This window comes from Marmota monax, unplaced genomic scaffold (genome assembly GCF_021218885.2).
Source record: "Marmota monax isolate L192 unplaced genomic scaffold, Marmota_monax_Labrador192_F-V1.1 WCK01_AAM20220418_F8-fsc00147, whole genome shotgun sequence".
In the NCBI taxonomy this organism is placed as follows: domain Eukaryota; kingdom Metazoa; phylum Chordata; class Mammalia; order Rodentia; family Sciuridae; genus Marmota; species Marmota monax.
Window position 1 is genome coordinate 816317 of NW_026693552.1, and position 72089 is coordinate 888405.

The 72089-nt window shown below is 38.3% G+C and overlaps 2 protein-coding genes across 2 annotated transcripts; both read left to right on the forward strand.

The window, feature by feature from the left end:
- The first annotated feature begins 13104 nt into the window (after positions 1-13104).
- On the forward strand, positions 13105-23684 carry Ca3 (carbonic anhydrase 3). Its single transcript, XM_046458634.2, has 7 exons — positions 13105-13862; positions 14604-14801; positions 17057-17175; positions 18659-18751; positions 19820-19882; positions 20859-21014; positions 22590-23684. Exons 1-7 carry the CDS (start codon positions 13829-13831, stop codon positions 22707-22709), a joined length of 783 nt encoding a protein of 260 aa, XP_046314590.1. The 5' UTR covers positions 13105-13828; the 3' UTR covers positions 22710-23684.
- Positions 23685-37509: 13825 nt separating this feature from the next.
- Ca2 (carbonic anhydrase 2) lies at positions 37510-53980 on the forward strand. Its single transcript, XM_046458635.2, has 7 exons — positions 37510-37688; positions 38815-39012; positions 46680-46798; positions 47290-47382; positions 48414-48476; positions 49751-49906; positions 53171-53980. The coding sequence occupies exons 1-7, from the start codon at positions 37655-37657 to the stop codon at positions 53288-53290; spliced, it is 783 nt and encodes a 260-aa protein (XP_046314591.1). The 5' UTR covers positions 37510-37654; the 3' UTR covers positions 53291-53980.
- The last annotated feature ends 18109 nt before the right edge of the window (positions 53981-72089 follow it).

Here is a 72089-nt window from a genome sequence, read left to right on the forward strand (position 1 = left end):
GGTTGCAAGGGCTGTTGGACTCACCAGCTCTTATTTCCATGTCCAGTGATGAGGGACCAGAACAGGCTATAATGACAGGAAGGGCTGGCAGTACTAATGCAATGAGCTGTAAGAGGAAGCTTCAGGTGGGTACATGGATGCAGGGGCTAACATGTGTAGTGTGAATTGTGGTGGAGAGGACCAGAGGCCAGTGGTAGGCACTAGGGACAATTGAAAATTTCTAGCAGTAAGAACTGGGCCCAGCAGCAGGGCCCTGGGATTGTTGTAGGTGTGTAGTGGCAGTGCTGGATCTCTGGGTTGGGGTACCCATGGAAGTGCTGGCTGGGGTAGTTCCCACAAGGGTTGTGGGTGAGTGCGGGTAGCTCAAGGAGCTAGAATTTGCAAATGCAAAAGGTTTCTTTCACAGGTTCTTGGCAATGAAGTCTTCAGAAGATCCTTGGCAGCTGCAATGTTTGTTGGTTCCCTCGGTTGTGAAAGCTTCTGAGGTCTCCTACAGAGCAGGTCACTGTAGTCCACAATGAGTACTATGAGGTACTTGGCAGGGAAAGCTGCCAAGAATCCAGGGTGACTGTAATGACTGTTGAGGTCCTCAGCAGTGAAGGGTGCTGAAATCTTCTGGAGCTGGGGACAACTGGATGGTATTGACAGCACCTGTCCCAGCTATCTTCAGATATCCCAGCTATGTTGGTCTCCCCATTGATCCGTGTAGGGTGAAACCAAAGTAGGTACTTTGGGCAGTTGTCCAAATATCTGGGGAAGTAGATCATTCACACTACTCTCTTTTTCACCGTGAGCAGAACACGTAGACTGGGGAATTCCCTCAGTGTTGATTTCTGTCATCCTAGAGAATGAGATGATGCATAAAAAATGAAATGGTTCTTCATACCCTTTCTGTATGGCTGTTCTTGGGTGTCTTGTTCCATTCTGTTGCTTCAACTTTTTAACTAGATCCCTGAGCTCTCCCAGAGCTCTTTCCCTTCATGGATAATTTTCTATTAATCTTTTGTGGGAAGCATCAAATCTGGAATCTTCTACTCCACCATCTTGCTGATGTCACTCTTCACATGTATTCTCTTAATTAATTCTTACTGTAGACACATCTCCATTCTAATGAGGAAGCTGAAACTCAGGGAGTTTACTGGTCCTAAGTAAATCAAGTTGGTCTTAACTTCAGATTTCTGTTACTTTGAGTTCCAGGTTTTCTGTTTTGTTTTGTTCTGTTTGGTGTACTGGGGTTTGAACTCAAGGACACTGTACCAATAAGCTGCATCCCCAACCTCTTTTTTTTCTTTTTTTAATTTGAGTCAGGATCTTGTTAAATTGCATGGGCTGGCCTTGAACTTGTGATCCTCCTACCTCAGCCTCTCAAGTCACTTATAGGCATGTACTACCATATCCCACTAAGTTCCTTCTCTTGGTTGCAATGCTTTACTGACTTTCTAATTGTATTTTTGAACTAACTAACCCAATACATAAATGCAACAACAACAACAAAATGAACAAATAAAAACTTGTTCTAGCATCGACATGTCTTGCTATAGCTAAACCATGAGTTTTGGTGGGATCTGGAGAACTTTGTATTTCCCTTTAATTGGAAACTCTGGTCTGTACACATTTCAGAAACATTTTAGGAAAGTCATCAATTGGAGACCACTGAGGGCAGTATTGATGATTTACTAGTTAACCTGAATCTCTGATAATCACTCCCCATCCTAACGTGGAGGAAACTAAAGGAGTTTTCTATAGTTTTGGTGCCTTGTTTTAATGCCATCCACATTGGAATGCTGAATTGAGTTTCATATCTATTTTTTTCTCTATGAACAGTCATACACATCTCATCAATGGTACTACTATCTCTATTTAAGATAGGTAGCTTAATTATCTGAAGAAATGTGTCACAGGAAAGCAGGGAGCTGAAACTCCAAACCTCAGTTCTTGTATTCTGATGAAAGAAAATGTAAAGTCAGACACCAAATGTCATGGAAGAGAACTTTATTAGAAGTGAAAGTGAGGTGAAAATAAAGTAAGAGGAAAGTGAGACTTAAGCAGAGAGCACTCTCAAAGGAGGGAGTGGGCTGTCTCCAAGCAGAGAATGACAAAGGAGACAACGCTGTCTCCGAGTTTATTACTGTTTGATGTTTACCAGGATAACTGGGGACCACATTCTGTGCTCTTTACCAATTAGGTGTTCAACTCCTCCTTCACATGGGGCAGTGGAGTTTTTGACCTTAGTTGGTCCTAGGAACTGTCATGGTGGCCATCCTATTTAGTGGGGGCTTCATCTACAAATCAATCCCATGTTAATATGGGCACTGGGGTGCATTGCTGGTCAGAAGTTACCTCAGTGGGCCTGTGCTCCTAAAGGACTCTTCCTTCCCAGACAATTGGAGACACTGATAGTCATAATTCCTAGCTTTAGGTCAACATCAATGGACCCTGTCAAGAGTTAGTCCCATGAATCCTTTCCTCTTGACATATTTCCCAATTAGCTCCTTTTGGGTCTGTTTATTTTCTACAAATAACTACCATCCTTTGCATTCTCGTCCACTTTGGAAGTAGTTTAAAGAAGGACACTCATGTAATTTAAAGAACACTTGTGACCTTGCCTGCATTTCACTACTTATTGCTAGCTATGACCCACAAATTTTTGCTAAAGCTATAATAAGGTGAAATACATTATAATATTTCACATTATTATAATATAATAATGTATACTTTCTGCCTTCACTTCTGCTTCATCTCCCATAGCAGAGTGATCCACAAAAGTGAATCAAATTCTGTCTCTCCTCTGCCTTGTCACAGGTGAGTGGTGAGCCGAAGCTACAAGCTCTGGTTCTTATGTCACCATGAAAGAAAATTTAATGTCAGACACACACAGCCAAACAAGAGAATTTTATTATGAGTGAAAATAAGGCATAAGCACAGAACACTTTGAGGGAGAATGGGTCATCCTCGAGCCGAGAACGACAAAGGAAACAAGAATTTTATTACTATTTGATATTTTCCAGAAGAACTGGGGCACCTTCTGCAGTCTTCTCCAATCAGATATTAAACTCTTCCTTCACATCAGGTGGGGGAGTTTTTGACCCCAGTTGATCTTCTCCAGAACTGTCATGGTGACCATCACATTCAGGGGGGCTTCATCTACAAGTCAATTCTATGTTGAAGCAAGTGCTGTCAGACTTTATTTTAGTGCACCAGTGTCATTCATAAAATTTCCTTTCTGAAATACACTGAGAAACCTATGGCCATAGATCCTAACTTTATAATGACCCCATGGATCTTTTCTTCTAGATGTATTTATTAATTGGCTCCTTTTGTTTCCACCTGTTTATTCTCAGGGTTAGTACACCTATTGTTTTTCTACAAGTTACTTGTTTGTTCCTTAAAGGCAATTAAAAGAAAACCTGTGATCTTGCTATAGTATTGGTTTACTTTCCACTGCCTGTCAACAACTACTTCCTAATGTGTACCCTTTAGCTCTCTGTTGCACCACAGTAAGAGATCAAAGCTTCCTGTGACCTAGGCTTGGCCTGCCCCTTACCGTCCTTTCTAACCTTAACTTACTCCACCTGCTTTCTAGATTACTAACCTCCAGCCATAGAGTTCTTGGAGTTCATTCCTCTAGGAAAGCTCTTCCTTGAATTCTTCAGAAGATTAATATCTTTCCACGTGTTAGGTTTTTATTTAACCTCTCAGGTAGTCCTTCCATAATTGTCATACCTAAGAAGGTTCCCTCTTTTGGGGCCTCACAAGTAGATGATTCCCTATCTCAGATTTTTATTCAAGAATGCATCACAAAACACAAGGTTATCTGTCTACTTGCTTGTTGTCATTACCACCCAACTGGAATGTAAGGTAAATGAGGGGACCCTTCTTATTGCTCCTTAATATATCCCCAGTGCCTAGAACAGAGCTTGGTACAGAGAAGGTATGAAATAAATGTGTTGATGCACAAATAAAAGATATTCTTTCAATTAATTTCTTTAGATTAATTTCAAAATCCTACTGGATTTTGCTAAAAATATTATTTCATTTAGAATTGATCAAATATGGTATGTCAAAGGTACTGATAGGAACTTCAGAAGGAATAGATACATTATAAGAGACCTTTATCGTGGACTATAGAACAGTGTTGGTTCAGTCATTGAGCAGGATAAATATACTTTGCACTGTAATTATTTGTAAATTATGAGATGGAATGTAGAGACCTCAGGCATTTCTGCTTGCTGGTTGGCAAAGGAAGCATTTGAGAGAGATTGAGAATTTATGCTAAGATTGGTGACATGTCCTTTATCTACATCTGTAGCAAAATCTAAAGACATGTACTCAAGTCAAAGCACATTAAATGTATTTTGTAAATTTTCATGACACATTTTTTGATGTCGTTAAATGCTTCTGTTACTGGATTTCTTTTCTCTAACCTTGTGAAAAGATCCTTGTGAAATTCTTTACAGGGCAAGTAGTAATGAACGACTCTTTCTAATTGACCACTGCCAAAGAGAGATCTCTCTTAGTTTCCTTAAATAATTCGACCTGAAAACAATCAACACAGACTTCAATAACAACATGACAGCAATGTGAAAGTGTGAGGAAATGGTTATTCCTGCATCAAAACTGATAGCACTTAAAAAAAAAAATTCAGTTTTGGGATCATGCCATTTTTTATTTATGCCAAAGGGAAAATATGTGCAATATCAGACACACCAGGCTGCCATTTATTTCTCTCATCACCCTGTACTAGGCAGGATTGCTGTTGCAATCCCAGTACTGAACCCTGGTCAACAATGTCCATTTCTCACCCCTTCAATCAAATATCAGTGTGGGAAGTTTGTGACTTAGGCCAAAGATGAAAAGATCTGACCAGCTGTTCCTCTCAGGCTCAGTTCTGATCCCTGTGTGAAAAAACAGAATACCTTAGAAAAGTAATTGTGAGTCCGAATACAATGGTTGCCAAACAAGGAATCCAGTACTGTTTGTTTTGGAAGAGCCCCGTGCCTCCTTCTGGCTGTGAGTGAGGTATTCATGTGTGTGCTTCTACCCAAGGAGGGCGACAGGTTCATCCATCTCACATAAATGGAAACTTCTCGATGTGAACCGTTTTGTCTTCTCTACCCGGGCACCTTCAGAAAAGAAGTTTGTCTTTAATGCCAATAATAAATGATCTCAGTGTGTATGAAAATATAACCCCTAAATTTGGTCAGAGCAGCCACTCTTGAGAACTCAAGTGCTGACAGTACAGAGGGATAAACTGTTCTTAGAGTTAATGTCATTAGAACCTGGGAGTTTAGTGAGGGATTAATGGGGAAGGCAGAGAGATACCAGGATAGATCTTCAGGCAACAGCAAGACACTCCTGGTCTCTGCCTTCTGTATTCCCCACTTGGTCCACTGTTTCCCCCCCCCCCCCACTGGTTCTAGTCTGTCTTTATATATCAAGTTCAGATTGAAACTTTATTGGCTCTGAAGTGTGGCTATCTTTCCAGTTTTAACCTTTGTATATTTATAGATATTAACTAACAATGATCAGGTGCTCAGATCTGAGTAGATCAGTTCTTTGTTCCCTTGAGAGAGGTCTGTTCAAAGAATTGCAGTTCATTTTTACAGGGAGCACAAGTCCTTTTGTTCAGTTACATTCATTCCTTTTTCAGTAGGCTAGTCTGAAAAATTAAAGCTATAAAGACTTTGTCTTCTATCAAGTAATATTGTGTTTTAAAGTTACAGTATATTGGATGCTACAAAAGAATTTTTTAAATGTGAAATTGAAATTTCTCAAAGTCCTTTAATTTCACTGGATACCCTGAATGTGTGAAGAAGAACACATTTTAATACAGCTAATTCAGATGTGGAACTATAATTGCAAAAATAACACTATCAGTTATACATTAAATTGGCTCCAGGAAATATTTATTCTAGCAAGTAAAAAAAGCACATTTGTTTTAGATATCCGTATTTATGTTGACCACTTTTGAAAATTTTAGTTTTACAGGATTTCATGTCATTAGATATTTACACTGCATTGAGCTTTCCAAGGTCACAGAATAAAAACATTATATAATTTTGGCTGGGGGAAGATGTTGAATTGGAATTTAAAAGAGAATAAAAATTTTGTTAAAAACACTCCTGTGCTGAAACAAGGTAAATGGTTAGGTACTGGAATACATAGTGTAGTTATTCACTCTCAAATTGGAATTGCTTTTTCCTAATTATAGGTTCCATATAATTAAGTATGTATTATAATCTCCTTGATGACTTTGTCACTTACCATATTGTATTCCATAATAGCAAGAGTCGTTAACAACTGGTCTGATAAAATTCACTCAGGAACTTCACATTTGCTAGAAGTTATTTAAATTCCAAATGCCAAAACATAGGCCAATACATATCTCTAAGATTTTAGTTGGTTGTAACTTATAAGAGTAACTAATATTATGTCACAGTAGTTAAACTTTCAAAAACATTATAAGTTCAGAGGATGAATTAGGCTGAGTAAAACAAAATAACAGAGTCATACCTGAGAAGAAAATACATGTTTTTTTAGAATGACAAGATGTTCCTGATGATGTGGAAACAAAATCAATTGTGTACAAATACCTTTTTCTAAAGGCAATCAATGAAAACTAATCATAACTTAGTCTTAAGGGAATTAAATGGGTATTAGACATGTGAAAACTAATCGCTAGGATTCTTAAAAAGTATTGTGGCATAGTTTAATTGACAGAATTTTTTTTTTTTTTTTTTTTTTTGGTGAAGCTAAAGTACTGGCTCAATTTAGGATCAACAGAGGAAATAGAGATACTGAGTAGCATTTTCTATAGAAGGAATTTTTACCCTTAAAATACAGAAAATTGTTCACATTATTATATTAATATTTAAAGCATAGATTATTTGGGCTGGGCATGGTGGCACATACCTGTAATCCTAGCAGCTAGAGAGGTTGAGGCAGGAGGATTGTGAGTTCAAAGCCAGCCACAGCAATTTAGCAAGACCCTAAGCAATTTAGCAAGACCCTGTCTCTAGATAAAATATATAACAGGCTGGGGTTGAGGCTCAGGAGTTAAGCGCACCTGGGTTTAATCACTGAAACAAAAAAATAAAAATAATAGATTATTTAAATTTTATTACTTATTTGGACTAAAGGACTTTGAGGAATTTTGATTTCTCTGTAGTACATTATACTAATTGAAAAAAATTATGTTAATCTTTTTTAAAATTATTTTTTATTCTAATTTGCTACATATGACAGCAGAATACATTACAATTCATATTATACATACAGAGCACAATTTTTCATATCTCTGGTTGTTTGTACACAAAGTAGAGTCACACCATTTGTGTCTTCATACATCTACTTAGGGTAATGATGTTCATCTCATTCCACTGTCTTTCCTACCCTCTCATACCTCTTGCCTTCTCATCCCTCCCATTTGCTTAATCTAGAGTTCATCTAATCCTCCCATGCTCCCCTCCCCAACCCCATTATGAATCAGTATCCTCATATCAGAGAAAACATTCGGTATTTGTTTTTTTGGGATAGGCTAACTTCACCTAGCATTATATTCTCCAACTTCATCAGTTTATCTGCAAATGCCGTGATTTTATTCTCTTTTAATGCTGAATAGTATTCCATTGTATATTTTTTTAGGTGTAGATGGATACCACACAATACCTTTATTTTTATGTGGTGCTGAGGATCGAACCCGGGCCCCACCCGTGTTAGGCGAGCGCTCTACTGCTGAGCCACCATCTCAACCCCTATACCACATTTTCTTTATCCATTCATCAACTGAAGGGCATCTAGGTTGGTTCCACAGTTTAGCTATTGTGAATTGTGCTGTTATAAACATTGATGTGGCTGTGTCCCTGTAGTTTGCTATTTTAAAATCCTTTAGGTATAGACTGAGGAGTGGGATAGCTGGGTCAAATGGTGGTTCCATTTCCAGTTTTCCAAGGAATGTGCATACTGCTTTCCATATTGGCTGCACCAATTTGCAGTCCCACCAGCAATGTATGAGTGTGCCTTTCCCCCCACATCCTCACCAACACTTATTGTTGTTTATAAAAAGAATCCTATTAACCTTGATTACTTAATTTTGGAAAAATGAAGAAATAATGACACTTTAGGGCTATCAAAAAATCTAACCATCGATGTAGAGATTTTTGCACCTTGTTACTTGGAGACTTGAGAAAAGGCAATTTCTAATGTCTCTTACTGTCTTCTAAGATGCTGCTATGGTTTGGACATGGTTTGCCTCCCAAAGGCTCGTATGCTGAAGCTCAGGGTGGTGGTATTGGGAGGTGGTGGAACCTTTAAGAGGTCTGGCCTAATGGTAGGTAATTAGGTCATGGGGCTCCACCTTCATTAATGACTTAATACTATCTCTTGAGATCATAACTTGATTAGTTCCCTTGAGAATAAATTGTTAAAAGTGAGATGGGCACTTCCCCCAAATCCTTTTTCCATATGTACTGCTCACTACTCTCACACTTTTTTTCCACCATTGGGATGCCATCCTTTGTAAGGCCTTTACCAGAGCCAACCAAATGCTAGCATCAGCTCTTGAACCCTAAGAACTCTGCACTAAGCCTCAGGCAATTTTGTTATAGCAACTAAGAATGGGCTAAAATAGATGCCATGATTTTAGGCTCACCGGGTTGTATCCTGCACAATGGCACTTACTATTTTAAAAATGATGCTTTACATTTCTTCCCTCATGAAAACTTCCCAATTCTTAAAAATATTTATTCAATTAAATTCATAAAATGAGACTAATGATAAGTGCAAAATGTTAGTTTTCAAGTGGTAGCACATAAATTATTTCATTTGGTGCTAAAAATGGAGTGAAGTGTCCAGGGAAGTTATTATTTTGAGAAATCAACTGACCAGCTTAGGGTTACAACTCTTAATGAGGAAAGCCAGAAATAGAATTGAGATTTTTTTTTTTCCCCTTAGTTTCTCTAGAATTGAGGTTGGTTGGTATATCATTCCTTCCACCCCACAGGGAAGCAAAAATTATTTACATCACAGTGGAAACAGTTCTCTTCCCTCTTTCCCAACAGGAGTCAATGCAAAACTCCACAGTGGCTTGGCCTTGAATCAAAATGGTGGCAGGGAGCAAAATAAATCATGTTTTTTAGAGAACTGCTTTTAAAGGTGACAGCTTTTCAGTGTGAAAAATTACACAAACACCGTCCAGTGTGTAGACTGTGAAGTTAAGCAGTTTAAATTTATCAGGTACAAATGAAGGGAGGACAATTAAGCTAAAGGGCATTTCCTGTGCAAAGGCAGAGGCTGAGAAAGTATAGAGGGTGTTACGGGAAGACCACAGGAACTGCAGCAACAGCCAAGGATGGACAAGTGTGGGAAGAAAGATTGGGATAGGCTGTCTGAAAACACCTCAATGCTACCTAGAGGAGTCTGAATTTTACTTTTAAAAACTCATTTATCAAACAATATGCCAAAGAAGTTTTAAGCTGCGTAGGAATTACATGATTGTTTTTTTTAAAAGTTCTTAACCCAGTGCTATGAGTTTCAGTAAATTTTGTTAGATTAGTGCACTTTGTGCATATGGTTTAAAAGGTTTGCTTTGACTCCCACTGTGAGAAGGGCCAATGGGTGATTAGGTCGAGCAGCTCAAAACTGTTGAAGTAAAGAGTGAAGGCTGTGTTTATTTATGTTTATTTAATAGAGGCAGAAAGTATCCTTCATCTAAGTGATGTCCACGGGTTAGCACCTATGCTTTGAGACATGCACTGAAGGCACTGTTTATGGCCAACAAGGAACAAGGATTATTAAGGGAAGGTGACAGCCCAGAGAGAAATTAGATGAAATGAACAGGGCCAGAGAAGGGCACTAACTTTGCTGAGTATTAACCACACTGGGCTAAGCTGTGCTAAATGCCTTATGTATTATCTCATTTAAGCCTCACAAGAACCCTGTAAGGCAGACACAACTCCATTTCCCAGATGAGGTTCCTGGGGCAAAAAAATTAAATAAATAAATAAATAAATAGGCAAAATATCATTGAAATGTTTCTGAAATGTTGAAACAAAACAAAATTCTACTTGTTAATTCTGTAAGCAGATACCATCAAGTTATTAAAAACTAGACTTAATGATCCTAATTTGATTCTAAGAAAAGATATTATGAATTTTAATGAGTTTTTCTCTGTTTACGATGCTGCTAAGTTTTAAAAGAATTCATATATGGAAGAAAATAGTTCAAACTCATGTACCCTGATGATCAAATCTTCCTGCATAGGCTTAGAAGGACTTCACCTTTGGATTCATGCTTCCACTTTCAAATAAAGTGAGTGATTGTCTCAGGTAGATACATTCCAGTGAGGGATAGGCCACAGTTGGGATAAGACCTCAGACTGCTCTCCTACAACTTTGCCATGAACAGGAGCCAAAATTTAAGCTCTGACCCAAGTGACCAGCTGTCACTGGTGACAAACAGGAGCTGAGCTTATCCTTTCCTATAAAATACGGTTAGTCAGGGAGGAAGGTCAAAATTATGGTATCTGTGATGGTTAAATAAATTAATTACAAGTTTTTATTTTTATTAGCCATTTTTATGTTTCTATTGCAGAACTTAGTCTATGAAAATAAAAATGTCATAAAAATAAATACCCCTATAATAGATAAAATATTGAAACCAGTTATGCAATTACTTCAAATCCTAATTTATGGTTTGATCTCCAGAGGTAAATAAGTCATACATTTCTCACTTTTTTAAAAAACTTCTGTTACAATAGAAAAATCTTCAACTTGAAGATTTGAATTTGTTATATTACCTGGTATGTTGGAAAACAAAATGCTAAATCATGAATAAATTATATTTAAATATTATTACCCTAGATCTTTTACATTTATGGTTTTAACAAAAAATCGCATTGAAACAGTCATATTCATTCTTTTCCTGCCAGTAACTGTTTAGCCATAATTTCTTTCTTGGTTTCTCTGGTCTCTCTTTCCTTTTCTGTATGTGTGCACTTGTTTTGGGGTAAGAATCCTGTAGTTTTCCCACTATATCAGCTTTCCAATTATGGTGCTGGGAGAACTGTTGTCAATGTGCTAGGAAACAATTTGTAAGCACTGGTAACTTTTTTTTTTTTTTTTAATCTCAGGGTATGTTTAAAAGCTTTCTTTCTTTTTTGGGGGGGTGGTGGTAGTGGTGTTGGGGATTGAACCCAGGGCCTTATGCGTGCAAGGCAAGCACTCCACCAACTGAACTATATCCCCAGCCCTTAACAGCTTTCTTTTTCAAGCAACTCCAGAAATCTCAAAGTCTTGGACACAATTTAGAATTATGTCTTTGCTCTGTTTATAGGCAATTTTGAAATTTACTGACAAATATGCTGGGATAAATCAATTAAGATGCAGATGATAAATTTGTAGATGAGGTTTCTGAAAAAAACATATTTGTAGGTGAATTCTGATAAGGTTTCTAAAAATTTTGTTATGATCTAAAATTACTTGATTTGATATAAATTGTCTTAAAATTACAGCTTTTAAAAATTAACTTCTCATAAGAAAGTACAATAAAATCTCAACGACTTTGGAGGCTGAGGCAAGAGGATTGGAAGTTCAAGACCAGCCTCAGCAACTTAGAAAGGCCCTAAGCAACTTCAGGAGATACTGTCTCAAAATATAAAATAAAAAGGACTAGCTATGTGGTTGAATAGTGAAGCACACCCATGGGTTCAATCCATAGTATTAAAAAAAAAAGTACAATCAAATGCCAATCAACATTTTCAAGGCCATATATCTAAAACTATTAAATATTTCATTGTGCAAATTCTACTTAGTGTTTATTTGAAATTCTTTGCCACTGTGCATATTCTCTAACTAATTACAAATAACCTATTTAAAAGAAATTTTTATGCATAAACAGTAATGCATTATTAATTCCTAGATTGCTCTTGGGATAAATGTTATTAAATATCTTAATTGTATTACTACAATATCAAATAACATGAAATTTAGTTACCAATCTTCTAACCACAAATACCAGAGAAAGAGAGATTGTAACAATTGAACTGATCAGACAAGATTATGGTTTACTCATGCCAATAATTATTGAGTTGATAAAAAAATATAAAACACTTCCATTAACCAAAAATATAGCACCATTCTACCATAACAAACTGAAACCTGGCCCAGTCATCTTAACTCTACACTTTCTGATCCAACAGTGACATATCTGAGCTCAGAATCTAAATGTATTTGTTTTGCTGTGTTTGCTTAGATTTTCCAAAGTGCTTTGGTTCCTGATTGCACACTGCTATTGTGTGGATCAAATAATCCCTGGTCACAAAAATATCCCGGGCAGTGACTCCCCTGGCGTCCAGGTTATGAGTGTGATCACTCATTCCACATGCCTTAGGGATGAGCTATCTTTGCCATGATGAGAGATTTCCTTTTCAAGTTTTGTTATCCCCAATACAAAATACTATCATAAACAAAAATTCAAAGTAATTAATTTTAAAAAACATGTTGCATGTACTGAAATCTTGTTTAAGATAGCATTGACATTTGGCTTATCTTTCCTTGCTGTCTTTTACTGATTTAGAACAGAAGAAATTTTAAAATATAGTCTTAGAATTGTAAATATCTATTACACTGACTTCTTCTTCAATGCAAACCATAACCAGGTATTTTAAACTGTACTTTTGCCACGTATACGCTAGATTTGCCAGTTTTATTCTCCTTCTTGTGGTTCATGGTATTATGAAACAACTTAGGAGGGGAAGAAAAAATGTAAAAACATTCTGTAAACCTTTTCTTCTCCCCCCCACCCCAATCTCTCATTATGGCTTGGTCAGTGAAATCATATATTTTAGGTACTGCAACTCGTTTTATGATAGCGGCCTTCCAATATTTCAGGATATGCTTGGCTTTTCCTGAACTTGGGCAGAGGTACAGCTCACAGAGTAGGGCAACGTCAGTCTCAGTCTCCTCCTCTGCGCGATCCCGGGATCCAGGCATCTCCCAGATTCCCTGCGCTCTCAGATTCAGCCCTTGGCGTGCTGCTGACCAAAGTGACCCGCTAGGTTGGGAAATGACATCTGGTGCGGTTCCAGGGAAAGGACAATCTCTTTAAAGATAACGGGGTTAGAGAGCGTGCTCTCCCGGACTCTTTCTTTCCATCTTTTGCTCCTTAGATTTTTACAAGTTATTTGCAATGGAGTCAAACATGGGTCAGGCAAACAAATGTGTTCTTTCCAGTCACCGTAACCGGATCGCTGCAGCGAAAGAGAACTCGCAGAAGCGTCCAGAGACCGCAGCCAGACCGTCAGTCTGTGGCAAAAGCAACTTCTAAGTGAGGCAGCACAAGCTGCCAGGATGCAGATTTCAGTTCACGGCTAAGCACAGCGACTGCACTGCATTCTCGGCACCCCTCCGACTCTCCAAAAGCAAGGAAGGACAGGGGGAGGGAGGACCAGTCGAAAGCCATCCGCATTTCTGCACGTCGGCGCCACTTGGAAAGCCCTGCAGCTTTAGGACACCCAGAAAGAGAGATGCAAGGGCGGGGAGCCAGGGTTCCTGGGCGAGGGCGGGGAGTGGGGACCTCACCCATCCCGCCCCCCTCCATCCACCCCACTGGCCCCCCGACAGCTGTGCAACTCTTGTAATTCATTGGCTTCACCCACCCCGCCTTCCAAATACCACCCCAATCCAGTTTAGCCCCCTGCCCCACCTTCGCTGACCTAATAAGGCCATGCAGTGTGCTGGGGACCTATATAAAAGGCGAGGACTTGCAAGGGCTCTGCACGACGCGCCCGGAGAGAGAAGACAGAATCCATCCAGCTCCCACAAAGACGACCATGGCCAAGGAGTGGGGCTACGCCAGCCACAACGGTGAGTGCTGCAGACCCTGGTCCAGGATGCTACCAGAGTATATCCTGGCATTGCACAGAATGTAGGCGATTCTAGGGAGTGCTCTGGAAAATGCAGGCCTGGAGTGGGGGGGGGGGGGGGTAAAAACTAACATTTACTGAGCAATTTTTCAAGTGCCAAATGCTGCTGGTCTTTTTGCCTTTATCTCATTTTGTTCTCCTTTATATCGACTTGGTGTTTTCCTTGGATGAAACTGATGCTCAGAGTTCGTAACTTGCCTAAATGATGTTGCTTCTGACTGAGAAGTCAGAGCACCCAAGGTGCAGATCTGATTGTCCCTTACTCCCAGACCCAGCACACACATAATCTCTCCCAGGCTAGTGTTGAGATAAGAATTTCTGCTCCACCTACCCCTTCTATCTAACCCGTGGGAAAAGGATACCTTTGTGTTCTGAAAAATCACAGCGATGCAAAAACTTTATGTGGTCAATGAATTAAGTCTATTTTAAAAGTAAGTCTTTCAGACCATCTTCCTGAGACAGCAGCAGGAATACACAGAATTAAATATAGCCTCCACATATACTATTAGCAAAACTATGAATAGATCTTAAATACTAAGTCTTATATTGCTCAATTCGAACCCCAGATCTTTTGTAATCATTATCTAGCATCCGAGTATTTTGTTGGCTTCGTCAATTTGAAAGAGGCCTTAGTTATTGGGTTGTACCACCAAATAAATAAATCTCAACTCTTGTTTCCTAGGTCCTGATCACTGGCACGAACTTTACCCAATTGCCAAGGGTGACAACCAGTCGCCCATTGAGCTGCATACTAAAGACATCAAGCATGACCCTTCTCTGCTGCCTTGGTCAGCATCTTATGATCCTGGCTCTGCCAAAACCATCCTGAACAATGGGAAGACCTGCAGAGTTGTGTTTGATGACACTTATGATAGGTCAAGTAAGTATAGCACTTAGATAGGGGCACATGGATGTTTTCATTGTTTGTTCTGGCAAATGTGAGTTATGACATGGTAACAGAATTAGTAGGAAGAGGGAGCCCTTCATCCCTGAACATGGAGATGATGTGACATTCAACTTTGCTTTAGTTGTGAAGAATTATATTTATGCAATGAAGAGGAATGTCTCACCCTCTAATTCTGATACGTTGTTGTTGCAAAATGGCCCCATGCCCAAGCTAAGAGTTGGCAATGCTTTCCTGAAATGGGAGCTTGATAGGACAGCGATGGCAATGAATCCAAGTTAGTATTCCAACTCCGATGGCCAATAGCCGAGGGTTCTTGTGCTTTTTTGACCACAGTGCAAGGAGTGCAAGGCTCCCACTCCTTGTTTGACAGAGATTCCCTTCTACAAAGCAAGAAATACAATAAAGAAACATGAATTTTCTTCCCCTGGTGCCCAGAGGAGGCCAAACCAGGGGAGAAAAGAGGCCTTCATATGGGTGAAAATGCCTGGGCTTCAGGGCTTCAGTGGGGTTCATTTGATTTATCCTTCTAGTGAGTGTATTTTGTAGTATCTGATCTTCTTTTTCTTGAGTATTTGTGTGTGATAAATTATCTTTTCTTTTTTAAAGTTTAACCTACCCTAGTAAACAAATCAATGAAATAAAAGTACAATTAGAAATGTCTTATTTTACCATAAATGAGGTAAGCAACACTTTTTCTTTAATAATTTATGCCTGATGTGTATAACACACTTTCTTATAACCACATTTCTAATTAACTTAAAATTATCCTTATTTATATACATACATGAATGTTCTTAGTGATGTAAAAAAGAAGAGTCAGAATTTCTGTCTACCAGAAGGTTCCAAGTAAGTAATATAATAGAAGTTTACTTTTTCTTAAACAATAATTTCATGTTGCTCTCTCTCCTTTCTCACCACTGAAAACAAGATCCATTTTGAAGGAAAAGCAATGAAATTTGACAGTTTTCATTAGGTTGAACCACATGAAAAATGCCATTTTTTAAGCAGTCAATAGTTGAATATTTGCAATTTCATGTAATGTATTTAATAAATTGGACTCATATGTCCAGATAGTAACTATTTCAAGCAATTGGATAGAAAAAATACAATACCTCAAACCACTTTCTTCCTTCATGACCAAGCTCAAACAGGCCTAGCATTATCGTTTTACATCTTTGTCCCACTTAGAGTGGCCAGTCATTTCCTAAATAGCTTCCCTCTGAATTCTATTTTGATAGCTTATGTGGCTAGATCTTGATTTTAACGTTTCTGCATAGTTTCCAATGTCCTCTGGAAGATATTTGAACCTCTAAACTCTTCCCTAAGCTGAATGAACTGAGACATTCATTCAAGAAACCCAAATTATTGCTACCAAGAATTACCAAGTTTAGCAGTCCACAGTGATTGATTTCCTGGGAAATTTATGAATTTTCAATTTCATCTGATTTGAGTAGACAGAGTCTAAATTAGATGTGGGTGAAAGTTCTTGCTTGTATTCCTAAAAAAAAAAAAAAAAAAAGTGTACTCGAAAGCAAGACATACATGGAGGAGGAATTCATGTACGTGCACACTGATCACCATGCAGGCATTGTGATGAACACCATTAAGGTGTTTAATCTCAGTTAATCCTCACAGCAGCTCTGAAAGTGTGGAATTATTATCACCTTCTCAGAGATGCAAAAATGATTCAGAGAAATTTAGCAACTTGTCTGAAGTCACACAGCTCTCATGGGGTAGAACTAGGATTGGAACTTAAGTCTATCAACTGTCAAGTTCTTCCTACACACCACATCTCTGATCTGTTCTTTGGGTATACACATTCTTATTGTCCATCTGTTATTCAAATTTTATTTTTCTAAATGTTCAAATCAAATGTGATCCTGCAATCTGTACACGTGGAAATAATAAGAATTCATACCCCATTTGAAACAAATGTATGATATATGATATGTCAAGATCAATGTAATGTTTTGAGCAACTAAAAAAAAATGTTCAAGTCACATTTTAAAAATAATAAAACAAGCAAACAAAACAAGAAGGACAGAAAAGAAAGCACCTTATTTTGATGTGTCTCTCAAGACTTCATTTGGTGAGGAGATTGGTGTGCTTGCGAATGGCTCCATCTGCCCAGTAGACTGACCACCTCTTGCTGGTAAGAGTACCTGTGTAAAGCAGGGCTCTCTGCAGGAAATGTGAATTACTGCTGACCTTGCTTATCCAAATCACAGTGCTGAGAGGCGGTCCTCTTCCTGGGCCCTACCGACTTCGCCAGTTTCACCTTCACTGGGGCTCCTCCGATGACCACGGCTCTGAGCACACGGTGGATGGTGTCAAGTATGCAGCAGAGGTAGGAGGAACGGCCAGAATCTACTCTAGGTCTCCCACATTGAAAACTCAGAGATTAAAAAGAACAAGTGCAGCAATTAAACAATACCCATTGTTTTTGCTTCAAGCCTGTAGTGAAAAGAGTTGTAGTGTCAGCGTACACTGGAGCTGCCAAACATTCTAGGCTAGACAGTAAAAAGGGGTGTGCGTGGGTTAGTGTTAAGCATGAAGACTTCCAAGGTTCTATTAAGAAATCAGCTGCTTAACATAAAAAATGCCAGGGTTCTGAATGGAACTAGAACAATAAGGATAGCTAGTATTTATTAAGTATGTACATGATGGACTCATTTAATCCTCTCAGCAGCCCTAGGCAGTAGGTTACAGGTAAAGCAATGGAGGCACAGAAAAGTAACATAACAGGTACATAGTTGATGAGTGCTAGACCTCGTGCTTTTCTTTATGCAGATTGGCTTCAGAGTTCATCATCTTCCCTCGTGCTCTATGCTGTCTCTTATATAAGAACATAATGTTTTAAAATTTGCAGTTAATAATTCTGACTAATGCTCACATTGTAATTTTTAATGAAGGTGTGCATATAAATGTATGCATTATGTAACCCATATATATGTATATATATATAATTTAATATAAGCAAATACTACGCTTTGTCTCAGCCCATTAAAAATATCATGACTTACAGCTCAGATCAAGACATTACACTACAAAGAGAATAAGAGAAGCTACCTCTATGATCTCTTTGTAAAGTCAAGCCAGTAAGTAGTGCCCTAAAGATGAGGATACATTCATTTTTCCCACTTCAGTCTTTCCAAGGGCAACCTCTGGTCAACATAGTGGCTGAGGTAGGAACTGGAGGCATGTGGGAACATTCTCCTAACTGCCTATCATTAGGCAGCACAATTGTTTTCTAAATTAAACTCTTAGAAACCCAAAGTACTTCATTATGATCAGTCCATTTCTCTGTAGCCAATTTAGGAGCCAGTGCCAAGAGTAATTATTTAGAATGCTTTGCCATTAGACATCTTCTCCAAAAATGGGGAAAGTTTAGGCTATTTTTTACAGATGTGGGAAAGCCCTTGGGTTTGACCTTTACCCATGGGATTATTACTATACTTTTGATCTTTAATGAAATATTTTAACTGGCATAAACTATTATATATACATTTTTTTTTTTGCCACGCTAAGTAACTCAATATGGAAAACCTGATTAACTTAATGGGTGCACATGTTCTAAATTAAGATAAGGTTGCCACTAGGTTCTAGGGCCCTGGCTATAAGGAAGTAGGGAATTTCAAACACATTTCATTTGAACCATTAACAATTTCACCAAAGTATTGCATGCTATTATTTAGAATTTTATCAACTTCTATGAGAATGTGAAGCAACAATCCTTAGAATGCACCTGTTTTTGATTTATTGCAAATGTTTTTTTTACTCGTTTTCTTATTCCAAGGATTTACCTCATAACCTGTATTTTATGGTTTCAGCTTCACTTGGTTCACTGGAATCCAAAGTATAACACTTTTGGAGAAGCTCTGAAGCAGCCTGATGGAATTGCTGTGGTTGGCATTTTTCTGAAGGTAAGGTAAAAATCGACCATATTTTTTAATTTAAAAAATGTAGTCCCTTATCAATGATGAGGATACTATGATTTCCATTCCTTCCTGATGGTCTGAGGGGTGTATTTGCATCTTTTCCTTCCTCCACAGACTGATCATTACTCACTCAAGTAATCCAGACATTTTTGCTAAAATAAACTCAGAGTACTTTTTTGCTAAAAGTATTTCTTTTTCCAAACTCCAATACCTGGTACTTCTAAATTTTCTTAAGATGTTTGTGTGTGGAGAGTTGGGGATAAAAACTCAAGGGACCTTATTATGGTGGTGAGGAGGGTGAGGGTGGCATGTGCTCATTATTCTTTTCACTACTCTGTTTCAACTGCACTGGAAACCAGAAAAGCCCATGTTGGGAACTTCTGTGATGCCAAGTAGCTGGCTGGACATCCCCTCAGCTTAAGGTGGCCACCACCCACATGATCCCCGGCTAAGATAGCACATGGAATGTGTGTGTTGTTGAGCCAGCCTTGGTTTAAAGAGGACTTAGTATCATTAACACATGAATTTGGTTGTAACACAATCTAGATTTTAAGCCAGAGGTGAAAATCTGGTGTCTTTCTTTTTGAATGACCTAATTTGCTTTATGTTCTGAATTGACTGGGTCATTTTCAGGGCTGGAACACAACACAATAGGAGCTGAAGTGGGCTTGAGAGGAAAGACAATGGATTTAGTTTCAGACACATAAAGTTCACTCTAGCTCTAACTCTATTAAAAAAAAGAAAAGAAAAGAAAGAAAGAAAGAAAGAAAGAAAGAGAGGAACAATTTTCCAGAGAAGGTCAAGGGTGTAGAACTAGAGCAACATGTAATTTTGTGGTTTTGTACTTCAGAGGCCTAAAGTCTAAGTTTAGATCAGAAAATGTATCCTCTAAAATCTGGGGGTGGGGGGATAAACTCATGTTTTTGCTTAGTACAAGACATTCTGGCAGAGTTATAAACACTAGTTGCATATGATGGATCAAAATCAGTTTTTAAGACAATCTTAAATTATGGAGAGGGGAAAACATCATGTGGGATTTCAATTTTCTTCTAGATAGGACGGGAGAAAGGCGAATTCCAGCTTGTACTTGATGCACTGGACAAAATTAAGACAAAGGTAAGAGAAAATAATTTGCCTCCTAAAGCATAAGGCAGAGTACATCAGTTTTTTCTTTTACACTCTCAAGTGTATTTTTTCACCTAAAATCAGTTGCTATGTCCAATAGATATGCTCATTTGCATATAAAAATAAATGCCATTATATTTGTATGGTTTATAGTTTTTAGAGCAATTTCACATTTCAAATACATAGTTCAAGGAAGTGGGTGAGAATCAGAGCAATGAAGTGGTCACCTTGCCCTCTCCCTCCCCACCTACATACATGCCCAGGATCTCAGAGATTCTCAATGTAAGCCATGCTGGTCTTTTAAATCCTGGTGCTGCCCTATATATTTTCAATCCTAACAGTTGACTCATCTAATTAGCAGACACATTTTAGTTGTCTTTGGGACTATTCAAATTTACTGCTATTAACTTTTTTTTAAAAAAATATATTTTTAGTTGTAGATGAACACACAGTATCTTTATTTTTTATTTGGTGCTGGGGATCGAACCCAGTACCTCACACGTGTGAGGCAAGTGCTTTACCACTGAGCTACAGCCCCAGTCCCCACCTGCTATTAAGTTATACCACTAAAATAAGTAAGTAATCTGAAATATAGCATTCGCTTAAAATGCAAGCCTGTTATCATCAAGAACGAAAACATCAACCTATATGAAATACTTCTGTTATGTTTTATATACAGTATGAGTTTTATATACAGTATGAGTTTTCCCTCATAAGAAGCGGTAGAATTATAGCTCTGCTAGTGGTTAAAACGATAAGGAATAAAATATTACAATGATTGTAATATTTTCCAATATTACAGCTCCCCAAACCTTTGCCCTTTATTTCTGAAAGGCCTGAGCCTTGGTAAAAAGTTCCAATATCTCTGTTGAACTTGAAATCTATTTGCACAAATGCAATGGAGAGACTTTTGGGGTGTGGCCGTGTGTGCATCAATTCACAGAGCCTGTGCCTTACCTTCTTCCAGGGGAAGGAGGCGCCCTTCACGCACTTTGACCCGTCCTGCCTGTTCCCTGCCTGCCGAGACTACTGGACCTACCGTGGCTCCTTCACCACGCCTCCCTGTGAGGAGTGCATCGTGTGGCTGCTCCTGAAGGAGCCCATCACCGTGAGCTCCGACCAGGTAAAAGGCCACCACAGCGCCTCTGAGGCATCCGCATTTACCACTGGCTGCCCGTAGAAGATGCAGATGCTACACGGAAAAATATGGCTATTGAATGGATACTTAGGAACAACTCTGCTCCTAGAGATTTCACAGCTTGCCCTGGTTAATTATAATCAGGTTGGCACAGGAGTACCAAGAGTACCAGAATAGATGCAGATCGTTTGAAAGTAGTTGTGATAGTAAACAATGACTAAGTTTATGCTCTAAAAACACTTAAGGGTTTAGATTAAGATAAGTGAGTCTACATTTGTTTGAATGTACCCGAAATACTGAGCACAGGTTAGAAAATAGGTTGGCAAATAGAGGCCAGGGAGGGAGAAGGGAATAAAAAAGGATTTAACATTCTTGTGAGGTATATATTATTTCTCCAGTTTTACAGATATTATATGTTGAGTCTCAGAAAGGTAAAGTAATTTACCCATGAAAACACAGCCAAGTGCAGGATCCTAAGCCCAGCTTTGGTCTGTCTGCTTCCAACACTTCTTGGCTTCTCTTCTCAGGCTTCTAGTCTTTCTGTTCATCCAAAGAACAGCTTAGCAACATTTGTTAAGGAGGTTTTCAAGGGGCTGGAGATGTAACTCAGTGGGGAGACTGCTTGTCTGGCATGCATGAGGCCCTGGGTTCAGTCCTTGGTACCTCTCCCCCCATCTACTCAAGAAAAGCTATTTGGGAGAAAGTAAGTGTTCAGAGACATGGAAAGAAAACATTTAAGCAAGTGAACAACACAGAGAACATGAATGCTCCCACAATAGTTACATCAGTCCACCACTGTCTCCTTTGCCCAATTAACATTAACTTTCATATTTCTGCCAGTGTGGATTCACATACATAAACTGACAATTTTATCAAAAGTTCAGATTGAAGGGTCTTACTCATTGGTATAAATATTTTGAAAAAGGAATAAAATTTTTCCAAGAAGAAAAGCTAAAAACATTTTAACGTGAAAATATAATATTCCTATTTTCTGGTCCTTTAATGAAAAAAAGCTCAAAATTGAAAATGACTCTAGTTTCTTTTTGCTCTTTTAAAATAATTGATTTTGGGGGGGCTGGGGTTATGGCTCAGAGGTAGAGTGCTCGCCTAGCATGCATGAGGCACTGGGTTTGATCCTCAGCACCACATAAAGTAAAATAAAGACATTGTGTCCATGTATAATTAAAAAATAAAATAAAATAATCCATTTCATGAACTTACATAATGAAGGCCTATTTGCACCTATGTTAAATTGTCATGCCTTTCTATATAAAATGTGTATTTCATACTGACCTCTCAAATTAAAAGAAGTGTTTCAGAATTCAGGAGGAAATGGTTTGACCAAAGGGTGTGGTGATCTTGAATTAAATGGGGGGCGGGGAGGCTTTACAAACAAACAAAATTATATTACTCAGGAACTGGTAGCTAACTAGCTCTGGAATGAGTGCTGGAGATATGATTTAGGGTTTGCTTGTCCTGTTTAGAAAGTCAGTGATTTCTAACTCTATTTCGCCCACTTGGTTCAAATGCCTTGCTAACCATCTGCCCTGCCCCTTGCAGATGGCCAAACTGCGCAGCCTCTTTGCCAGCGCAGAGAACGAGCCCCCAGTGCCCCTTGTGGGGAACTGGCGCCCTCCGCAGCCTATCAAGAACAGGGTGGTGAGAGCCTCCTTCAAGTGAGCTGCTGTGTCTTGCCCTCTTCAGGAAAGGAAACCTGCCTTTGGAGAGCTTGGTTCCTTGCCTCCTTCTGGTGCTCCTTACCGCAAGTGTATTTCCTGTCCTCACACCTGAGCAAGGATTGTGACAAATGCAGTCACTAAGAAACCAAAGTCACTTTTGACAAGATCTAAAACAAAAGCATGAATTTCACACTTGACCTTTGTTATCATCATCTTTTTTTTTTTCTATCACAGTAGTATTTCTGGTAAGATTTCCAAGAAGAAGAAACAAAAATAGATGAATAAAGACAGAAAAATGGTGCTCAAGCAGTATTTTTCTGTCATCTTAAATTTCACAGAACCTCAGATTTCCTATTTTTGTATTATGAGTTGTCCATCTTACAGAAGTAATGAGTAATTCTATATGTAGGAAGAGAGGTAGATGAAGATTATCTAACCAACATAAGCCAGAATGTTTGTTACACCAAAAATTGAATTGCCAATGTGTTTTACCTCTTAAATAACACCAAAGAGAAGACCATCACTTTTTGAATTTTAGCTACTATCTAGATATCTGGTTTTGATAGTCCATTAAAGGAAATCACATTAGGAGTTTTAGAAGTTTTGATGCGGTATCTGAATTTGCGGTATCTGAATTTCTTCTTCATAAATATGGTTTTCTTTATCTGAAGCAGGGCCATTCATTTTTTATTTCGTTACTTTTATCTTTGCATGCCTATTAAAGCAAAAACTATCTCTAATGTCTAGCATATTCGAGGCTGGAATTAATGATTCCTAGAACGCAAAGGAGTAAATGACAGCACTTGAAGCAAAAGCAGTTGTACTGATCACCAAAACCAATAAAGACATGGACACAAAAGTTGGCTGCTGTGTGTTTTAAAGAAAATGCATTATAAGTGACAAAAATGGAGAATGGCAAACTTTGTGGGTTTGTTTCTGTAACTGAAGTGTAGCAATAAAGGACTCAAGTTCTGGGTTTGAATGTTACATTCCTTAAGTGGGGACCAAGGCAATTAGTGCCAACAAAAGAAATGTTTGACTATATATCCGGAAAGTGTGAAATAGCTCCCAGAGGCCTCAACATTGATTAAAATTCTGGGTTCCCTGCAATGAATTCTACAGTCAGGCAAACAAGTCAGAATGTAGCTCTTATGGCATTATTTCATAAAAAAGCTTAGGAATGACATTGGCCTGACACGGCAGAAGTCCAGATATTTAGGCCTTTAAACATTTAATATCTTCAGACACTGTTATGATTTGGATCTGAGGTTTTCCCCTAAGGCTCATGTGTTGAAAGTTTGGTATCCAATGCAACAATGCTCAGAGGTGAACTTTTGGGAAGTGACTAGATAATGATGTCTTTGACCTCATCAATAAATTAATCCACTGATGGATTCATAATTTAATGGCTTATTGAGAGGTAGTAGAAATGGTAGGAAATGGGCCTGAGTTGAAGGGAGAGTCCTTAGGAACATACCCTTGGGAACTATGTCTTGTCCATGGCCCCTTCCTCTCACGGCTCTCCAAATACTATCAGGTAAGCAGCTTTGTTTTTTTCATACCCTTCCACCATGATGTACTGCATCACCTCCACCATGGTGTACTGCTTCACAATAGGCCCAGAAATCACAGAGCCTGCTGGCCATGAACTTAAACCTCTAAAAATGTGAGCCAAAATAAATCTTTTCTCCTTTAAGTTGTTTTTCTCAGGCATTTTGTCAGAGAGGCAAAAAGCCAACACAGAATAAAATCTATTTTTGTTGTTAGTGACTTTGATCATCTTTCATTACTTCAGGGTTAATATGTTAACTATTTGAGAAAATGGCAGCTATAAGTTCATTACTCTAAGGAATGAAGAAGACAGTATTGGGTCAGGAGAGTCCTGAGTTGCTGGAAGTCAAGTCATGTGATAGAGTCCTGTGAGGCTACCATTATTTAATAGAGTACCACTTGGGTGAGGTGAAACCAGGTTGGTCAGTATGAAGTGGATGTGTTAATTAAATCCCTTGAAATTAGGAGGCGTGGAGCTTTGATCATTAGTGGTAACACACAAGCTCATTCTCTCAGGGTACTTACTTAGTAATGCCAGGGCACTGTAAAAATGTATTCAGTATTCACTCTATGTGAAGAGAAATGCATAAACTACAGACAGGTCTTATTCCATATACCAGCTGGACAAGCCTGGAGTTGTTTTGAGGGAAAATGCTGGATCAAAGGAAACAGAACATAAGCTCCATTAGGGCATGGAGATGAGTCTTGCACACCAACATTGACCTTATTGCTCAGTAGTGTGTCTGGCACTTAATAAGCACGGAGTAAGTATTTGAATGAATGATGTCATGAATATAGAGGAATCCAGGAAAAGTACTCTTCTCTTTGAACCACATAGTTCTCTACATGATTAATACTAAGACTGGATTTTGCTTATCTTATATCATCTTGGAAAATGCTCTGCAGCTTCGGGTGGGAGATTTCCAGTAGAACATATTCTCCCACAATATGAATGATTGCTAATGACCACAATTATCATCCAACTTAAAACTTCTTCTCAACTTCTCTTTTCCCTCAAAGTGCAGCAACATTATAAACGTCCATTGGAATATTGAAGGAAAGAAAGAAAGAAAGAAAGAAAGAAAGAAAGAAAGAAAGAAAGAAAGAAAGAAAGAAAGAAAGAAACTGTTCCTCAGGGTATTGAAGGCATAAGTTATTTTCACTTCAGCCACTAGATGACAGCAAAATGTTTAAAAACATTCATATGGTTCGCTAGATGGCAGCAAAATAATTACAAAAATGATTGAAATTCAAAGTCATTGTTTTATTCACATTAATTCCAGAGCAATAAATTTAAAAAAAATTAACCAAAAACCTATTTCCCTTATTCAAGTACTTATTATTAAATATTAATATCTGTCTACAAAAGAAAAAGTAGTAAATTCCTACAATTTTTTTTTGAGAATCTTAATAGTAAAAAATGAGGCCTGAGGGGAAAAAGGGTACTTATTGAACTAAAATTTAAATATATAAGAAACAAACATTTTAAAGTCCTATTCAATATTCAGGAGTACTGGGGTCAAGCCAAACAACATTGGCTGGCTATAAGGTCTTGGGCAATTTAATTTATTTGTGTCTGTCTTCTCATCTGTAAATCAGAATAATAGTATTACCTTCCCAGAAGGTTATAATTAAGAACTAAACAAGTTAAAACAAGTAAACCGCTGTGATAGTCATTCTGGCCCAACTCTCAATAGGAGTTAAATCTTTTATAAATTAATTTTACTTCAACCAAGAAATATATTACTAGCTTATTCTAGTAATGCCTAAATCATGCTTTTTTTTTTACTTGCAATGTGAATCTACAATTTATTTATTCAGATTATATTAAAAAGAGTTACTATCATGAACTCACTTCTGCTTGCTATTGGGGGAAAATGGTAATGTCAAACACTGACTGCAACTCATTCTATGTATGCAGCTGGAAAACTAAGACGTGGCCATGTGGAACCAGCACATTGCTAGAAGAGGTAATACAGAGGAGGACCAGATGATTTTCCCTGATGAAGCTTCTGTCCCAGGAGCTCTGCACCTTACTTGTGGAAGTGCATAGTTAGCAAAACATCCTGAAGATAAACCAAAGAGGAGAGCCGGGGGAACTATGGTGCTTGTTCTGTTCAACATTGACTCCCAAATGTTGATGAAACACAGTCCCTGGGAGTTCTGCATAAAGTGGAAAATCTGTCTTAATAGTAAATACAGAAACTTTCCTGCCATGAAATTAATTTTGAGCTTGTCTGGGCATGTCATAAAATCAGAATGCTGAATAACATGTACCAGTCACTCCTGGGAGGAGGGTTTATATTTTGGGGGTGATTCAATTCCAAGTGAACAAAAGGAGAATTCCAAGTGAACAAAAGGAGATAAGACAATCTAGGTATAAAATCTATGATCAAGGGTTTGGCTAGAGAGCTAATCAACTGCAGATGTGAAAGTGTTCAGTAGGTGCAGCCACCCGACAACTTGACCAGGTAGATAATCACAGGTAATCAGCAGGAGTAAAAGCGAGTCTAACAGTTCAGTCACAGGGGACCAAGTGCACTGCAGCGGCAGAAAACCCAGTGATTTAAAAGCTAATTTTAGCCAGGTGAGAATCAACCGTGCAGTAAACAGGGAATCCATTCTCCCTCGTATTTAAATCATTCCCAGGTAGAAGAATCTGAGGCCTCAGGGAAAATATTTTGGCCATTAAATGTACATTTTTCTCTGTTCCAACTTGTCCCTGAATTTCTATGATATTCATGCAACATGCACTTTGCAACGTGGATGGTTCCAAACACATTTGTTCAAGGGAAGTCATTCCCTAAAGGGCACCGACTCCCATGAAAGTATGATACAAATGCAAGTGTTTGAAAATATGAGGCTCACATCTGCTCCTCTGTGTGGTGATAAGTTTAAAGCAGGACCTAAAGCATTATGGCACCTGGATGGATCAAGACCCAAAGAGGGGGGTCTTGGAAGATTATGCAAGTCAAGCAGGGGAGAAGGAAGAGCAGGGTACAGTGCTGGGCAGAACTGAGAACTGAAAGGCTTATGAGTGAACACGTAGGAGCCTGGGTGCTAATCAGGAGTGACAAGAATACTTTAAAATTCTAAATGTAATAAAACTTGAAGTGTTTGGGGAAAGAGGGAAGAGGCGAAGAGAATGAAACTTGCAGTTAATGAAATTTGGTTTCCATTCCCATTTCTGCCACTCATCACTTATTGACCATAGAAGATTAATTTTTAAAGTCTCAGTTTCTCAATTTTTATGAGGAAAACCTAAATAAGATAGACTATGTAAAACAAGATGACTGAAACATTATAAGCCTTTTTAAAAACAAGATTTTTAGAGTTTTACTAGTTTCCATTTGTTTTTATTGAAGGCATGTGAATGGGCCCATGTGTCTGTATGTGATGAACAGTGGGGAGTGAGGCTTAATGAAGGCAGGGACTTTAGCTCTCTTGGTACATGACCGAGGCCTTAGGACCCAACATGGAGCCTGGAACCTGGTCAGAGTTCAAAGATACTTGTTGAATGGATGGAGGAATAAATGGATGGAATAATGGATGGATGGTGACATGAGACTCCTAAAATATCAGTCTAGGTCTAGGTCCAAGAGCTTATGGGAGCTAAGTCCTCGTTCTGTTTCTGCAACCCAGGCTTCTCTGTAAAGAGAATATTCATGGAAAAAGAGAAGCAGTTTTGCATATACCCAAACTTCTTATTGGCATGTTTAAATTTTAAAAACTAACAACACAGAAGAGACATGTTTAAGGAGATATAAAAGGTGATTCTCTACCAGGATATTTATCTCTTTTAGCACTTGTGCTTCTATATGCAAATTGAAGAGGGAGATTGGCAATGAGCCTCTGACACTAGGTCTGATGATACTAATTGGCATAGTTCATCTTGGCACTTAACTTTCTGTAAGCTGGCCTTCATGTTCTTATTAATGACTTTAGGGCTCCATTATATTCATCTTCTTTTTAATTTTATTTTTTTAGTGCAATGTAGTTGTATATACAACTACATTTTGACATAATCATATATGTATTTAGCATAGTTCATTTCATTCAGTTTTGTGTGAAGACATTTATAGCAATTCCACACATGTAATAAAGGAACTTCTTCATAATTCAAATGCTTGTTCCATATTAGCAAAGTATAATGCTTTTAAAAATTCAATAAGCATTCCCAACCAACACATTCTGCTCCACCCCAGCCAAGGAGATGGTAAATTCAGGTCAATTTTCCATTCTCCACAAACAACACAGATATACATGTTCAGGTACTTATAATTACTACCTAGAGCTCACTTTTTAATACAATTGAGAATATTTTGAAAAAACTGCCTCAGATAATGTATTGCCAGAACTCAAAGTCTATTCCCATGTGGGAGAGTAAGGACGGTACCCTGTGGCTCAACTCATAACTTGATTTGTAAATCTCTGGCTCCTATTATAAATATTTTTCATTCAAAGGAGCATTTTAATGACATTTAATCAGAGAAGGTCTAATTTCTTCCTTTTAATTTGTTTTCTCCAACAAAGGGCCTGTTGTCAAGCTTGTGAGGTGTGCTAAGTCTCTTGTCCTTAGGAGCTTAATTGATATGAGGCATTGATTAGGCCCCATGGGGTTGGAGTGTTTCAGAGGAATTAGGAAATAACTGCAAGGCATAAAGAAGAAAGTTTACAAGTAGAGGGTAGTGTTTTAGTTGGGCAAATGCATTCAATATTTGATTTGTGGGTTTTTTTTTTTATTTCGGTGTCACTACTCTTGTGCTTTGGGCCATTATTAAATAAGTTTCAGGTCCCTTGAACACAAGCACAATAATACACACAAGTGACTTCAAAAACCCCCTCTTTTTGAAAGGATATCATGCTTTGCAGAAGTGTTTTTGTGTCAAGCATGGAAGAAATAAAAGTAGGTCAAGAAACTACCCGGATGCATTAAGAAGAAAAAAGTAGAAAGAAAAGGGAGACTCCCAAACATTGCTCAAGAAAAAATTTGTTAAACACGGTTGTGGCTACCAAAGGGAAGGGCTTATCAGGAAGCAGCACTGCTCAGCACACTGGGCATGTTAGGTAGAGATATGGCACCACTGGAAAGAAGGCAGAGGTATCGGAACCTAGGGCACAGGCAACCTGCAAAACACGGCTCCTGTCACCTGGGCCTCCGGGCTGACAATGGACTCCAGGATGGTTTTGGGTGATGCAGGGGACCTGGGTTATAGTTCTTGAGAAAGTTCCCCCAATACAGAATCTGAAAAAATTAATTGTATATGCACAGTGTTGTATTATTAGAACATATAAGCAAAGTAGATATTTTTAGAAGGTGAAAATATTAAACTATAAGTTCTTGCATTTTCTTCCTGCCACCAAGTGTGTGTCTTATCTTGTGGAGATGGATAGGGTAGGGTCTTCTGCTAAGGAAACCAGGCTGTAAATTGGTCTAATTTGCTGTTCTGGGGTTTCTCGATATGTTGGTCCACGGCTTCCATTCAGTCTCATCAAGACTGGAACCAAATGGGAGTGGAAGAGGACTAATCCATCACAAATCTTAGAAAGTCAGGGCAAACAAGACCCTGCTATGAGTTGTGAGAAACACAGCACATAACTTCAACTGTTCTGCTTTGGATTGGATGATTTTGGTTATAACTCTTTCAGCTTGGTTAAAAAAAAAAAGGAAAGAAGAGAAAAAAAAAACCCAACAATTATTGCATCATATCATAGATCAAGGAACATTCATCATGTTATTCCTTCTATACATTGAAATAGTAAAATAACATTCCTTTCCTTCATTCAAAAGAGCATTTATGTTTCAGCCATTCTGCTCAGGTGGAAAAGAGAACCTCTAAGAGCAGCATAGAGATAATTACAGGGAATGATTTTGAAAAGTTTGTGTTGAATGGAAAAAAACACATAAGTGAATATGAAGCTAAGAAATTTAAGGAAAATGCCAAGAGGGTTCAAAATCAGTAGCAATTTTCTTAGGCTATGTACTGCTACTTCTATTTCCCCAAAATGAAATTTTGAGCAGTCCAGAACTTTCAAAGATGTCTTCCTTTCTGCTGTAGAATTCATCTGAATAAGCATAAAATGAGAAAACTACAAAGTTATAAAATACAACCATCTTTGTTTCCTGTAGCCTATCCATATTTGTTACAGGATTACAAAAGCACTGGTTTCTCATTCACATACTCCTTGAAACTGGTGACCCTGGACTCCCTCCCATGAGCAGGAGGAAGAACTTAGCTGTGATGCCTCCAGTTCCTCCTGCACAGAAAATTTTGACTTGCTTTTGTTACTAAAAGGAAGTAAGGAATTTCCCATATGAGGTGGTGATTTATATGCAAAAGAGAAGTTTAATTATGCAGTGAAGCTAACACTGACCTAATCAAGTTATTATGATTATAATGATTTGGGTAGAAAAATCATTGGAAAAGTGTGCTGAAGCAAAGTAAGCAGACAATAATTCCAAGGTACAGGGGAAGGATTCTGTTTTTTTCTTAACCTATACAATAAACAAAAGGCAAGTGGAGGAAATAGTGTGGGCAAAGCACCATCCTAGGGTTCACATGTTGCTGGATATGGAGTTGTTGTCCAGACTTTTGACAAAAGCATATTTCATAAATAATCTTATGGCAGGGTTTTAAAACCTGTGTATGCTAATGCCCCCTCCCCCATGCAAGAGGATACATCCCAAAACACTGAGTGGATATCTGAAACTGCAAATGGTACCAAACTACACACACACACACACACACACACACACACACTCCTTTATGCCCTGCAACATTGCTACATAGTATCAGAATTAGTCTATTCTTCCATGTTTTATCCTCTGTGCCTCCTTTTTGTCACTACTATTGTGCTTTGAGCCTGTTAAGTCAAATAAAGGATGTTCAAACACATGCCACAGCAGTCCTTCTGATACCCAAGATGACCACTAAGTGACTATCAGGCAGGTAGCACATACAGCATGGATATGCTAGAAAAAGGAATGCTTCATGTCCTGGGTGGACAACGCCATACATACAGTGTGAGGTTTCATTAGAATGACGTACAACTGGAATCTTAGAAATTGCTTATTTCTGGAATTTTTCATTTGATATTTTCAACCTGTGATTGACCACAGGTAACTGAAACCACAGACAATGAAACCACAAATAAGAGGAGACTACTGCACTGTTAACATTCGGGACTGAATAATTCCTTATTATGAATGGGCAGTCCTGTGCAGTAGGGTGCTCAGCATCATCCTTGGCCTCTACCACTGGATGCCAGTCACTTACATTCCTTTTCCTTAAGCTGTGAAGGTCAAGGGTCTCCAGACATAGCCAGCATCCCCTGTAGGTGAAAGTGGCCCTATCAGAAAACCGATACCTAATGAGGGCCAAACTCTTTTTATTTCATGGTGCCCCATGTGGCAATTGTCCTGGAGCATAAAATATTTAAAATGCATAATTTGTACATTTTAGTGTAATTATCACATTTAATATTTCATTACAGTTCTGTTTGAAAAATGGTAACAATGTTTGAATCTTAAAAACTAGATTGGATTACTGATAGAAAAGTTAACTATTAGTAGGTACCATGAATAAACAAAGACACATATAGAAACAATGTTTCTAAAAGTCTGAAAAGCAGTTTGCTAAGGGAAGTTGAACTCAACTGTTAGATGTAAAGTCATTGCTATCTTCCACCACTCCAATGGTTACAGGGTATTTGGAAGGAAACTCTAAAGATGCCTACCATGTTGATATCACTTTCTGTTTTACAGAGCAGTGCTGCATACACAATCTTAATACACTGTTATTACAGCATCAGAAGCAGGAGTCTTTCTAAGCTCCTGGAAGGCACTGAGCTGGCTCTAGGGAAGACTGCAGGGCAGATGCTAAGATCCCCAACAATGGAGTATGGCTGTTTGTTTTTCACACCTGGCTCTATCACTTCCTAGCTGAGTAATTTGGGCTAAGCTAATTTTCCTCTATGCCCCAGTGACCCTGGCTGTAAAGTAGGCCAATGGGAAGTATACAGAACTGTGTTGGTGCATAAGTAGATTGCAGTAAGTATTATTTTAATAGTGCAGGAATTCCAAAAATGTTAATTAAATGTGAATTCTTTTTTTCATCCAAGTTAAAAAAAAAAGAAACAGAAAAGCCAACCTATCATTTTTACAATGGGAAGAATTATTATAATGACAATTCATAGCATTTATTCAGCCAAGAAAATGTGTTAAAACTTTATCTGTCATCTTCTAGATATTCATTCTCATAACAATACTCTGGAGCAGGAATTTGCCTCCAATTTACAAATCAAGTTAAGTGAAATTTGAAGAAAGGGCTTAATTTGCTCAAGGTGAGGTTGCAAGTAAGCGTTGGAGTCAGAGTATGAACTCAGATTGGACATTTTTACAAAACTGATTCCCATTTTACAAGTCTATGGTTCTCTACAACGATAATAACCTTAACAGAGTAGCTACAAGATTCCCAGAATCATGCTAATTCACATAAAGTATTAACACTCTCAAAGATTCTGGATATTCTTATTACATTTCACATATGAAAACGGAGGCTTGGGGAGGTTACATACATTAACCAAGGTTGTGGTAGTAGGTATGTCCTAGAAACTGATTCTGAACTCACAACCCGGGCTCTTGGCACCTGTGTGATGCTGCTTTCTGGTCTTCTGTAGAAGAATGAAGAGACACTCAGAGGCCAAGAGAAAAGCCAGAGCCAGGACTGGATGGGTTTGTACATCAGGAGAGAAAGCCTAAATCTTTTTCCAGAGCTAGTTTTTAGATGGGTAAAAGCAAGGAGGTAGGGAACAGCATGAAGGATTCTGGGAACCTCCTCCACCTGTTTCCTCATCTATTAAATAAGAAGTTGGGTCAAATAATATCTAAATTTCTTTTATTTTTTTTTACTTACATTTTGTATCATTCTCTTCTTTACAGACTCTCAAGTGGCTTCCCTGGACAATTAGTATAAAATCCTTACTGGATTCATGGTCTGCAACCCTTGCCTGCCTCTGATTTCACTACTTGTCTTCTCTTCCTCATCCCTAAACAAATGTCACAGGCTGTTCTAGAAAAACTTCCTTGCTTGGGTCCTCTATGCTTGCTGTTTCTTCTGCCTGAAATGTCCTTTCCCAGATCTTTCCTCAGTGGATTCTTCCTTCCATAGGACTTCCATGACCACTGTAGCAGAAGTAGCACTTCCTCCCTTGTGATTCTCCAACTCATTTCCATTTTATTTTCTCCTCATTCATCATTAATGTTGGAAATTCACTTTATCCCTGTTGTTTGTTTATTCATCGATACCATCCCCATCCATCAGGCTCCCTGGTTGGTGGCTTTAGCCTCTGAGCTGATGCCCACACAACATAGTGTTCAAAAAGATGTGTTAAATGGAAAAAAAAAATCTGTTAAATGAATGGACTCACATTGTACATTAAAAACAAAAAACCAAACCAAAACAAGCACATAATAGGAGCTCAAAAAACATACAACAGCAAAAATGATAACTAACATTTATTAAATTCTAACTATTGGCATGATGCTAAATCCTTTACACAATTATATTATTTAGTCCTCTCTACAACTCTCTGAGATAGGTACCATTTTTGTCCTATTTTTAAAGGTGTAAAGCTGAGTTGGGAGTGTAGCTCAGAGGTAGAACATTTGCCTAGCATTAATAAAGTCCTGGGTTCTACACCCAGCAGCACAAAAAATAAAGAAATAAACAAGAATTTTTTAAAAATAGTATGGGAAATTGAATCTTAGTAAGAGCAAAGAATTTTCCCAAAGTCATAGAGCTGAGCTAGTAAATTAACCCAGATTTAAGACTAATTTTATTTTAACACAATGTTATTTTAAACTGACTGGCTTTTGTAAAGTAGAACTGCGGTTTCTTCCATTTGGATTAGTAAATGTCATAATTTTAAAGAGCTTTAAGTGAGTAGGTTCTACACGTATCCTGTCCTGGGGCTCAGGCTAGATAAAGGACATTAGGCACCCAGGACAGAGGTAAAATCATGAAACACAGTTCCCACACTCAGAGGCTCAGTGTAATACACAAAATATTCAAGTGTGATAGAATGGACTGCTATATGGCCCAAACACTCCTCATTCCTCCCACAAAGAAAACTTCTGAGGCTGGAAGCAGACCCCTCTTAAATTGTTCCCTTGAACCTTGCCTAGATGTTTACCTTTGCATTCATTACATCAGGTTCTTTTAAGCACTGTCTAGGAAGAATTGAATAGCTATCACTTACTGAGTGCCATCAGGTGGCAGGTGATTGATTATATTCACTAATTTAATTCTTGTTTTTCTGGGGAATCTTTTTTTTCCCCCTTGGGGCATGTTATACATAATAGTGGCATTTATTATTAGACATTTATATATGTGCAAAATAAAACATAATTTGCTCAATTTCATTCCACAGTACCTCTCACTAATTTAATTCTTACAATAACCCTAGCTAGGGTCGTTGTCATTATTCTTAACAAATGGGCAGTCAATAGCTTATTGAGGTGGATGATTAGAATCTAGTGTCTAATTATAAAGTGGTGTCACAAAAACTAGGCTAGAGGGATCTCTGAAATGATCTATGGGAACCTCAAGAAGTAGTGGCTCTTAGCCTTCATATATATATATATATATATATATATATATATATATATATATATATATATAAAATTGAAACAACTATAACACATCTGGGGTTTTAGTTAAATATTTAATAAATCACATATACCTCACTGTAAAGTATGTTAACAATATCTTTACATTTTTGTGGGAAAAGCAAATACTTTTCAATTTTATTTTGTATTTTCACCAACATTAATATGTTAAAGCTTTTTTATTATAATGGAAACAGACATCAAGTGTTTTTTATATTTTCCCCATATATATCATTTTTCTCCCCCACCCCCTCCCTGGGTAGAGGTAAAAATCTTTCTTCAGATACTATCAGTTTTTTTAAAATTTAGAATTATTTTTAAATGAACCAATCCTTCTCTTAGTAGAAATGCAGTTACTATATTTCATTTTAAAAAAAAATTAAATAGTGTCTGGCAACCAGTGAATCATGCATGACAGTTGGTTAAGAAGGCGCTTAGGAAAATTAGGTTGTGACTGATCTACAGGAAGGCACAAAGCCACCTCCATTATTAAAAAAAAATGATAAGAAAAAAAATGCTGACAACCACTGTAATACCAAAAATGTGAACCCAGCGGTGAGCATGTGACACTCTCTGAAACAGCAGCTCTGTGGAGAAGGTCTTATCCCACAGAGAACTAGCAGAGACCAGGGAACATCCCCCAACAATAGTCTTGGTAAACTGCAGTTTGGTGGTGCTTGAAGTTTGAGGGATATTTTATAATCAAAATATGCTCCCCTTCCATCCATGTATTAATAAAGCCACAACCCAGCTGTACAGGAAATGAAGACCAGGATTCCTGCTGCGTTAGTAGCCTGGCTACCTTTACAGATCTTTAGAGCCCACTTGATATTCATGGGCTTTGTGCTCAACTCCCAGCATTTATCACTGGCATATTCTTAGGAAGAAGTGAAGAGTCTCACAGCAACTAGGAGTCCCTCTCCTTCTGACCTAATAAGTATTTTAAAATTATGCAAGGGATAAAAAATTATTTCACTGGCTCCCAAGAGGGACTATGCAACTACAGGGGTCAAAATAAAAGTTCTTCTCTGTGAACTATATTTTGTAATGGTCCTAGAAGTCTTAAAAATTCATTGATGCTCTTTAGCCTAAGAATTCCCTGTGATATCAACCAAAAGATTTATGCAGAGGAATACAATTTTCTAGTTTTAGAATAGAACAAGGAAATCTACACATGAATCATTTTTCTTTGTGGGTAGAACTGACTGGTAAATAATAGATAATGATTTTCTCATAGACACTGTAAAAATTTGCAGTCATACTTTATCCATTTATTTGTATATAGGTTTTTAAATATAAAGTAATGTGATATTAAGGCTGATACAATCACAAATAATGACATCCTACTTCAGTTCAATTCTTATATTATGCTCTCAAAGATCATAGAGACCACAGAACAGGCCCCCAAACCCCCCACCCCTCTGTATCTTTGTGGCAAAGTCTTTTGTGGCAAATAGAATTCTTTCTCCATTTAAAACGGCCAGACTTTCCCATTAGGCACAGTAATCACAGGGCCTCAGGTCCACAATAGTTTTAGGTGTCCAGGAAAATCTGCTTTCTTAAAATCAGTTTTAGGTCAAAGAAACAAGAAAAGAACTACTAATGCAAACTGCCTTACAGCGCACGAAAATCATAATGGTGCCTGTCCTCAAAAATGCCCTTTTTATTAAATTATTCTGAGTGATTTCCTAAGTATGCCAGCTATAAATTCCCCAGAAAGTTCCATCTCTTGGAAAGACTTTCTTTTACCTGATTTTCCCTTTAAAAAATGTGGTATTTTGAGGTTTTGGTGATTTTAAATCAATATGTATTCAACCAGGAATTCACCTCCCCCAAAGTTAATTTGTTAAATAAAAGAAGTAGTAAAGTAGAAGAAAATAAGCACTTTAAGTGAGGCCCTGCTGAGCTACATGGAAATGCAATCCCAGGCCTCCTGCGGGCGCGCTGGCAGGAGACCACGGCTCCCGTCTCGCTTTATCCCACAGCCGTCCAGCAGAGGGCGCCTGGTTCTCAACACCCAGAGCTGTACGTTCCCCTGCGCCTCAAGGACCATATCCCTATTTGCCCCAAGGTCAAAGCTCCTAACCTAGCCAGCCCCAGGCCCGGGAAAGCTGAGAGTGAACCTTCGGTTTGAAACCGCGCGCGAGTCGGGCCGATGGGGCGGGACCGCAAGTCTCCAACGCCTGGGATACGCTCATAATGGGGACAGAAGATGAAGGGCACCCGGGGCCCGGGTCCCCAGCTGTCAGCGCCTCTGCCAGACTCGGTGCTCCGGAGGGGGATGGGGTGCGCATAGACGATCCGCAGCCCCCGTTGGACGGAGGAACCGGGAGCCGCCGCCACCACCACCGCCACGGCACACCGAGAGCTCGGAGGCTCTCCCAGGAACCCGGGGCCCGGGCCGCTGGCCGAGGGGAGCCGGGTGGTGAGACAGAAGCTCCCCAGCCCGGCCGGACGCCCGCCGCGAGGGCGTTTTCCCCGCCCCCGGCGCCTCGCCAGCCCAGCCCGCCCCGAGCACTGGGAGATCACCTCCGCCCGTCACCTCCTCCCCTGTCGCTCAGGTCCATCCAGGGTCCCCTCCCCCGGGCCGCCCCCGAGCACGAAGTTGGCGGGAGCCTATAAAAGCCGGTGGCAGTGCGACCCGCGGACACGCACCGTGCAGGCGCCCGAACAGCCACCGCTAGACAGGCGCCAACTCCTGCCTTGCCCAGACCGCCGGCGCGACCATGTCCCATCACTGGGGATACGGCAAGCACAACGGTGAGTGCGGGCGACTAGCGGCCCCGGGGCCCGATCCTGGATGCCTGCCCAGGCCCCGCAGCGCCCGCACCTGCTGTTTACCGCGGCCGCGGGGAGCGCGGGAGGCTCCGGAGAGCGGGAGGCTCAGGTGCGCCCCGGGCGCCAGCCTCTCCCGCGGCTCCCCTGCGCCCAGGATGCCCCCATCGCCCCAACTCCTTCGCACTGTCGAGGAATCCCGGCGTCCGCCGGCAGCGCGCAGGGCGCGGGAGAGGCAGGCGCCCGGGGCCCCTGTCCGTAGGACCCGAGGACAGTCGTTCCTGGGTCCTGAGCGGGGACCCTTTAACCTGATCTAGGAGGCTGCGGGGAAGGGTAGTAACGGAAAATTTTAGTTGATCACAGAGAAATTGAGCCCCTCTTCCATCCTGTCTGCTTCAGCACCACCTGTGGCTAAGATTCCCCGCACCAACTGTCCCGGGGCATTTTCTGGAGTTGCTTTAAATACATTGTTCTGATTCCCGAGTTTCCCCTTCATTTCTCGACTTCCAATGCTAGGGGTTCAGTAACCAAGATCCGGGCTTTATCATGGCCATAGATCTGGGTTTCCTGAGCAATCGGAGGGAAGACAATGATGGTCTGGTGCGTCTTAGGCGAGCGGGGGGCGGGGGGGCTCCCCTTGTGGGGCTCTTGACTATTAAAGAAGGGGTGCCTGTGCATGAGCAGTGGCTCTGACCTTTCAACCAGTGCGAGGACACGAGGGAGGAACCAGGCGCTGTGTGGATACTTCGAGTGAGCTGGCATATCCCAAATCCCAGCCACAAGCTGATCTCAGTTGCTGAGAAGTAAAATGACTATGAAAATCGCTAATATTTATATGATGCTCTTTTCTCTAAAAGATTTATGTGTGTTGACTCTAATTCTCACAACATCTATAAGATAAACTTATAATATTATTATCACATTCTGCAAATGAGGAAACTGAGGCATAGGTTGTTTTCTCAAAGGTTTTTCTAATATTAAGTGGTACCACCAAAATGGGAACTGAACAGATTGATTTTGGAACCCTTGCCTCTTTCTTGGGGGGGGTGGGGTCTGGGTATATATCCGTCCAAACATCTGGGGTATTCACATGTGTCTCCTCACCTTTCAGGACCAGAACATTGGCATAAGGACTTCCCCATTGCCAAGGGAGAGCGTCAGTCCCCTGTTAACATTGACACCAAAACAGCCAAGCATGACCCTTCCCTGAAACCTCTGTGCCTTTGCTATGAGCAACCGACTTCTCGGAGGATCCTCAACAATGGTCATTCTTTCAACGTGGAGTTTGATGACTCTCAGGACACTGCAGGTTAGTGTTTAAAGTGTGCCCTTTAGCTAGTAGCTGTATTCCCACCTTAGTGGAAGAAGTCCAGCAGAGATAGGAAACATCTTTAATACTACAGTTTGTCTTAGTCCCTAAGATGCCACTCTAATAGGCTTCATTAGGTCCCAGACTCAAAGAAGTAGGCTAATTAATTTGAAGTTTCCTGAGATGGTGTCTCCTTTCTAAAATTCTTGGCTTCTGTGTAGGGCATAGAGTAACTGTGATCTGCCTGTGATAAGTCACAAAAGGGAAGCTCCCCACCCCATCAGATCAGTAATAATGAAATTTGCAAAAATATAACTTCTTAAGTTTAATTCTAAAATGTTTTTAGAACATTTGTCTTTGGAATTGATGCCTTTCCCTTAAAAAATATATGTTCATGTGCATTATTTTCAAAGTAGCAATAAGAAAAGTGATGAAAACTAGACAATTTAAAATACTGAAATTCTTGGAGAGCATTGTATTTATGAATATTTCTCACTTTGGGCTAGTGTGATAAAGGGGGCAGTTTATCTTGGTCTATATCTAGAAGTTCACTCCACAAAGATGTTTTATTAGAGTTAGTGAACATACCTGACCCATTACCCATAAATCCAATTACCATAGGTTATTTGTAATACAGCTATTTACAGGATACCACTGAATGCTTCTTGTATTTTATTTAGAAAAAGGAGAACAATCCCATTTAGTCATAGTAACTGCTTTTCTTGCTCACTGGTTGATTTAATTGCCAGTACCCTATTTTCCTGAGTGTTTTCCTCTGAAAGTCATTGAATGAAATGGTCTTGCAAACACGTGTTTGGTGGTGACATGGGAGTGGGGTGGGTGAGTTTTGGAGTAATGGTCTACAATACTAATGTATTATATAGTATATAATTAAAACCAAGTAAGTCAAGTTGACTATTCTTTTCCAGGAGCTGTACAGTATATTCAGTTCAGTTTTGAAAAACAACATTTATCCTCCCCTCTTTTAAAAAGCTTTGGACACTTGGCTTTCTAAAACAGTAATTCTGGAAGACAATTTAATGAGATATATAATGTGGAGATCATTTGAGAAATGTTTTCAACCTACCTGTTCCCTATGTACTTCTGCTTAGTATACACAGACACAGTTAGACAGACAAACAGACAAACATACACACACTCTCTCTCATGCACACACTTTCTAGCATTATGATTAAAATCAAGTCGAGGCTATACATTGATGATGAGTCTCCAGTAATTCTTGCTTTTCCCAAGAATTTCTCCCATTCCAAAGAAACACTGCTCAACTGATTAATCATAAAACAATTTCTTTTTTCATGTAAAGACTACCATATATTTATAGTATGGTCAATGGTCTCAAGATTTCTATTACATACATAAAGGATGCTATAAAGTTTCACGTTTAGTCATATAAAAACCAAAAAAAGATGAGCTACTTTAGTCCATAGCTGACAACTATTTTTTTAAGGCCACAATTATTGGCAACAGATACAATGTCAAACCAACTATTTACCTTATTGCATGCTACATAGAAATTGCATAGTCAATTTTTTTGAACAATGAAGAAACAAATGGAACCAGATGAAGTAGCTCTTTATATATTCCTTATAAAGGAGACTGTGAAGATAAATTATTCCGGTAGTGTGCCTTACTGGAAAATGGATTTTAGCCTATGGTAGGATGGCTGTGAGGGCCAATTGGGATCAAACAGACCTGGATTCGAATTCTAGCTCTGCCACTAACTATCTCAGTGATTTGGGGAAGGATAATACCTTCCCTAAGTTTTAAGGTTTTTAAATTAAAAGTGGAATAACAGTAGTATCTGCCACAGAGGAAAGATTAAATAGGACAGTTTGTTATAAAGCGCCTAGCCCAGTGCCTGGCACATAGCAGTTCCTCAGCAAACAATTATTAGGCAATTGCTGTAGCTGTTGCACTTGTGATAAAATTCTGAAGAAACCTTAATTTAATACCATTTAGGGTTACTTCCTACACTTGATAGTTTAAAATTTTATTTTTATATATTCCCAAACATCTGACTTATTATTTTAAATATGCATTGATTCTATTTATGAAGTTATATAGTTGTGAATTTTACCATGTATATATTAACCTTTGAAGGATTTCTACATAAGCAGTAACTGATTAGACCTAATCACATGTTTTTCAACTATTTCTTCTAGGGAATAATGGCCATGTTTAGATAATGAAACATAATGCAAACTAGTGGATTAGGTAGGGGTTTTAACACATGTTTTTAGAGACACATGTATTATCCAGCCAGTTCTTGTACAAAAAAAAATTGATTAATAACAGATTGAACACTTGATAAACTAAGTGTCATGAAGGCAGGATGGGTACTTGGGTCCTCTCCTCATCCCCAGAGCTCAGTGTGGGCTGAGACTGCCTAAAATAGAAGGACCCAGAAACAACAGACACTGAAAATTACTTTGATAAATACAAAAAGACAGTATTTCAAGGAACTGTGGAAACATGAGGTAGGCTTAGGAGTCTGAGTAGACAGGAATTTTTGGAATAAATAGTCTTAGGTAGAGACTTGAAGGATTTCGATGTCTTGGGAGAGATTCCAGGCAAAGGAAACTAGGAAACACCAGGGGATCTAAGAAGAGTACACAGTATGTACTTTAGAAAGGCAAGAAAGTATACAAAAACAAGAGTCAGCAATGAGTATTAGAAAGACTTAGTTGATAGTGGTGGCATGTGCCTGTAATCCTGTAACTTAGGAGGCAGAGGCAGGAGGATGCAAGTTCAAAGTCAGCCTGAGCAACTTAGGGAGACCCTGTCTCAAAATAAAATAAAACAGACTGGGGAGGCAGCTCAGGGATAGAGCACCCCTGGGGTCCATCCCCAGTAACCCCCCCTCCAACACACAAAGACTTGTTCTCTCTTGCCATGAAAGACTTCTTTGTAATTTTGCCCACGTCTCTTTCAGTCATTTTGGTTAAACAAGTATGCAGAATATACTAAAATTTGATATAAATGGAAAATCCATCTACAGGGTTGATTAAAAAATAACAATACCATGAAGAAAAATAGCCTTTATACTTTATTTATTTCTTAAAGAATTCTAGACTCAAAGCTGGAACAAATGGTAGAGATCCTGTAGTCAACCCACTTAAAATAAACATGAAGAAACAGAAAGCTTGAGTTTAAATAACTTGCTAAGTCTTCTCCTGCCTAGTTTACTGGAGAGACTAAATGGCAATCTCTTAAAAATAGAATTTGAATGATAATCATAGTTAACGTTTAGTTTGAACATACCATGTTTTGGAAAGCTAATGTACTTTTCTTACACTTACCTTTAAAAATTATTCATTCATTTTGGTCACTTAATTGTTTTAAAAATTAACCATTTAACAGCCCTTTAGTTAGGAGTGATCTTTATGGGGTTAATATTTTTAGACATTCTTTACCTCTTATTTTCTGCATTTAAATGCTTCAGTTCATTTACATTTCTCCTCCCTTGATAAGATTTCAGCCTTCTAGAACTTCCCATAAGTTTAGGTTTTCTCATATGTCCTAATGTAACAATATAACACCTTAACTTAAGTCCTTGGGTGTCAGGAACTGAGCTGGTTGAATTTATTCTTATGTTTACATTGGAGATAATTCTTTTTAACAAAAAACAGGATGGAAATAAGGGTGGAATTATAGGCTTTAACTGGAAGCTTAGGCTAAAGTTCTCATCAGTTTTCTAAACCCCTTTAAATAAACCACCTTGAATTAATGAAAAATTGCTAATCCTGTTAGGTAATTTTTAAGTTATTAAAAAATAACTCTCCCAGCTTGAGAGGTTTTATTGCCAGATTTTTTTTTTCTGGTGGAAAAGAATACTAGTCAAATTATTTACTCCTGCTAACTTATTAACTTATATTAATGAGTTTTGAACTGTCCTGCTTTTTTGCAAAGTTATGGCAAAAATTGAAAGCCAATGCCAGAATTATTGGGCCACCTTATTTTTAACTCCCACCTGATTTCTGTTTTATGTATTTATTTTTGAAATTGGAATTTTTAAATTTGTTTATTTCAAGAAAAAAGAAGGAAGGAAGCTCACCTTTACTCTTTTCAAGCAGAACATTGTCTGTATGACATAATGGGTCTTTGTACATGGATCCTGCTTGATTTTCAGGGACTAGCTTTTGAAGTTGTAAAATTTTCCTTCCACAAGCAAGCATAAATTAAAGGGAACCTTAACAACCAGAAATGAAATGAAAGGGCTTTTCATGTGCTCAATTAATGGGATCAGAACCCTAAATAGCTGGAAAACTGACCAAAGCCTTTTAACTGTGCTAGTTAATTATGTTATCAGTATCAGTTTTACTCCAATGCAGTTGCTGTATGATTTAAATTAAACTTCCATTTTCTTGAATTTTGACTGCTTAATGTAGTTGAAAGTGACAGCTAAATATCTCATTGAAAAGAATTGAAATATGGGCATTTTTCTGCTAGATTTGTCTGCCCTGACATGGAGCCCTAGGATCATTGGCTACTGTCAACAAGCTAAGCATGCATGATTTAATCAGTAGTACATATAGTAATGCATGATTTTAAAATGTTAGGATATTTGCAGAGATTATTCAGCTCCTAGAAATACTATGTTTTCTGTGGAATTATTGATTTGCTTTATTAATAAAAAATTACATATATTTTAGTTTTTAAACTAAGGATAATTGGGAGTAGTTTACCTAGCTCTTGGATTTAAGAGAGATTATTGACATACACTAAAGGTCTTTAGTTTGCTATTTGAAGATGTCTTTAGAAGTAATAGTGATTAGGATGAAAAATATCCCAAAATGCTAAATTTTAAGTTTATATTTTTGTGGGAAGTCTGATTTATTTCAGTATTACTGAATCTCCTATTTTTAACAAAAACAAATAGTTTAACAATTTTTCAAGTAATAAATATAGATCAGTCTATAATGCCATACTTAGTGCTTATATTGTATTATACATACATATATAATATTTAACTGATGGCTGATCATGAAAATTAAAATTGGAGTCCTTGATGTTGCTATTTGAATTTAAATTAAATTTTTGGAGTTTGAAAAAAAATAGAGTAGAAAGTCTCACTATATTTCTCTATCCCTCATGGAACATGTTTCTGTGATATAGCAAATCATACACTTTGTAGAGTTCCAAAAATGTTCACTAGGTAAATTCTGCCTTTTCTTTTCTTTCTTTTTTTTGTACCAGGGCTTGAACCCAGGGATGCTTAACCATTGAGCCACATCCCCAGCCCTTTTTAATATTTTTTTATTTTGAGACAGGATCTTGATAAGTTGCTGGGGCTGGTCTTAGACTTGCAATCCTTCTGCCTCAGCTTCCCGAGCCACTGGGATTACAGATTTGCGGCACCATGCCTAGCAATTTTCACCATTTAAAAAAATATATATTTTTGCATTAGAAAGAGGTATTTTTTAAAAGCTAGGACAGTTTAGAAAATATCATATAGCAATTTAATAAATAAATAAATAAATAAATAGGCCTGGATTGTAGTATAATCTCCTATATTTAACCAAAATGTTGTCATTCTGTTTCTCAAAAAGATGTATGCTACCTTTATCAGAGTCTATGGTGATTTTTATTATAACAGTGTTTTTCGGTTATATAATTGATTAACCTCATTGCTCAGAATTTGCTGAGAAATAACCAGGTAAAGAAGATCAAACCCACTGCTTTTTGTAGTAATTAAATTTTAATGATTTAGTAACCCTTCCTAATTACAGTGGGCTTCTAAATGCATAATAAATTTTCTTTTAACAGGGACTAACCCAGGTATCTGGTGCAAACCGATAAGCACTGAATGTATTTAATCATTGAACACAGAGCACTTTTTTTTTTTTGCTTGTTTTTCTGGTGTTCACAAAGCCTTTTTTAAGTAAAAGCTTATATCTAGCTCTTGCCTAATTCTAAATGTTCTATGAAACAAGTAAATTAGGTCACAATTTTAGGGCCTACAAGAAAGAGAATAACAGTCAGTTTTATTCTCTTTAAAATTTAAGATCCTGGTATGATTCTCTACAGGAGGAAAGGAAATACATTCAGAAAGATCAGTTATCTCAGATGCTTTAATATAGTTTTATTTAATTTGTTTTGTCACTTGGTAGCACTAATGGTATTACAAATGGCATCTGATTTTTACAATCAGCCAATTTGTTCCTTAAAGAGTTATTATAAAAGAATTTTGAGTATAGACATTTTATAAACATGTATTTCATTTTTAAGGATATGTTATTTACAAAGAAAAGGGATTCTTCTGTTTCAGAGAAACCTTGGTATTGGGGCTAAGGCTATTCGTTCCATATGGAATTATCAGACAAATATAAACTTTTATAATAAGTTGCTTTTGTGTTTCAAGGGATGTGATTTTATCAGAATACATTCAAATTTGTGTTTCTTAATAGATCTGTAACATAACATCATTTATTATTCATTCTTTCTGTTTTCATTCTTCTTATTTTTTCTAACCTATTATAAAGCAAAGCTGGCAACCTGAATATATCAAAAGCCATAGAAAAGCCATGGTGCCTAAATAACTTCCATCCAGTTTCATCTTTTACTTTGAATAAATGAATGGATGTTGCTACCATCTAAGCATATTTAAGTGAAATGAAGTGAACAAACTTTATTGTACAGACTGGGTCCCTTTGTCTTGAAAATCCAAAGTAAATTTGAGTTCACTATTTTATGAAATTAAAAGTGAAGGCCAGTAAAAAACTTTTAAAGCAACAGTATTTTAATTTGAGTACTAGGTAAATAAATTGTAGAACTAAGTTATATATATATATATATATATATATATATATATATATATTCCCACTAATACATATAAAATAAGCAAAGAATTTTTATAGCAATTTCCCACTATTATAATCTTCTCTCAAGACACAACTTGTTAATTATCTACAGATATATACAATCTAAAAATGTGGTTTCTGGTACTGATTTTACTGAATAAAGTTAAATTAATACCAGGAATGGTATAATCTGGGTATAGTTATTATAGACTTTTAAGTTCTTGGAGATAACAAAGCATATAACACTGAACGTAAAAGTTGATGTGTACATTATTAGTGAAGAACTAAATGAATATTTCCATTTTATAGGTGAGGAAATAAAGTCAAAGAGGTTCATTAAAATTTTAAGGGGACAAAACAGGTTAGCAGGAGTGTAAGGAGAATTAGATTTTATAAAGTTAAGATTGATAGAATGTGTATTAATAAATTTTTTTTGGTCTTAACTGGGGTCAGAGGTCTGTGAAATACGTCCTAGGGCAGCCATTGGGTAGTGTTAGAAGCAAGGTCCCCTGTTTGCATGTGTGTGCAGCAGACCAATCCGTTGGCAAGTAGCTGCCTGGGCTCTTCATCCTAAGTGATGCACAGAGGAATTATTAGTTACACTTAAAATTTCCTCTCTGGACCTGAACCTGTGATTTCAAATCAACCCACAGGAAGAGGTACCACTGTGCCCAGCAAGCAAAGATTATGAAGAGCTTCTATACTTTACCCAACACACATGAAGTAATATTAGCAATGTGTGTTTCATGTGTGGATGTATGAGTATGCATGTATGTGTGTATGCATGTGTCCATGTGTGTATGTATGTGTGCACAGATATATTTTACACATACATTTTAATTTCAGCGCTGAAAGGGGGACCCCTCGATGGCACCTACAGATTGATTCAGTTTCACTTTCACTGGGGCTCATCTGATGGACAAGGTTCTGAACACACTGTGGATAAAACAACGTATGCTGCAGAGGTAAGATATGGCAACAACAAAGGTTGTAAATGGCTAGTTAGCATTAATTTTGAAAGCTCAGTTTTGTAAATTCAACTCACACTAAGTGAACCACTTCTTTTGCAAAGGCCATTCATGTTTGCTTCTTATAACCTTTAATTGTAATATTACAATCAAGGCTAAAAAGCTTTCTCTAGTGTCCCCAAGGACAACATTTACAAAAAAATAAATAAATTCAAATGGGAGGAATTTGTTTTAGCATAAATCTAGAAAAAAAATTTGTGCCTTCTCTCAAAACATGTCTTCATCTTAGAGCTGTTGATAAAATCACTTGCTATTCTACCAAGTAGCAGATGATTTGATTGAAAAATGAAGGAAAAGCTTTTATTTAAAATTATCCACCATTTTCCTTTAGTAACTATTAGTTAAGGAGAAATGATCACTGGATTAAAGTCTGCTGGCTTTTATCATGTTAATCATTCACTATGATTTTTTGTCTTCTCTGGCTTTAGCTTCACTTGGTTCACTGGAACACCAAATATAAGGATTTTGGAAAAGCCGTGGAACAACCTGATGGGCTGGCTGTGTTGGGCATTTTTCTGAAGGTTAGTTGGTGGTCCAGTTCTTTTTCCTGTTTTCAAGAAAGATTGACTAGACAGAACATTTCCAACAGGTGTTTTACAAAAGAGCTGAGCAGATGCCTTTCTTTGGCCCTGAAGTGTTTTCAGGCTTACTTCTCCCTCCATCTCTCCATCTTTTCTTTCTGGAGGGGCAGAAAGACAAAAGTGGGAGGTTTTGTTTAGATAGTATTTACCTGGAAATTAGAAGAACAGAAAGAAGTCAACTATAGAGGACTAGTAGGTATGTGTTTTGTTTTAATTTAACCTTAGACTAAAGTATTGTTTGATGATAGACAACACTCAAGTAAGACTGAGTTCTGGAGGGCTCAAAGACAGAGAGACTCTGTATTGGAGAATCTCAGGCAACAGTGGGACCTCACAGGTTGAGCTGCCCTCTGGCCAGTTGTAAAGAGGAGAGTCAAACTGTCTGGACTGGCGATTCCCCAGCTCTGACATCATATTGAGGGTGGGGGGGGGGGCGCTGCAGGTATTTTGAAGTCATCTGAGGACAACATAAAGAAGCAGGAGCTGATGAATCTGCTGGGACACAACCCTGAGAAACTATAAAATGTATGGCCTTGAAGGCAGTGGCAAGGGGTGGATTCAGTGACTACCGAGGAGTCAGAGACTCAAAGCTAGGGCTTGGGGGAAGCTGAAGGACAAGAGACTGTTTATAAAGAAGGAAAGGTGGAGTTGTAAAAGCCTGCAAGGAGGCGAGGGAAGGAAAGCGCTTGAGGGCAGGCTTTGCTGTAGCAATTGAATGTCACTGGGGACACCTGAAAAGATTGTTTCAGAGTTAACTATAGGGCAGAAGCAGAGGCAGGTTGGGAAGTGGCAGCAGGGAAGTCCAGGGTGTCAGTGCCTTCTAGCTAAGACACTGATAGATCACTGTGGCATGTATAAAGTGGTAGATTTTGCTTCACTTCTTAGAGAACGTTTATGATAGTGTTGCCCAAGTTAAAAATGCTAGAGCGTCAAATTGGTTATATTATCTTCCTCCTTGTGTTTTTCTATAGATTGGCAGTGCTAACCCAGGCCTTCAGAAAGTCCTCGATATGCTGGATTCCATTAAAACAAAGGTAAAGTTTAATTTTCTGCTGCTTTTGGGGGTGTCCTTTTTTTCAATACTTTATTGGTTTTAGAAATTTCCTTTGATCAAGTTTTATTGACATGTGGTAGTTGAGTGAACAGTTAATGAAGGTAAAATATTGCTTACATATTTTCTTTCTGCAAAAAGTTAGCCCTAATTCTACTAGAGTTCTAAGACTTGCCTTTATTGAATCTTTCTTCCTATCATTTGAATATCCTGAATGAAAGAATTGGAGAATCTCATGATTGCAAGGAGGCTGAAAGATCATCTGGTCAAATTGTCCACTAATTCATACAGCAAATATTTTTTGAGTACTTCCTATTGCCAGTCCACTTTGCTAATCCAGGAGATACAATGATGAACAAGACGAACAAAGTCATGCTTGTTGGAGATTTATGTTCTGTGACTTCTTTGAATTCATCCGTCCTGTGTTTAAATCATCTCTATAACAGAGCTGTGTTTGAGGTCAGTGAGAATCTGCTTAAACACTAAAGTCACTCCCAGTGATGGGAAGCCCATCACCAGGGCAGCCCCAGCTGTATAAAGCTTATCCTCAAGTTGCAACAGCATCTATCTTCTGAAATGTGCAACCTCCACTCCTGGCCTGATCCCCTGATCTCATATCTTATGGACCCAACTCCTCTTCCACATGACCCTAGGGTTTCTCTCATGGCTTTTCACCTACCCTAGGATAATTATCTCTAGTTCCCTTTAGTTATTCTCATAGGAGATAGTTTTATCTCTTTAAACAACCTTGTCACTCTTCCAGGAAAGCTTTCTTGCTTTCATCTATTGATATTCAGCCCAGAGCCAAACACAGTTTTTTAGTTCTGATCTAGCTGTCAAATAGCGTGGCGAGACAAGGGCCTCCTCTTCAAGGATAATATATTTCTGTTACTGAAACCTAAAATTAAAAAAAAAAAATTATTTTAGTGGCACCAGTCACATTTAAAATACCAGATGTGGTCAGCTAATGACTTAATGGAAAACATAAATGATTATGTTAGAGGACAAAATGAAAAATGGACGTGTGAATATAATCAGTTCTTGCTCACACCTGCCTAATCAATATGTCCAAGTCAAATGCTTTCTATTCATTTCTTTTCACTTTGTTTGCCAGCATATCTGGAAATAGTGTATTAAAAAAAAAAAAAAAAGGTTTCTTGCTGTTCCAGAGGAGTAGATTTACTTATCTTTTGCAGTCTCCTTTCACCCTCCTGCTCTGATCACATGACAAAATTAACCTGTGGGTTTGCCTGGCAGGGTAAGAGCTCTGACTTCACTGGCTTTGATCCTCGTGGCCTCCTTCCTAAAAATCTGGACTACTGGACCTACCCTGGCTCACTGACCACCCCTCCTCTTCTGGAATGTGTGACCTGGATTGTGCTCAAGGAACCCATTAGTGTCAGCAGTGAGCAGGTCAGTTTTCTACAGAAAGGTCTGCTTGGAGACACTGAGTGTTTAGTGGAGGTGAAAGAGTTTGGCCTTTGGAATCAATCCTCAGATTTGATCCTCCTGCTGCTTCTAGCCATGCAACTAGTATCTGCAGCAGTGCTTAGCAAGTAATCAGCATTCAGCAAATATTTGTTGTTATTAGCCATGGCCCCAGGCACAGTTTGTTTAGTTTGTAAAATTGGAGGTTCATTGTGAGGATTAAATGAGAAAAGTATCTTTCACTATTGCATGTGGTTTTTTGTTTTTTTTTTTTTGATCAGCTACGAGGAAATAATGACTCAAACAAAAAATGAGATTCAAGGTTACACAGATAGCAGTGAAAATTCCCAACCCACTGCTCACTCAAGTAGAAGCTTATGCAGTTTCATTTATATAAGAATGGATTTCTGAATCCCAAGGAAGGTGAAAGTCATGCTTTGGAGAAAAAGTATCTATCAAAACTCAGGGGGCTTGTTGCAGAGACTCAGAACAGACACTCTTACATTACCCGTACAGTGTAGATGGTCATGTTCAAGAACTAATGCAGCTTCTCAGGGATGAGCATCCACAGAAGTGGACACAAAAGGATTTTTCCTGGGCTGTCACATAGCACATAGATAAAATGTGGAAAATGGACATTTCTTAGGATTCACAAGAGGTTGCATCATGAATAATTTAAGGAGAGAGTCAGCAATGAGCAGCTTTGCAAATGACAAGTGTTTGAATAGTTGTATGATTTAAGCCTACAAAATTTTGGAATCGTAGAAATTTAGATATGCAGTGTGCAAGAGAGGTTGTGTTGTCCGACTTTCTCATTTTGCTGTCTAGAATGTGTTGAAAAACAGAGGTTCAGGAAAATTGAAGTGCTTTCCACCCATCTAGCTTGTGGTTAAATCAGGTCTGGGAGCAAGGACTCTCTATTCTTGTGTTCTCCTTTAGAATATTAACTATGAATACTAAAGATATTTTTTAGCTTTCTTGCTATATCTAACTGGAAACTTACTTTGTAGTATATCAAAATGGGCCAAAAAAATAATATGCTTGACTTGAAAATTGGCCTTGTTGTCATAATTTGAGCAACCCTACTGAAGTAGTAGCAAAAGCAAAGATTATAATGCCACATCTTATTTGAAGATGTAGTGCTTGGGTTATGGTTTATTATTATTATTTATTATTATTATTATTATTATTTTGGTACTGGAAATTGAACCCAGGGGCATTAAACTTCACTGAGTACATCCCCAGCCCTTTTTTATGTTTTTATTTGGAGACGGGTCTCACTAAGTTACTTAGAGCCTTGTTAAATTGCCGAGGCTGGCTTTGAACTTGTGATCCTCCTGCCTCAGCCTCCCAAGAAGCTGCTGAGATTACAGGCGTGTACCACCATGCCTAGCCTGGGTTATGATTTAAAAACATGAAAATTCTTTTTTTTTTCCTTCACTGAGAACAATTAAGCTTAAGATCCAAAGTCTGCTATTGATAGCTATTATGACAAATGGATTTATTATGTACACACACACCCATACAAACAAGTACCCAGAGATATAAAAGCTATTGAACTGGCTCCATTAGTTCTTGTGCTCTGAATTGCCTGTTAAGGTAGAAAGTAATATTAAACTAGAAATATTGCATGTATTAGCACAATAACAATAGTAGGGATATTCTTCGTATCATATAACACATAAGGGTCATGTTCAGATTAAGTAAGCCAGAACTCTGGTTCTTTCTTTTTGTGATTCTTTTTACTTACCTTGACCGTTAATAACTTGGTGGATGCCAAAGCACTTTGAACATCATATCCAGGTACAGTCACCTCAAGGAGGAAAGAAACAACTCTTCTGTTCGTTCCCTAGGAACAGAGAAGCCTTTCTTCAAAAGCCTTCACAGCCTAACAAAACTTTCACATCCCACTTCTAACCTAGTCCTCAGGAAGGGAATATGATTGCCATGGTCAGTTTAGTGGCTTAAAAAGGGATCTGACAGATATCTATCAATGGTCAAGTGTGGGGGGAATGGATGTTAGGTATGGAATATAAAAGGGTCTGCTACATTCTGCTGCCTTGATTGGCTTTACTCAGGCTTTGTCTCTCTGCTGCTAAAATGATGAGTCAAATTGATCAATGTGAGAATATACTTTAAGTGGGAGAAAGGAAGTATTCATCACTTACACTGGATTGATAAAAAAATTTGACTTAATTGTACTTTATAAGCAGACTCTAACTCTTTATTTATTGATTGATTGGTATTTGGGATTGAACCCAGGGATGCTTAACCACAGAGCCATATCCCAGTCCTTTTTATACTGTATTTAGAAACAGGGTTTCACTGAATGGCTTAAGGCCTCCTTAAATGGCTGAGGCTGGCTTTGAACTCATGATCCTCTTAGCCTCCTGGGCCACTGGATTACAGGAGTGTGCTCCCACACCTGGTGACTAACTCTTTCATATTGCTAAAATTCTGTTGTGGTCAAACAACCCTATATGCCCTTTGAGAGTTCCCTTTGCATTGCATTACCTGTAAGGTAGTCAGATACCTTATAGGTAATGTCCTATATCAGTGTTGACTTCATGGGGATTATTGGAGATATATTACTTTACAGAGATCAAGTTAAAGTCTACTGGTTCATGTATTTCTGCATTGCCCAAACCATCTTTCTTCATTTAGGGGAAGGGGGGACTCTACTTTTCAAACAACCTCAAAGAAGGTGGGCTATTGTCTGACTGTTGCCTGTGTCACAGCACTGAACCAGGAAATTGAAACAGGTGTAAAAGGGAATAAAAATCAACCATGACAAGGGCTTGAAAACCCAGCATGGGAAAATGCATTTTTGTGTTTCTATATATTTAAGCAGAATGCCAGCTTATCTGTCACTCAGCCCATAGAGTTTTCAGATCCTGGGCCTTTTATCTAATTGTACAGATGTTGTACTTATTTTCCCTGGGGCAAAAAGCAAAATTTTAATTTGGTTTGAGAACTGGTATTTTGTACATAATAAAGGCACGGATTTATAGACTTTGCTGTTTGATTTAAAATGAGAATAAGAAAGCAAGGTCAGATTCTGGGTGTTTTTATGAATGGATTTGTTACTGAAAGTATACATGCATAGTCCACGTGTGATTATGTACCTATTGAGTTTTGGCCATTGATAGAAGGTACTTGAAATGTTGGGGAATGTATTTCAACATTTAACACAAGCATATACGTAAATAATATTGTGAAACTTAAAAAATTTTTTGCTATGTCTTTTAGATGTCAAAATTCCGTCAACTTAACTTCAACTTCGAGGGTGAACCTGAAGAGCTGATGGTGGACAACTGGCGACCAGCTCAGCCACTAAAGAACAGACAAATCAAAGCTTCCTTTAAATAAGATGGTCCCAGAGCTGGTACACAAACAGTCAATCTTCAGATGTTTCCCTTTAGCTAAGCACAAATCTACCTTCGTGATATGGACCCTGGCTGCTTTGTGTCTGGTTTTCTGGACCCTTCACCTCTCACTTGACATGCTTACTGAATAAATGTGAAGAGTTAGACCAAGTGTCAGCCTTGGCAGAAGTGTTGTGGTGGGGTGCTTCTCTGCTTAAGGTATCATCTTTCTATGACAGGAATTTAATATAAGGGATAGGAGTGAATGAAACACCTTGACTTTGTTCACAGCACAGAGGGTGATGAGTACTCAACTCACAACTGTTTGTTGAAATGCTATTTTTAAAACATAGGAAAGTGGGATGATTGAGTGCAAAGCCATACAGAGACCAATGAAAGCAAATCAGGTAAAATAGTCACAATTTTATGTAATATAAATCAGACAAAATACATGTTCATGATTCTAAGATGTTAAAGGAAGACTTTTAAAATTCTTATATATTTGTAGCAAAGTTATCTTAAACATGAATTATGTTGTGATTTAGTGATTTTTGAATTCTAGAGATGTAAAAGAAGTACGATCTATAAAAAATGTTATAGTTGTGGTACAGAGTATATTTCCATTCAAATGACATATTATAAATTAACAAATATTATATTTTAGATATATTCTGTAATAAAATTCAGAATTCTGTTTGAGTTATTATTTTTGCACATATGGCAGTGGGCAATTATGGAGGAACAGATGTCTAGTTTCACAATCCATATCAATTCATTGTTAATAATGAGCCATCATAATTGGTGTACTCCTAATTGAAGGAGTCTCCTTTAAGAAAAACCCGGAGGTCATTTACTATTTGCCAACCACTTACTCATCTAATCCTCATGACAATCCTGTGAGGGTGAATCCTGCAAGGGAAGGCGAACTGATGATATGAAATGTAGCAAGGTAGAGCAGGGAAGGAAGGGTGTATACACTGAATCCCTGTGAGCTCCTGGGGAATAAAATAAAGTCTATTTTATTTAAAAAGGGAATCCAAGTGAAATCTGGAATGAAAAAAAAAAAGATAAATTTTTATCAGAGAGGAAGAAGGTGAATGAATGAAATAAAAATCTTTCACTCTTATACCTCTATGGGGTTTAGCTCTGGGTCTTTGACCCTGGAATGCTTGGTTAATGAGTGATTCTAGACTGTCATGCTTAACACACAGCTCAGGTTCTACACTTCAGGAGATAAAAAACCCTTTCTTACTTTAAAAATTTTCTGAACTAATTTATTCTCTCATCTACTCTCCTAAAGCATGAGCACTGAATTTTATATAGGGGCTTGGTGATTTGCTTTGAATCCCAGCTCTTCCTGACTGGTCCTGGATATAAAGAAAGAATAATTTCCAGGATGGAAATGCTTTACTCCCTAAGTTCATCTCATTTTCTTGGACCACACTCATCTCCCATCCTGCACTTGGTGGCAGGGGGATAGGAAATTAAACTGTCAGTAAAGGGCATCATCTCAAGTTAATCTGGCTCAGGCTACTTTTTATATAATAGAGATTGAACCCAGGGGTACTTAACCACTGAGCCACATCCCTAGCCCCTTTTTATATTTTATTTAGAGACAGGATCTTGCTGAGTTGCTGAGGCTGGCCTTGAACTTGCAATCCTCCTGCCTTAGCCTTCCAAGCTCCTGGGATTACAGGCGAACACCACGGTGCCTGGCTAGATTTCTTCTACTTTCACACAAGCCCAGATGGATGATGTCTGGGTCAATGGGGAAAGCTCCCTGATTCTGCAAGGTGTCCCCAGATCCTTGCCATACTCTGCCATCTAGTAGTTGGTTTAGGCTGGCCCCAAGCCCCACTCTGCATCTGCTGATGTGGAGCTTATTTCCTCTGGTCTCCTAGTAGAAGAACACTTATCACTGCCATTACCACCAGCTGCAAAGTCCTGTACCCGCCTATTCAAGAACTTGAGGAAGGGCCCAGGTGGGTGGAAACAAGAAGGAAGGGTCACACAGGACAGCCTTCCTCTTCTGAGTGAGGTAGCAGTGTCCTTGCTTCACCTCAGCACTCAGATTTGAGAAAGAATGGTGGGCAGGGGGAGGACACTGGTAATTGACATTGTCACTTCCTCTCCTCTCTTCCTCTGTGCACTAGGTCAGGAAAGGTTGGCTGTCCTTTTTTCCATGTGACTATGGCTTTTCTTACACTTTCTTTCTAAAAGCAACATCACTTGGACCCTTTCCTAAGACCACAATAACAGACAAAATACACAGAAAGAAGTTGGCTTCGCAGTTAATGGAAGTTTATAAAAAAATATTTCAAAATTAGTATCCATACAACTATGGATACACTGCTACCAGACTTTAGATTTCTTTAGCCTGCTTGGTAAAATCTCGAAGAAATTTGTGTTTCTCTCGTTTCTCTCTCCATCTTCTCTGCCCCAGATTCTTACCTTCCTTATAAGTGATGGATAGTGCTTCAATGTTTATGGAAAGATAGTGCTATATTTTGGAACTAGAATGTTCTAAAAGTTCATGTGTTTAAAAGCTTGTTCCCAATGGGGTGCCATTAGTAGGTGGTGGAAACTAAGAAATGGGGTCTAGCACAAGGTCTTAGATAATTGGGGATGTGCCCTCAAGGGGATTATGGGACTTGGTCTCTGCCACTTTCTTTTGGCTTTCCAGCAGCCATGAGGTAGTAGCAGTTTCCATGCTGCCCAATCCCACCATTATGTACTGCCTTACCATAGGTCAAAAAGCAGTGGGGACAACTGGCTGTGGACTAAAACCTCTAATACTGTGAGCCAAATCAACCTTTTTCTCTTTTTAAGTTGATTGTCTCATATATTTTGTTACAGTAACTCAAGGCAGCTAACACAGGTAGCATCGTTAATTTTCATCTAGTCTGTTTAACAGTTTGTTTTATGGAATGTAACAAAAGAGAACTCTGAATTTTAAGGTTCATGTTCCACAAATAGAAAATCACATAATTTCCTTTACATGTTTGAAACCCTCAAGGCAGAGAAACCCAGCATATTTGCTTGAAGTTGCATCCAGCCTCAGATGGAATTACATTCCCTAGAGCAGCATGATACTCCACCATTAAGCACTTGTCTTATAATGTAGAGGAGCCTGGATCAAGCATTAGAAACCAAAGGGGGACCTCAACCAATAGGGGTCTGAGGTTGCACTTAGAAAGATTGAATTCTGAGGAGTCCAAGGGACTTTGTATACTTTAAATCATGGCTCCAGAGATTTGATTTCCTCCACACACCTTTGATCTTTGGAAGAAAGTTTATCCCTGATATTATTAGAGAAAGTATGGTTCCTGGTCCTGAGAAGAATGATTCTGTCTTGTTTGGTAGAGGCATAAAACATCCTCCCAGAACAGATCTGTTTAACCTCTGTTACTAGTCTTTTATTTCCCCCCTTCCTTTACAAACCTGAGTTCCTACTTCTTAGAAGCTCCTAGAACTGCATGCTTTGTGGTCTGAGGTCTGTCCTCAGAAAGTTCTGGCAGGAAGAATGATGCCTTTCAGTCCTGAGACCTGTGTATAGAACATGTGTAGAATTTCAAAGCAATTTTATACACACACACACACACACACACACACACACACACCATGGCTGGCAATGTATGTTTTCATATGTAAGATGTTTTATCCAGCCTATGGCTCTTTGGCTCCTTCAGAAGCCAGTATTGAAGTAGAATTTAGTATTATAACTACTCCATGTCACCTCCTAGCTGTATACCCTCAAATAGAAGAAAACTCAGGTATTGCTGAACAATTTAGGCTAAAGTTATCATAGAACAGAAATGTGCTTTTACATCATACATGAGTAGCATTGCATTTCCCAAATCCCATTCACCAATGATTTCCCCTCAGGGACTCTGAATCTGCCCTTGCTGCAGCCCTTGCCTTTGATGCCTCCCTTGGGCCTCAGTTTCTTCTCCAATTGTAACAGAGCAATTTAGTTCCACCTTCACAGTCTTCTTCATTCCAAAACATACATATACACTCACACATTCACTGAGACTCATGCATGCATGCGTGAACATAGCCACACATGTGCACACACATGTATCTGCCAGTTGATAGTGTACTATGCTAAGTATGCTAAAGATTAGCAAAGGAAAGTTCCTTCAGTTTCTATTCTCCATAAAGGTGGTAAGAGGATTACAAATATTTATCTTTCTTGCGACTAATCATTTTTAATTCACACATGTATTATTTCTCATATATATATATGTATATATTCAACACAAAACAGCAAAAGTATTCAAATTGTACAAATGAAGACTTGGGCATTCAAAAAGGCTAGGCTACAGGTCCAACAAACAAGAGCAAATGTAGCAAAAAAAAAAAAAAAAAAAACAGTGCACACCCAAGCTTAAATGCTATCTCCACTGTACCTGATGTGGGGTGACACATGAGGGCCCAGACTCTGTTCTCTAATGTATCAGACTCTCATCCCCATTCCTACCCTTTCTCAAAACTGGTGGTTTTGGTGGAGCTAAAACACAAGGAGTAGAGCTCAGCAGGCTGAGTGGCCAACTGAGGGCAATTTGAGAATGTGGAGTAGGCTGGGCTTCTCCTAGCACAGGGTCTGACTCAGAGCAAAAAGATTCAACTAGACCCTCAATAAATACTGTTGAATGAATAGGTAAGTGTTTTTCTTTTAAATCAATGTAATGAAAAAGGATTGTGGATATTCGTGATGGTTGTACAACAATGCAGATATACTTAATACTACCAAACTGTACACTTAAAATTGGTCAAAATGACAAATTTTATGCTGTATGTATTTTATCACAATCTTTAAAATAGGAAAATGTAAATGACTTTTATACTATCCATCTTCATTTTGTTTGCCAAAAACAAACAAACAACACCCGCCCCCAGATACTTATAAATGTAATTTAAAAGGTGCAAAGGACCTTGCCAAGACATGGTACCAACGTGAGCTACATTCAGGGGTGGCAAATGTCTCAGCTTAATGCCTGGCTTTATGTCCCTTAGCTGCATGAACTGGGGCCCAGTTGTTTAATCTCTTTAAACCCCTTTTCCTAATCTCTAAAATAAGGATCATAATACTGGCTAACACATAAAATTCTTATGAACTAATCCATGTAAAAGACATATTAGAAAGCACTAAAAAAAAACTCAACTATGATTATTAAGTTTCCAAAAGTCACTAAAAATAAAAAGCCTTTTAGTATTAATACAATTCATACCTGGCCATTGCTTGCAAATAGCTATGATTGACTTATTGACGTTTTAATCCATACAAATAATTCATGGTCATTTTTTGAAATATTTTGAAGTACAGAAATGAATAAATATGAGATAAATTAAGAACAATCAATTTTATAATTTGTTTCTAAGTCTAGATAGCCTTTGTGCAACCAAAAATAAATTTAAATTATTTCCCTTATTTCATTGCTTTCTGCAAAATATATTGAAAGGGTATATTTTATCAACTTTTGAGAAAAAGAGATTTCTTATTGCACCATTGTTATCAATCAGAGATTAATAGGTGAGGTGTAAGAAACAAAATCAGAAATTTTTAATACAAAAAAGAAGTTAACAGAAAATGAAATACAGCTTTTAGAGTCCAACAAAGAGACCGAAATTTTAACTGTGGCCTTGAAAAATTGCCTACTGATTTAAACCCATTCCTTCAATGTGTAAAGTGGGGATAATGATACATTTTAGAGTTCACGTGAGAAATAAATGGGATTATGTACAAACAGCAGTAGTGCAGTGTACCTCACTGAAAATGCTCAATAAACAATTGCTTTTGTAAATATAGTATACTCAGAGTAAATTGTTTCCCAATAAAACAAAACTATGGTCAAAGCCTTACCTGAGAATCACATTGGCCTCCATCTGATTGACTTGGGTATGGCAAGATGGTGGCTCACAACAGGTAGACCAGGCTGTGATGAACCCACTGCTATTGTTTACCATGAGATGATGGGGAAGATGCTCAACTTCCAGAATCTTCAGTTTACACATCCAGTCAATGGTAATAATAAACGTATACGCTTATTAGAGTTGTTTTGAAAATTTAAAAGGAAAATCTAGGTAAATTTTTTTTTTTTGGTACTGGGGATTGAACCCAGGGACACTTTGCCACTGAGCTATATCCCAAGCCCTTTTTATTTTTTGAGACAGGGTTTCACTAAGTTACTTAGGGCTTCACTAAGTTAGATCCTCTTGTCTCAGTCTCCCAGGTCTCTGGGATTACAGGCCTGTGCCATGCTGGCCCAACAGTAAAACTCTTAATATTATACCTGCTCATGGCAAATGCTCAATAAATGTTATCCTGAAGTTACTAAAAATAATTGATTGAATCAACCACATAGAAATTTATTTCATGAAGAAGGAATTAGATTTTTTGCCAGCCTCCAGAAGATGCAAAACCAATTATGTAGCTGCCTTCACTTCAGAACAAACTTTGGTTATGTGGCAACCCTACCAGAATGCCTGATTACTCTGGGTACAACTCAAGAAACATCTGCAGTGACATCTCCCAAAGTGCACACCATCCAACAGATAAATGGTCCATTAACTCTGAAATGACAATCCCTGAAATGAGTTTATTAAGACACAAATGTCTCATGCCTTTCTTAGTGTAGAGAAGGAGCTTTCAGGAACATCAAGTTCCACTATTTATTTTTCAGATAATCTTACAGAGTTGAAGATATTATTTTCTAGAGGCATTCCCAAGCATTTTCGTACTTTGAATTATCGTGACTGTGAGCACAAAATGGTTGCTATAACCACAAGTTTATAATCTGTGCTTTTTATGCCACTGACCTTGAAATAACTAATTTAATATGTAATATTTATATTTTAAATTTACTTTAAATGTACACTAATAAGATTACTATGTCCAAATTTGCATGCAAATTATAAAAGATTTATGTTAATGTTTATACTTTTGATGTTCTGATCCTACAATATACTTGCAGAAAGTTTGGTCTGCAAAAGATTCTTTCTCTCTGAACATTTCCTCAGACCTGAGAGAAAAGTAGCTTTATTTCAGAAACATTCCTTGGGCATAATTCACTACTATTGTCTGCTGACAAAGCAGGAAGGCAGAGACACTTATTGTGGTCAAAATCCATAGGTAATGGATTGAAGGAAGGTTCCTGGTTCTGTGTCTTTCCACCAACCCTGTGACTAACTAGGGAAAGCGGGGTGGGTCCGCCATTGCAACTGTGGCTGGGGACCCACTGACATCTCTAGTAGTATGTCAATCTTGCTATAGCTTCTGGTTGAGACCTGCTAGTCACATGCTTTCACGTGTACCTCCTTCAACTTGCACAGGTTGGGATGCTCTTGAAATGGGAGGGGGTGTACTCATGTCCCCTCTCTATGTATCATACTGGTTTGAAACTGTGCTCCAAAATGCTGACTAGCACAGTATTTTCATATCTCTCTCTCCCACAGCATGGAGCCAATAAGGTCTCCCTACTGTGGTCAACTTAGATCCAGACTCCATCCTCCCTCTTGCTACATTTGCTTTCATGGTGAGTTCTGGTTTTAATCATTTATCACCCCAGTTTGTAGGTTTTGATAGCTTGAATCCCAATGAGGTCAATATTCTTGCCTCTTTTCTTCACATGCAGGAAAATTTTCAGTTCTTCTATAAACTAATTCTTTCTAATAGACATTGAAGAAAGCAATCTGCTCCCACTCCACAGAATGTGAACTTAACATTCTCATGGATTTCCAGAAGGACAGGGGATTCCTAAATCTAATCAGCGTTTGACCATCTGCACTAGTTTGCTAGGGCTTCTGTAGCAAAATACCAGTGACTGAAGCCATCATTTTTTTGTCTCACAGTTATGGGGGCTGGGGGCCCAAGATCAAGGTGTAGCCTGGCCTCTGAAAATACAAGGGAAGGATTTGCTCCTGATCTGTCCCTTAGCTTCTGGTAGTTTCTTGATTTGGGCAACCCAATCCCAATCTTCACAGGACATTCTCCCCTTGTGTTTGTGTCCAGATTTCTCCTTTGAGGCCACCATTCATATTAGATTCATGGCCCATCCTATTCTAGTATGAGCTCATCTTAATTACTTCTGAAATAATCTTATTTCCAAATAGGGTCACATTTGGAGGTTTTGGGAATTAGGACTCAAGCATTATCTTCTTTCTTTTTTGATGAGGAGAAACATGGTTCAGCCATAATACCATCCAAAATATCTTTTCAGATAAGCTTTGTGTTATATGACATAGTGAAATTATATTCTCCACTCATGCCTAAACATTTCTTGTTTGGATTTACATTTTATCATTACTTCTTGTTAGTAGATTTTGTGGACCATATATGGAAAGTTTTAATCACTACAACAGAAATTCAACCCCAAATCTAAAAGAAGGGGAAAATGTACAATCTGGAGCCCCCGTGTATCTGTATTGCATGGAAATTCATGTCTTTCACAACAGGCAGACTTTTTTAAGCAAAATTTTGTGTAGATGCCAAACTAGAAATAGTAAATACTTGTTAAGCTACACTCATGTACCCTATATCTTTAAATACATTTGGCTATAAATTTTTATTTTTCATGAAGTAATGTCTTTTGCCTATATCCTGTGTTTCATGAGTGTTTGTCATCTTAGACATAATTATGATAAATTCTTTTCATAATGAGGGCAAAGTTGTTTCTATATATGTTAGAATATGACTTCCTGCTATCAGGGTATTAAATTTCTTTGATCATTCCATAAAATAAAGCTCAAACTCTCTTTTTTTGTAGATAAAAAGTACTTTTTGTATAAAGCAAATATGAATTTAGTTTTGTATCAATTCATTGAATACGTGAAGAGAAACTCTTCTCTTTCAAACTTCTTTCTTAAGAGTCCAATATACTGGAACATCTTGACTTCAAAAACCAGACTTCTTTTTGAAGGAATTCTGAATTAACCCTTTATATAATTTTCCTTTGCCCTTCAAAGGCAAGAATAAAAGCATTAGAATTGTACTGAAATGGCCCTGGGCAAAGTGTTAACCAAACTCTATACTTGCTGTGGGTACAAATTAAACGAGGTCATGAAAGGTCAGGGAAACTAATGCATTGGTTATGATCACCCTGCCAGGCCCCATCAGGCTGGAGTTGTCTCTCCAGAGTTCCCAGTTCAGGGAAGCAGAACTCAGTAGTTCTCTGAATACCACTGAACACTTACTGAACTGTGGAGGGAATGAAGTCAAATTTGGATGAAGAAGTATCTTAAAATAAGATTTCTGCCCCAAAGAGACAATAATGAATAGGTGAACCTACCAGGCAGGCACCCTTTACACATTAGGCTAGAGACTATCTAATAGAGGGAGCAAAACAGCACACACAGCCCACAGGACAAAGACCGGAGACCCATAGGGGAGAAGGGAGAAGTCAGTCCTCAGAGCTGCTTGGGTTCATCTGACAGTTCTGTTTCTGTCCCTTTTTGTGAATTCTTCACCTCCCCTTAAGATGGCTTGAGTTATTCTTTATTCCTTGTAATCTAAGTTTCTACACATATAACCAAAAGCACTTCACTTCCATAAATGTTTATTGAGCCCCTTCTATTAAGTGTGTGTGTGTGTGTGTGTGTGTGTGTGTGTGCTGAGTTACAGAGGTTCAACTTTTCAGGAGTGTCCAGGAGAAATCTGTTATTTTTAATCCAAATGACCATCACAAAATAATGCATAAAATAACCATAAAAAGCCTTTTGTGAGAACTGAAGAAGATAGTGCATTTAAAAATGCTTAGCTTGCTTAGTGCTGGCACAGGGGTGATCAATAGTTGTCAGCCTCTTCCTTTTCCTCCCTCCCCTTCTTCCTTTCAATTTTTATTATCAATAACTTCACCTGCAGTCTATAAGCCTACTTTAATATTTACATTAAGAACCACATCCCAAAACCTGAAGGGCAATATATTTTATTATTCTGAGTCAGTGTTCCTTCATGTGACATTTGTTTCCTACATCACATATATTTACTGATCTTAATTACAAACCAAAGAGAAGTCATTTTCTTGGTTTGTCATAGGAAATGTGACAAAATCACTTTTAGCTCTGCTCTTTCACAATAAGGTATGTGCTTGGGAAATGGAAATATTTCTCTTCTGGGAATGGGGCCCCAAAGGTATACAACATAGGTTAATCCTCCCTGTGACCAGCATTGATCTCCTCAGTGACACAGTCTTAGCCTCATTTCAGCATTCTTTGGACCTTTCCAAGTTATCTGGGATTCCTAGGCCTCTTCTCCAAGAATTGGCCCTGAGCATCTCTTTATATCAGACAACTCTCTAAATGACTGTGGTAGTATTATTTTTTTGACAATTAAAGAAAAGATATCAAGACAATACTTAGAAAAAATGCTTTAGAAACAAATCAAAGCATCAAATATGTGGCTAAGAGCTCATCAGAACATCAGAGGTTCAAGGGAGGATCCTCAAGCTTGTGCACACTTGGCATGTTACAGCATCCAGGTCAGCTATAAATCCATGCCCTTGCTCACAGCAAATCTCAGGAGAGTTGTCTCTACTTGCTGACTCCAATTCCTCATTCCCTTCTCTCCTTGACTGACTTTAATCAACATTCTGACTGCACCAGACCAATGAAATGGTACTATTTAAGATCACAGAGACCCAAACACAAAGATATAAATGATGCAAACTTCCTTTTAGTCCTGATATTACTTGACATCATGATGCATTGAGACATTTTTTTTCTTCTTCTTTAATATGTTTTTCTGCTGATTTCAAGGACTAGTTTTCCTCTACGTTTGCTTCTATTTCATGTTAACCTCCTTGGTTGACTCCTCTTTCTCTACCAGACCTCTGATTGATGGAGTGCCCCACAGACTTGTCTTAAGATAAGACTCTACTTATATTTTCTACCTTAGTGATCCAGAATGACAGCAATAATAGTTACATGCATGTCGAGGACACCTTATTTATTTATTGTTGTGGTCTAGAGATCAAACTCATGGCCCCACACATGCTAAACAAGTGCTCTACACTGAGTACCACTTCCAGCCCAAGGCTCCCAAATTTTTATCTCTACTGCAGACCTGTACCTTGAACCAGAGCCTCTTGTGCCCTTGTGCATATCCCACTTTGCCACCTGGATGCCTAAGAAGCACATCAAACTTGAATGTGACCAAAAAGCCCACCTGAGCTTGTCTCTGTAATCTCCATTCTCAGCTTTCTCCAGATCAATAAATGGCATCCCGTCCCACAGTGGCTTGAATCAAAAACTGAGAAATCACACTTGAGACCTCTTTCCCTAACACTCTTTATGCAACCCTTGTTCCAAATCATCATTGTGTCTGTGTTCACGATGGCAAAAGCATCTCCACACGTCTCCTTGCCTCTAGTCTGTGCTTCTTTTCCGCAGAGGACTCAGTTATTCATTTAAAACACAAACCGAGTCATATCCTTCCCTCTTCAAAATCCTTCAGTGGCTTCATATCCAGACCATGACATCACTCTGTCCTCAAGGTCCTGCAGGGCTTGCCTGAAGGCCTTCCCCTTTAAACTCATTGCCCTTTTCTCTTCCATGGTATTATCCTCCCCTGCCCCTCAGGGGTTTTATACTTCCTTTTCTCTGGAATTTTCAGAGGGCTAGTAGGAGTTGTTGATGGTGTTTTCTGACTTCCAGTCCGTAAGATCCTTCTTGTGTCACCAGCACTGAGCACAGTGCCTGGCATGTAGCAGGGGCTTCCTCCATCAGTGATTGACAGGCTGACCGCATGCTTTCATTCTCTGTAAAGGTGTGTCCAAAGCAAGACTGTCACATCTAGGTAGTGCTTTTCTCTACTCACAGAGAGGTACACAGTAAATGTTAGTTATCATTATTATTAAAATAAATTTTGGTACAGAAAAGTAGCTACTAATAAATGCTATTTAATGCTGGAAAGGGGGTTACATAGACATTCTCATACTGGAAGACATGTAAATTCTCTTGGAGAGCAGTTGGGCTCTATGGAGCAGAATTTAAATTTGTTGTGAAAGACCTTAGCAATTTTCATAGCATTTCACTCATAAATATACAAAGAAAATATATCTGTGTTTTCAGATACTAAAACTTATGAAGAAATTCAAGATTTAGTCATCATCATTTATAATAATATAAATATAGAAGAAACCTTAAAATGATAATAGTGAAATACACAAAACATACAATAATATGGGAAATTGTAAGTATATACACTTTTTTATTTTCTGTGGTATTGGGGATTAAATCCAATGGTACCATAACACTGAACTTCATCCTCAGCACCACCCCTGCCACCACACACATTTTTTAAAAAAATGTGAGACAGAGTCTCTGTAAGTTGAAAAGGCTATCATTGTACTTATTTTGTTTTGTTTTGTTCTGGTACCAGGGATTGAACCCAGGGGTGCTTAACCACTAAGCCACATTGCCAGTCCTTGTTTGTATTTTGTTTAGAGACAGGGTCTTGCTGAGTTGCTAAGTGCCTCACTGACTTGCTGAGGCTGGCTTTGAACTTGCAATCCTCCTGCCTCAGCCTCCCAAATCTCTGGGATTACAGGGATCCATCACCCACCTGGCCAGATATACTCTTGAAGTCAAAACTATGTATACCTTGTACTATGATAAATGCTGTCCCCTCCAATAAAAATCCATTTAAAAAGTGGAATAGAGGTGCTGGGATTATAGCTCAGCTGTAGAACACTTGCTTTGCACACATGAAACCCTGAGTTTGATCCTTAGCACCACATAAAAATAATTAAAATAAAGATATTGTGTCCATCTTTAAAAAAATCTTTAAAAAAAAAGTGGAATAGAAATACACAAACAGTGCTGGCAGTATTATGGCATTTTGGCAGATATTTATTTAATTTTTTTATGTAGTTATTATAAATATATAATAAAAAGCAGAAGTGCATATAATAATATTAATTAAGACACTTTAGTTCAGCTTTGTTAAAAAATACTTATTTTTTAGTTGTAGTTGGACACAATTTATTTATTTATATGTGGTGCTGAGGATCAAACTCAGGGCCTCACACTTGCTACGTGAGCGCTCTGCCCCTGAGCCACAACCCCAGCCCTTAGTTCAGCTTTTTATCTTGAGAAACTGATGTGACTCCATTTTTGAGAAACCAGCTTCTACCTCAAGGCCTGTCCAGAGGGAGGGGGCGTGACCCTTGTCCTTGGAAAAACCCATAGAATGTACCTAGGCTCTTACCCACCCTGCTAAGTTGTTTAACAGGGGAGATCTTCAGAGCCAGGTGTCCCTGACTCAGTTACCCTAGGTGAGGACCCATAGCAACCCCCTAGCAACCACCAATCAGCATGAGACAGGGAAAATATCTGAAATACCAAGCGACCCTCCCAGTAGTTTCCGTGATTAATAACATGTTAGCAAACTGTGTAGTTTAGCACATACACCCCTCGCAGCTTAAATCAATCAGTTCAAACGAATCCCCCTCTTGTACTAACCAATCACTCCTACCCAACTTGTTCCCTCCAGTGAATGTGCTAATCAATGTTAAGAGTTGTTGTTTGATTTTCCTGCGGTATGGAGTGATTTGCTGTGTGATGCTGTGACACATAGAGTATCCCCCAAAAAACCTATAAATCCTCACTGAACTAAGGGCCAGGACTCACTCCTCTGGACCACTGCATTGGAAACGGTTGTGAGTCCAGGCTCCAGCTTGCAATAAAGACTCTTGTGTGATTGCATCAGATTCGGCTCCTGGAGGTCTATTGGGGTCCTACAAATCTGGCATTACAATCTCTAGTAATCTAGCTTTCATTTGACAATTATTTGAAAAGGTTTTAAGGATAGTACAAAAATGTAGAAAAGTACCAAAAATATAATAACAAATCCCCATTGTCTCACTATAATCTATTAACAGATGTTAATATTTGATTATTTTTTGCTGTCTGTCTTCCCCATTTATTAATTTAAAATACACCACCAGCAAGCTCTGTATATATGCAAGTCGATTTTTTGGTCAATTCATAGGTGTTTTTTCATCATCAGTAAGCATACTCCTGTTGCCTACTTCAAAAATGACCGATATTTTTACTTATCTCTACTGCCATCTTTTGTCTTAGAGAAGTAAATTTCACTTTCAGTCAAAAATTACCCTCAGTATTCTACCTCGTCATCTTTTGCACTCATAATTATTCTGCTTTCCCTTCTTTCTTCAGCCTTTTTCTTTCATTTCATTTGTGACATACTCAGGCTTTTATACTACAAACAAACAAAATAAACCCATGAAGGCTTTACAGCTAACTTCCATTATTTAAAAAACAAAACGAAACATGGAAGTAGAGGAAGTAATTAGTTTTATCAGAAAAGCCAAGATATTGAAAAAAGCAAAAACAGAAACAAAAGCAGAATAGATTGTTTTTGACTGCAGGAAACTGAGACAAAATCAATACATTTAAAATGTGTTTGGATCCTGATTCCAATAAGTAATTCTAAAAGTTCATTTTTTTGAGACAATGGAAGAATTTTCAATATCTTCAAGTAGTGCATGAAGTTGTTGTTCATTTTGTTGGCTAGAATAATGGCATTGTATTTATATAAGAAAATATGCAGTTCTATTGGAGCATAGGGAAGAATATAGGGATTATGTTAAATCTCATGATGTCTTGAGATTTGCAAGAAAGTAATTTGGGGAAAGAGAGGAAGTGAAAGAATAAGTGTAGTAAAAGTGACAATGTGATTGATGATAATTGTTCCAGATGATTCATTTTGCTCTTACTTCTACTTTACTGGGTATTTGAGCTTTTTTTTTTTTTTTTTCTTCAAAAATGTTTTAAAAAGCCTTATGAACTAGTATGTTTCCTTTAACCTCATTTCCTTTCAGGGTACATCCTCTTGTCTCTCTATCTCCCTCCCTTTCTCTTGATAATTTTAGAAGTAACTGGTTAACCACCTCCACTTCCTTATTTACCTGCAGCAATCTGATTGTTATGCACAAAATTTTCCTGAAACTAACTTATCCTATGGAAGGCATCTTACATTTCTGTCTTATGCTTTTTTCTCTGCCCCAGTGGGGAGAGACTGTTTACCTGCAGAGGAAAGAAGACAGGAAGTGTAGTGGGGGAGGGTGGGTGCTACTCAAAGAACTGTCACATGAACTGCCCACTTGCTTGCTCACATATATCACCAAGAAGGAGGTTATAATCTCTTTGAAGAAGCAATGGCCAGTATGAGGCCCACAAAAGCCTGCACTGGAGTGAAGGATGAAGTCCTTTTCCATGCTTGCTAACCCATCTGTCAATCAGAACAAATAGGATGTGTTGTGGTTTCCCACTTGCCTTGAGGGATACTTTGAGGATTCTTCACAGGAACAAAACACCCTTAAACAAAGACTAACCCCCCCCCATGTGACCTCTAAGGGCTGGTGTGACTAGCTCCAGTTTTCTGCTATGTGACACAGGCTCACAGTGCTTTGTTCTCCCACCCTGCACAACATTTTCCAGTTCTTCTTACCACTGACCATTCCACCTACAGTCCCTTTACCCCAGGCCCTGCCAACTCCCTGCCAGGCATCAGCATCTTCAGAGCTCAACACAGTCATTACTTTGTCAGAAAAGTCTGATCTCCTAAAGTGGACCAGTCCTTCCTATAACCAGCTTTCCCACTCCATGTTCTACTATATCTTATTCTTTATTAAGTTAGAACCTTCTATTACCGAGTCTTTGATAAAGTTTGTTCCCATGAGAATGGAGACCTCATGAGGGTTGGCATCACAAATTTAATTTTTTCCCCTCACTTATCTCTACTGTCTTGCAAGTGGTAGGCTCTTAAATAGTCCTCAGTCTCTCAAATATAAGCCTCAAGAGTCATTTGACTTCTCTCTTATCTCAACCTATCCTGCTCTGTGCTTCCTATTTATGACCCAACTTTCACCTCTTCCTCTTCAGTTTAATCCTAAACCTATATAATTTGAGATTAAAAAGTAGAGTCACTGTCCTTCTAAATCTCAATTACTGTATCAAAATTCAATCACTTCTCCTTCCCTGTGTAAAATCTCATTGTCTTGGTTTAACTTCTCCAATTAGTCTTATGCTCACTTCTCAACATGAAAGATTTTGAAAACTGTCTTTTTCTGAACTTCATATCCTGCCAGCATATCAGTGACTTCAGTGGTCATGTGGATGGGTGACCTCACAGTCCCTTGGTTTCCTTATCTCTAAAAATTGTTACCTCTACTCTACCTTGTTACCAATCTAGACTCATTCCTTTTGGATAACTTAAATTCTATTTCCTACCCTGACGATAGTTTCCAATGTGTCCATCCTTGCTGCAAAATATGGGTAATTTTTCAGCCCTCAACTTACACCACTTTGTGGCATTTAAAATTGTTGCTCAATTTTACCATGTACATACTATGCAATATCTTATCATGAGAATCATCTCTTCTGGTCATCCTCTGTTCTGTTCTCAGTTACATCAGCATTTCCTCCTGCCTCCCATACCATGGCTTCTCCAGTTTCTGTCCTTACCCACTGCTTTTCTCATTCAAAATGCATATCCAGGCAATTCACATGGCTTAAGCGACTTCAGTATTGAGATAACTCTGTGTATCTATACATCCATCCATCCATTTATTTTTGCTATCTTGACTTTTCTTCTGAGATATAAACTTGAATAACCAAATATTTTTTGAATATCTCTACTTGGATATGCTATCCTCAACTTCAAACTTCAAACTTCACATGCTACACCCTCCCCTCCTTACCTCTTCCTATCCTGATCTGCTCTTCCTACTAGTTTTCTTGTTCATTTAATGACACAATCAACCCAATAAGACATTTGTGAATCATCCTGAATGCTTCCTACTCCTTCTCCTCCACATATCCAACTAATTGCTAAATAAATATTCAATTTCTTAAAGTGATTTGAGTCGATGTCATTTTTTTTCTATCTTATATGACCATCCTCTTTCATTTGCTCATTATTTCTCTCACTTGGAATATTACAATAGCCTCCTAACTTTGTTTACCTCCCACGGATCTCACTTATTCCTTATTTCTCATGAGAATATTAAATAGTCTTCTACCTTCCTTTCATCCTGAGGAGTTTTTAAATTCATCTTCCATACTGTCACAGAATGGTCTATCTAAAATGAAATTCCAACCAGTTAGTTACTACTCCCCTGCTTAGAACACTTCAAACCCTATCTGCCTTCTTCAAGATAAAGTTCAAGCAACATACACAAGCCTGCCAATACCACTGTGGCCAAGGTAGACTTTCATAGCAGGACTATCAAGCTGGCTGTCATTTTCATTCAAGCCACTTCATTAGTCCTCTCTCATCATCCCTGTCTTAGACTACAGTCTGAGAATTTCTAATACTGCACTATTGCGAAAGTACCTAATTGGTTATCACTTGCTGGTAGTCTCCCGCCTGCCAACTCATTTGCCAGCTGGCTGTACAACTGCTTTTCCTGAAGTGTTGATATAAGCATGTCATTTTTCTGCTCTATACCTTTGTTAACTAATTGGTCTTTTCAAAATGTATTCACTTATTTACTCATTTAGTTAACAAATATTGAGCATCTGGCATGTATCAGGCATTTCATTGAAGTTCTCAGCAACTAGAATATGTATTCTGAGACCCACTTGTACTTCCAGCTCCAGATCCCTGCCTCTTATTTCTCTGCTTTTCATTCTCTACCCTAGTTCGATGTCACCGGTTCCTTCTTTCCTTTCAGGACTCAGCTAAAGCATCTCTTTTGTAGAGATGCATCTTTTATCTAAATCCTTTTGTTTTGGATTGCTATAGCATCCAGAGATGCTATAGCAGCATCTTCATTTCCTTCAGAGCATTTTGCATTTTACAAGCACTTGTTTATGTCATTTATCTTTTTGTCTCTTAATACTGCAAATTCTGTAAGGACTAAGAACTGCCTTCTTCTGCTCACCAATGGGTATCCAGTGCTCACCATAGTGCTTGACACATGGATATTATAAGTGAAGAGAAAGCATGAAATCTGCATAAATGAAATCATACAATTCATGATTCTTTGTACTCTCTATTAATATAAATTTTCAATCTTTTAACGACATAGATGTACTATGCTTCAGTAGTCAATGCCCTGATCCACCATTTCAGATATTTTTATCCCTGAGTCTTTTTCCCCACCTAGTGCTTTTTTTTTTAAGTTGTAGATGGACACAATATCTTTATTTTGTTTATTTATTTATATGTGGTGCTGAGCCACAACCCCAGCACCCTGCCCCCCCTAGTGCTTTTTCCTCATTCTCCATTCCTTTTTTTGGTACTGGGAATTGAACTCAGGAGCTTTCAACCACTGAGCCACTTCCTCAGCCCTATTTTGTATTTTATTTAGAGACAAGGTCTTACTGAGTTGCTCAGCACCTTGCCGTTCCCTGAGGCTGACTTCAAACTTAAGATTCTCCTGCCTTAGCCTCCCTAACCACTGGGATTACAGACGTGTGCCACCACACCAGGCCCTCATTCTCCATTCTTTAATTTTTCTCCATAAGAAATACAAGATTTTGGTTGTGTGTTATCATATCATTAGCATATGTCTGTCCTTCAGCATTTGCAGGTTGATACACATGCTCTTACTGAATTATGAGCTTCTTAAAGCTAAGGTTCTGTCTCCACATTTAGGGTAAACAAAAACTTCTTGGATACTCAGGACTATGCTAAGTGATTGAATACAAGGTATCTTACTTAATCTTTTAAAGGAAACTTTAAAGGCAGAAAACATTACCTGTTGAGGTACATGAAGCTGAAAGTCACTAGGGTAACCAATTTTCCAGGGTCAAAATAAATTAAAAAGCTAATA

Bases quoted from the DNA above. Each gene is read 5' to 3' on its own strand.
- Ca2 (XM_046458635.2), top strand. From the start codon at position 37,655: ATGTCCCATCACTGGGGATACGGCAAGCACAACG. The intron at 39,013-46,679 runs GTTAGTGTTTAA...TTTTAATTTCAG, and splicing joins TGACTCTCAGGACACTGCAG to CGCTGAAAGGGGGACCCCTC. The intron at 46,799-47,289 runs GTAAGATATGGC...CTCTGGCTTTAG, and splicing joins AAACAACGTATGCTGCAGAG to CTTCACTTGGTTCACTGGAA.
- Ca3 (XM_046458634.2), top strand. From the start codon at position 13,829: ATGGCCAAGGAGTGGGGCTACGCCAGCCACAACG. The intron at 19,883-20,858 runs GTAAGAGAAAAT...ACCTTCTTCCAG, and splicing joins TGGACAAAATTAAGACAAAG to GGGAAGGAGGCGCCCTTCAC. The intron at 21,015-22,589 runs GTAAAAGGCCAC...TGCCCCTTGCAG, and splicing joins TCACCGTGAGCTCCGACCAG to ATGGCCAAACTGCGCAGCCT.